General features: G+C 39.6%; 4 protein-coding genes across 4 annotated transcripts; 1 reads left to right on the forward strand and 3 right to left on the reverse strand.

The window, feature by feature from the left end:
• Positions 1 to 10,882: 10,882 nt before the first annotated feature.
• Positions 10,883 to 18,961, reverse strand: LOC139467082 (uncharacterized). Its single transcript, XM_071248799.1, has 6 exons — positions 18,822 to 18,961; positions 15,759 to 15,858; positions 14,736 to 14,863; positions 13,911 to 13,983; positions 13,129 to 13,253; positions 10,883 to 11,703 (listed from the first exon to the last, which is right to left on the reverse strand). The coding sequence occupies exons 1-6, from the start codon at positions 18,853 to 18,855 to the stop codon at positions 11,630 to 11,632; spliced, it is 534 nt and encodes a 177-aa protein (XP_071104900.1). The 5' UTR covers positions 18,856 to 18,961; the 3' UTR covers positions 10,883 to 11,629.
• A 4,800-nt stretch (positions 18,962 to 23,761) lies between these two features.
• LOC139467083 (uncharacterized) lies at positions 23,762 to 32,449 on the reverse strand. The gene is made up of 6 exons (XM_071248800.1): positions 32,316 to 32,449; positions 29,501 to 29,594; positions 28,182 to 28,312; positions 26,334 to 26,406; positions 25,421 to 25,545; positions 23,762 to 24,511 (listed from the first exon to the last, which is right to left on the reverse strand). Exons 1-6 carry the CDS (start codon positions 32,347 to 32,349, stop codon positions 24,438 to 24,440), a joined length of 531 nt encoding a protein of 176 aa, XP_071104901.1. The 5' UTR covers positions 32,350 to 32,449; the 3' UTR covers positions 23,762 to 24,437.
• Positions 32,450 to 34,124: 1,675 nt separating this feature from the next.
• On the reverse strand, positions 34,125 to 39,206 carry LOC139466921 (neurogenic locus notch homolog protein 2-like). Its single transcript, XM_071248645.1, has 6 exons — positions 39,135 to 39,206; positions 38,664 to 38,760; positions 37,597 to 37,724; positions 36,394 to 36,466; positions 35,658 to 35,781; positions 34,125 to 34,190 (listed from the first exon to the last, which is right to left on the reverse strand). Exons 1-6 carry the CDS (start codon positions 39,166 to 39,168, stop codon positions 34,125 to 34,127), a joined length of 522 nt encoding a protein of 173 aa, XP_071104746.1. The 5' UTR covers positions 39,169 to 39,206.
• Positions 39,207 to 43,761: 4,555 nt separating this feature from the next.
• On the forward strand, positions 43,762 to 47,873 carry LOC139467084 (uncharacterized). The gene is made up of 2 exons (XM_071248801.1): positions 43,762 to 44,211; positions 45,274 to 47,873. The coding sequence occupies exons 1-2, from the start codon at positions 43,892 to 43,894 to the stop codon at positions 45,425 to 45,427; spliced, it is 474 nt and encodes a 157-aa protein (XP_071104902.1). The 5' UTR covers positions 43,762 to 43,891; the 3' UTR covers positions 45,428 to 47,873.
• Positions 47,874 to 65,993: the final 18,120 nt, after the last annotated feature.

Below are 65,993 nucleotides of genomic sequence, written 5' to 3' on the forward strand. Positions count from 1 at the left end.
ACTTTTTTGTTGCTGGTATTTTTCTATTGACTATGTTTCATACAAAGCAACAATGTCATGTTCAGGTTCAAAAGAAACAAGACCGAAGTGATACAGGTCTCAGATGTTTATCACCTCGGTGAAACCCACGAGCACGGATGTGGTGCTGACAAACCTAGAAACATTATCGGGGCGAACCGGGATTCGAATCGCAGCGCCCAAGACGACTAAGAAATGATGTCATTAAGCTGACACGCCGTGATATAACTGGAATACTGTTAAAAGCGGCGTTAAACCCATCTCACAATTTAATGTTCAGGTTGTTGGCTAGGAATATGTTTGCCGGAGCCACATTTTCCGTTCAAGGACCCAAGGGCTAATGATATGTCTATAGCTTTTATGGTATTGTTTGGTGGACAACAATTTCTTTAATTGCACCAGTTTGACAGTTCTGCTTCCCCGGACCACGACGCGCATTCATTTGTGTGTTTGTACTTATTCATGCAATACAATGTTTTTTCACATTAATATTTGAATCAAATTGATGTCAGTTAAGCACAGTCTCCACTGAAAGTGTTTAATGAAGCATCCTTCAAGTTTTAAGCTTCAGCGTGACGACCATCTCATTAAAATCAGATCTTAGTTCTTGCTATCGCTAAACAAAGATCTGAGGACATCCCATTAAGGATCACGTCAGAGTGACCTCTCATCCAACCAATCAGAGCGTCGCTTACCAGATCATGAAAGTGACAGTCGGAATGTGTTTTCTAATCATGCAACCACGAACTATTTAACAGTGGGTATTCCGAACGACAGTTACGGGTTTTATGATTATATCCATACAATCTAGGCCATATAATCCATTCCAGAATGTTCTTCTTATAAGTTTTAATTTTTTTTAATCGAGAATACGTCAAAATATGTTTCGAAGGGTAGTCGCCAGTTTGAAACTAGTGTCGTAAAGGTCGAGAAAGCTGCCTTCTGATTGGCTAATGTCGATATCTTGTCAGTCATTTCATTGGTCGGTCAAAATTTGCGAAAGGTCGTTCTGACGTGAACCCTACTGGAACGTCCTCAGATCTTTGTTTAGCTTAGCGAAACTAAGATCTGATTTTAATGAGATTGGACATTTTGCAGACTTGCAGTCGTATCTTGAAATTTCTCGTTTTGTGTCCGATCAGTTGAAGAAAATTTAATCACCAATTCATTGTAGCTGACGGATCGGTGTAAACGCAAGGCACATACTACACCATAATATATATTTTCGACACTCCCAATAGTTACTGTTGACTTTTGACAACAGAAATAGGCTAAAACGACTAGAAATAACGTTTTCGGGAAACATACTGATGTAAAATCGACGAAATCAAGAAAATGACCTAAAGTCAAATTTCGTCTTAGATTACGATATCCCATTACTTTGAGTTTGGAGTCTACACAAGACAAACAGCCTCGGTGCTGTAGCTACATGGTCAGCGACCGAAGGAAGGTTACTCTGGTCATGATTCTAAAACCTAAATGATTTGACAAGGTTTGAACTAAATCGAGTTGATGAGTCTTGAGACAACGTTCCTGTTTTACCTAACGTGATATCGATTCGGGCACTTACGGGTACAGTTTAAGGTAACAGCGCTCCAGCAATCCCGTTACATAAAGGTTCAAGGCAGCAGCTCCTCAGTTCTCCCATTACATGAAGGTTCAAGGCAGCGGCTCCCAAGTGCCCCAGTTACATGAAGGATCAAGGCAGCAGTTCTTCAGTTCTCCCGTTAGATAAAGGTTCATGGCAGCAGCTCTCATGTGTCCCCTTACATGAAGGATCAAGGCAGCAGTTCTTCAGCTCTCCCGTTACATAAAGGTTCATGGCAGCAGCTCTCATGTGTCCCGTTACATGAAGGTTCAAGGCAGCAGTTCTTCAGTTCTCCCGTTACATAAAGGTTCATGGCAGCAGCTCTCATGTGTCCCGTTACATGAAGGTTCAAGGCAGCAGTTCTTCAGTTCTCCCGTTACATAAAGGTTCATGGCAGCAGCTCTCATGTGTCCCGTTACATGAAGGTTCAAGGCAGCAGCTCTTCAGTTCTCCCATTACATGAAGGTTAAAGGCAGCGGCTCCCAAGTGCCCCAGTTACATGAAGGATCAAGGCAGCAGTTCTTCAGTTCTCCCGTTACATGAAGGTTCAAGGCAGCAGCTCTTCAGTTCTCCCGTTACATGAAGGTTCAAGGCAGCAGCTCTTCAGTTCTCCCGTTACATGAAGGTTCAAGGCAGCAGCTCTTCAGTTCTCCCGTTACATGAAGGTTCAAGGCAGCAGCTCTTCAGTTCTCCCGTTACATGAAGGTTCAAGGCAGCAGCTCTTCAGTTCTCCCATTACATGAAGGTTTAAGGCAGCGGCTCCCAAGTGCCCCAGTTACATGAAGGATCAAGGCAGCAGTTCTTCAGTTCTCCCGTTACATGAAGGTTCAAGGCAGCAGCTCTCAAGTGTCCCATTACATGAAGGATCAAGGCAGCAGCTCCCAAGTGCCCCAGTTACATGAAGGATCAAGGCAGCAGTTCTTCAGTTCTCCCGTTACATGAAGGATCAAGGCAGCAGCTCCCAAGTGCCCCAGTTACATGAAGGATCAAGGCAGCAGTTCTTCAGTTCTCCCGTTACACGAAGGTTCAAGGCAGCAGTTCTTCAGTTCTCCCTTTACATGAAGGTTCAAGGCAGCAGCTCCCAAGTGTCCCAGTTACATGAAGGTTCAAGGCAGCAGCTCCCAAGTGCCCCAGTTACATGAAGGATCAAGGCAGCAGTTCTTCAGTTCTCCCGTTACACGAAGGTTCAAGGCATCAGTTCTTCAGTTCTCCCATTACATGAAGGTTCAAGGCAGCAGCTCCCAAGTGTCCCAGTTACATGAAGGTTCAAGGCAGCAGCTCCCAAGTGTCCCAGTTACATGAAGGATCAAGGCAGCAGCTCTTCAGTTCTCCCGTTACACGAAGGTTCAAGGCATAAGCTCTTCAGTTCTCCCGTTACATGAAGGTTCAAGGCAGCAGCTCTTCAGTTCTCCCGTTACATGAAGGTTCAAGGCAGCAGCTCCCAAGTGTCCCAGTTACATGAAGTTTAAGGCAGCAGCTCAGTTCTTCAGTTCTCCCGTTACATGAAGGTTCAAGGCAGCAGCTCCCAAGTGCCACAGTTACACGAAGGTTCAAGGCAGCAGTTCTTCAGTTCTCCCGTTACATGAAGGTTCAAGGCAGCAGCTCTTCAGTTCTCCCATTACATGAAGGTTCAAGGCAGCAGCTCCCAAGTGCCCTAGTTACATGAAGGATCAAAGCAGCAGCTCAGTTCTTCAGTTACATGAAGGTTCAAGGCAGCAGCTCTTCAGTTCTCCCGTTACATGAAGGATCAAGACAGCAGCTCTGCAGTTCTCCCTTCAAACGAAGGTTCAAGGCAGCAGCTCCAAGTGTCCCAGTTACATGAAGGTTCAAGGCAGCAGCTCTTTAGTTCTCCCGTTACATGAAGGTTCAAGGCAGCAGCTCCCAAGTGCCCCAGTTACATGAAGGTTCAAGGCAGCAGCTCTTCAGTTCTCCCGTTACATGAAGGATCAAGGCAGCAGCTCTTCAGTTCTCCCGTTACACGAAGGTTCAAGGCAGCAGCTCTTCAGTTCTCCAGTTACATGAAGGATCAAGGCAGCAGCTCTTCAGTTCTCCCGTTACATGAAGGTTCAAGGCAGCAGCTCCAAGTGTCCCAGTTACATAAAGGTTCAAGGCAGCAGCTCTTCAGTTCTCCCGTTACATGAAGGTTCAAGGCAGCAGCTCCCAAGTGCCCCAGTTACACAAAGGTTCAAGGCAGCAGCTATTCAGTTCTCCCGTTACACGAAGGTTCAAGGCAGCAGCTATTCAGTTCTCCCGTTACATGAAGGTTCAAGGCAGCAGCTCTCAAGTGCCCCAGTTACATGAAGGATCAAGGCAGCAGTTCTTCAGTTCTCCCGTTACATGAAGGCTCGAAAAGGCCTTTCAAAACATTATTGCTTCTCCGTGCTCTTGTAAAATTAATATGTTGGTGGATCTTCAGAATTTTATTTCGATTTTTAACCTTAATTCACTGTTAGTTTGTACGAAAAGAACCTAAAACGCCCCTGTACAAAGTCCATACGCAGCCTTTCCTGAGCCCCTTTGCTCAAAGCGATCTTAGCGCTAAGATGACCATAACTCCCATACTTTAACTTAGGCTTACGATAGTCTTAGCGCTAAGATCGTTTTGTGCAAGTGGGCCCTGATTCTCAACTCACACGAGATAAAATTATGTTATTTTGCTGAAACATTCGTGTATCAAATATTCATTAATCCTCAGTTCAACAAGTCTAACAGATGATTTCATTTTGTACGTGAGGGGTGGGTGCTAGCGGTGGGGCAGGACAAGTTTACCCTTTTCGCGAACACCTGGTGTTATCACCGATTTTCGGTTGTCCATTCATACAATGTTCACAGCTACGTTTCCTTTTGAGCGCGATGGCGTCCGTTTCATGTTGTTCACTGCCATTGACGGGGGTTTGTTGTTTAACGCCGCACTCAGCAATATTCCAGCTGTATGACGGCGGTCTGTAAATAATCTAATCTGGACCAGACAATCCAGTGATTGATATCATTAGCTTCGATCCACATAATTGGGATACGATGACATGCATTAACCAAGTAAGCGAGCCTGACCACCCGATCCCGTTAGTCGCCTCTTACGACAATCACATTCGCCTTTTACGGCTGCTGAAGACCAGTTGTACCCCCGATTTTCACGATGCTGCCATTGACGTGTTGTGTTTTACGTCATTTGCAGACGTCTTGTGTTCAATCCCATTAAGGGACACGTCAGAACGACCTTTCGCGAATTTTGACAGACGAGTGAAATGACTAACAAGAAATCGACATTGGCCAATCAGAAGGCAGCTTTCTCGAGCTTTACGACACTAGTTTCAAACTGGCGACTACGCTTCGAAACATATTTTGACGTATTCTCGATTTAAAATTTTAAAACTGATGAGTGAGTGAGTGAGTGTGTTTGGTTTTACGCCGCTTTTAGCAATATTCTAGCAATATCACGGCGGGGGACACCAGAAATGGGATTCACACATTGTACCCATGTCGGGAATCGAACCCGGGTCTACGGCGTGACGAGCGAACGCTTTAACCACTAGGCTACCCGACCGCCCCAAAACTGATAAGAAGAACATTCTGGAATTGCTTATAGATGGCCTAGATTGTATGGATATAATCATAAAATCCGTAACTGTCGTTCGGAATACCCCGTGTTAAATATATCGTGGTTGCATGATTAGAAAACATATACCGACAGTCACTTTCATGATCTGGTAAGCGACGCTCTGATTGGTTGGATGAAAGGTCGTTCTGATGTGACCCGTAATGGGATGTCCTCAGATCTTTGTTTAGCGATAGCAAGAACTAAGATCTGATTTTAATGAGATTGTTTTGTACTGCATTTGAAGCTTCATAATGACTCATTTCTTTGCAATAATTGTTTTATTTGATGCGGTATTAAAACAGCGATAATAAATCCCGAACTTTATTGAGTGAGTGTTTGCACTGAAATGCTCGAAATGTTGAATGATTATTCCGTTGAACTATCGTGCAGAATCACGAGTGTTCACGGTTCGGTACCTCCATTATTAACTGTCATTAACTATTCAGTGTATTTTCTTTAAATAAAGAAGTGAAGATGAAGTGAAACTCGTTGCGCCTGTACTTTCATCGCGGCCCTCGCGTACAGTTGTCTTGTTTGTTGCCAAGGGTGAAAACATTGCGAAAAAGAAGTCGAATTCTTGTTGATGTTCGTTGATTCGTGTGTTCCCGTGGGGATCCCCGGTCAGATTATAATCCCAGAAGCCCATGCTTTCTTGACGGTCAATTAATTGGAGTCGGTTGGTTACAATGAATCATTACACACCTGTCTGACCCAGCGCCATCACGCCCTAGGGACGGGGATTTCTGCTCGTCATATTAGCCAATGGCCGATCTTTTTGTTCCAAAGGGCAATAACTCTCCTTTTGAAATGATATAAGCGACTGCCCACGCTTTTCTTGACGGTCAATTAATTGGAGTCGGTTGGTTACAATGAATCATTATACACCTGGCTGACCTTGCGCCATCACGCCCTAAGGACGGGGATCTTTGCTCGTCATATTAGCCAATGGCCGATCTTTTTGTTCCAAAGGGCAATAACTCTCCTTTAGAAATGATATAAGCGACTGCCCACGCTTTTCTTGACGGTCGACTAAATTGGAGTCGGTTGGTTACAATGAATCATTACACACCCGTCTGACCCAGCGCCATCACGGCCTAAGGACGGGGATCTTTGTTCGTCCTGTTAACCAATGGGCGATCTTTTTGTTCAGAAGGGCAATGACTCTCCTTTAGAAATGATATACGCGACAAAACACGTTTATTTGACGGTCGACAAATTGAGGTCGGTTGCATTCGTCACCACTCGTCCCCCATCGATGAATGTTTTGTGCGAAAATACGACAAACCAATCAGGATGCGCGTATGATTTCAAGTTCCTCGTCAAAGAATCCCTCAGAATTTTTTTGGATTTTATATATGTCTTGCATCTAAAAATATACCCAAGACTCAGTTAAATGTGTTCAATCTTACTGTATAATACCACACCGCTTTAAATTGCATCTGGAATATATATAATATATGAGGAAATATATGTGAACCATTACGCAAAGAGTTGAAAATTGTTTTAGGTATGTCCGTTTGCGCTAAGACAGACCCCGGTAGCAAAAATGGCCATGAGAGGGGCACGAGTCGCTATTGTCACGGAATAACAGGAACTGGTCATGAATGAGGTCGGTTTGTTACAATGAGTCAATGCACTCTCCATTTGAAATGATATAAGCGACGGTCCAACGGTTCAATGTGCGCTGCGACCACTAGTGACATACAGCGAAGGGAAGATAAATTTAAAAAGATCGCCAGTTAGCATGGGTTTTATTGATGATTCATCATACTCTTAAGCACCGGTCTGTCTGGTGTAGACTTAATTTACTGCATCAGTTTAATCAAGCCTTGGTTAAAGCTGTCTACAGTAATATATTTAATGTTATTGACTGCGACCTACTTGCACTAACGCATTCCCTTACTCAACACTGAAGTATATTTTTAATCAACAGATATCGAGGCTAGGGGCCGCAACGTACATATTCCTGTGATGTAATTATATTTTATGGAGATTAATTCGTTCTGTTTTCTCGTAGGGTGTTAATAATGTATCACTCAATATACACTCAATAAGTGTGTCATGATATTAATGGAGGATTTTGTCCATTGAGAGTTCGCATTTCGTCATTTTTAACGCCACACGCTGCAATAGTCAAGCTGTATGACGGCGGTCTGTAAATAATCGAGTGTGGACCAGACAATCCAGGGATTGATATTATGAGCAATAATTCACGACGTTGGGATTCGAAGAATGCCATCAACCAAGATAAATTAAGTCGCCTCATACGACCAGCGCAGGTTCCTAGGGATCAATTCTAGCCCGGGATTCCCACGTGGCAACAGGCACAATAAGGTGACACGTGAAGAACAGCTGTAGTACGATTGTACATCTTCATCATGTAAGATTAAAGCGTTCGTTCGTCACGCTCCTTTCTGCACACGGGACCACTGTGTGTATTTTCTGATGTCCCCTCTCGCGATGTTGCGGCAGTGGTGCTAAATGTGGCTTTAAACTCACTTTCACTCTTGTAGCGCATAACCAACTTGTCTTCGGCAACCCATCCTTGCCTCCTCCCGCGATGATCCGGCTTTGAAATGGTCATCAGTAAGCCATGCTTGTCTCTCCCTGTGAAGATCCGGGTCAGAAATGGTCTTCAGTAAGCCATGCTTGTCTCCCCCTGTGAAGATCCTGATCAGAAATGGTCTTCAGTAAGCCATGCTTGTCTCCCCCTGTGAAGACCCGGGTTGGAAATGGTCTTCAGTAAGCAATGCTTGTCTCCCCCTGTGAAGATCTGGGTTGGAAATGGTCTTCAGTAAGCCATGCTTGTCCCCCCCTGTGAAGATCCTGATCAGAAATGGTCTTCAGTAAGCCATGCTTGTCTCCCCCTGTGAAGATCCTGATCAGAAATTGTCTTCAGTAAGCCATGCTTGTCTCCCCCTGTGAAGACCCGTGTTGGAAATGGTCATCAGTAAGCAATGCTTGTCTCCCCCTGTGAAGATCCGGGTTGGAAATGGTCTTCAGTGAGCCATGCTTGTCTCCCCCTGTGAAGATCCGGATCAGAAATGGTCTTCAGTAAGCCATGCTAGTTTCCCCCGGTGAAGATCCGGATGAGAAATGGTCTTCAGTAAGCCATGCTTGTCTCCCCCTGTGAAGATCCGGGTCAGAAATGGTCTTCAGTAAGCCAAGCTTGTCTCCCCCTGTGAAGATCCTGATCAGAAATTGTCTTCAGTAATCCATGCTTGTCTCCCCCTGTGAAGATCCTGATCAGAAATGGTCATCAGTAAGCCATGCTTGTCTCCCCCTGTGAAGATCCGGGTCAGAAATGGTCATCAGTAATCCATGCTTGTCTCCCCCTGTGAAGATCCTGATCAGAAATTGTCTTCAGTAAGCCATGCTTGTCTCCCCCTGTGAAGATCCTGGCTGGAATTGGTCTTCAGTGAGCCATGCTTGTCTCCTCCTGTGAAGATCCGGGTTGGTACTGGTCTTCAGTGAGCCATGCTTGTCTCACCCAGTTTTATTGTCATCTGCTTTATTTTGTTCTGTTTTGTTTTATCATCAAATTTCATTTTCCCGGACAAGGTAATGTTAAATTTTAGAAACTTTGACAAAAATTACCAAGATATTTAAATGAAAACTTTTCAAGCAAATGTTACTTGGGGTGACGTTTCTCTTGCGGTTCAGTATATATACTAGTATATACCTTGTGCTACCTTTGTAGATCTTATTTTGGATTGAAACAGATATGGCGCTTCCCACTGAGCTAATAACTCACGCAGTTTTAAATGTTATCCCATCCAAGCGAGAGATAGACGCTGATATTGACGGAATCAGTTGCACTGTCCGTAACTGTCGTTCGGAAACATTCGAACTATCGCGATCTCGGAAGCAATTCTCTGATTGGTCGGATGAAATGTCGTCTCGACGTGACATGTAATTGGATATCCTCAGATCTATGTGTAGCAGGAGCGAGAACTAAGATCTGATTTTAATGAGACTGAACACTTCATATATTCATATATTCATATATTTTCTAGTTTTACATCATCTGGTAACAAAGCGTTCATTTTGTCCATAGCAGTAACCACTGTCACTATGTTATCACATTGTACAAGTGTCTATGGCATCCAACTTCCAAGGAAATAGGCAATCGTATTTCCAGGTCCATCTCAAGGGAAACGCCCCGTACAATACTATCGTACGTTCATTTTTTCTAAAGCTCTAGCCCTGAATTATAGATGTACCATCAGAACAGCTCCATCGACTGTAGCAATTGATTACAAGACAGAACCACTTTCTAATAAATTAGCTGACCCACTTCGAGCCGTCCTTATTACTACATGAATATTTTATTACCATTCCTAGATTATTTTCTGGAAATTCGGAATATTATATTGATTCCTATGGCAGAAGTTTTCCCAACGAGTCATTGTCCTGAACGGCCACGTGCAGCGTCTGTCGCAATGTGTGCGGTGTTTACATGAAGACTTCTGTGTACAACTGGCTGACTCAACAAGCGTCTGGTGAGGATCGTAGGAACCGTACAATTTTTTTGTTCGTTCGACAGATCACCGTCTACGGAAGTATTTTCCTTTTGATTTTGTAATTGATACCTTTACAAGACACATTATAACGAGAGGATTAATTTGTTATTATTGCATATTTTCAGATGATAGATTGATGGAATACGCATCTGGGGAATTCTTACTTATATAAACACACAGCTAAGACTCGCATTAATATTGATGATTTATTTTCTATATTCACAACTTTACAATTTTACAGTTTACATATGTCCTGTTTTATTAACATAAAAGCGACAAATCATTTTCCATATTCATAAAATATATCTGCCAAAGGTACAGTTGATTTGACTTTATGATGAGTATCACTATCTGATCACTATCAATAGTGATGATACCAGGTGTTTGCGAAGAGGTGATCATGAGCGTATCGATCCCCACCGGTGGCACCCGTCACAAACACATGCAAAGGCAAATCAATCTAACAGTTTAATCAAAACAAAATTTAAACTTTTGCTGAACACTGATCAAAAAATATGAGGACATGGCGAACTCGAGTTTCAGGGAAAAAATCGGTATTATAGATTTACAACAAGAATGAAAGTGAGCAAGCTCACATACCCCCGTTATCCCCTCTGGTCAACAACAAATAGTAAATAGTTTGATAATTAATGAAATATACCTGTTGCTTTAAGTCAGAGGAACTGCCCTTTCCTTTGTAACCCCATGAGCTATATAAAACCAGTCATCAAACTTTCTAAATTCCATCATGTTTCCATGAAAACAGCAAAAGAGAAATCTTTCAGAATCTTATAAAAGATTAAAAAAAACAATCATAGTGGTTAATGTAGCAAGTTTGCTGAAGCTAGGATACATAATATTGTAAACATGGATCGTACAAGAACTCCTCCAAAAATTTATGTTTCACCATGATTCTATGGAAACGGCCAATATAAAAAAGTTCAGGATCTTCAAACTAGCAAAAGGCACAAGTACTCAATGTGGTAAATGTGTGTAGCAAGCTTGATGAAGCTAGGATGCATAGTTAAAAAGATATGGGCCGTACAAAAAACCCACCCTAAAAGTTTAAGTTTCTTACTGTGTCCATGGAAACACCAATAATTATAAAATCCCCAATCTTCAAACTTGCAAAAGGCACAAGTACTCATTGTGGTAAATGTGTGTAGCAAGTTTGGTGAAGCTAGGGTGCATGGTTAAAAAGATATGGGCCGTACAAAACACCCACCCTAAAAGTTTAAGTTTCTAATGTTTCCATGGAAACGGCAAAAATTAAAGAAATCAGAATCTTCAAACTAGCAAAAGTCACAAGTACTCATCGTGGTAAATGTGTGTAGCAAGTTTGGTGAAGCTAGGGTGCATGGTTAAAAAGTTATGGGCCGTACAAAAGCTCGGACGGAAGGACGGACGGACGGAACACTACATACCCCCGATTTACTTCGTAAACGGGGATAAAACAATAACTCTTCATCACTTGCTTGATGTGGCCTACGTATGCTTTGCAAAGACTACCATGTAACTGTAGCTATGTAAAACGTATTTATTGCACTTACCATGATATATTTTAAACGAAACAAGATTTGATTATGATCCCCGGGAAATCGACGTACATGCACAAATAAATACCTTACGACCTTATTCCACTAAAACACCATAATTAGACCCGGTGTTTGTATAAAAGAAATACGAACAAGAATTCTATTATATGCAAATCTAGTCAAAATATATGTGATCTTAAACAAGAAGCACCACGTCAATGATGCTATATTCTAAATGTATATTTCTTCATACAAGCCAAGATAACTCTGCCAAACAACCGGCCCCACCTCAACACATCGCGAAAAACAATATTTTTCATTTTGTCATTCTCTTAGAATATGACCAGTCTGACCAGTCGGTGTTGTTCTATTGTAGTTGCTGTAGTGCTGCCAGGATTGTCATCACGGCGACAGTCATTACTGACTGGACTGTAACTGAGCCTGAAAACAAACAGTTTGACAAGGTTTGTGTTTGGTGTTTGAGTTTGTTTGTTATTTCACGCAGCTCTATTTCAGTTGTTTGGCGGCAGTCTGTATATGATCGAGTATGTACCAGACTATCCAGTGATTGATATCATGAGCATCAACATATGCAAGTGGGATACGATTATATGCTTCAGCCAAGTCAGCGAACCTGACAAACCGATCTCGTTAGTCGCCTCTTACGACAAGCATAGTCGCCTTTTACGCCAAGCAAGGGTTGCTGAAGACCTATATTCTAGCCCCGATGTTCACGGGTGGTTTGTTCACTTGAGTCAAGTACTATTCATACTATATTCTTCAAACAATGCATGGGACTAAGACATGCCTGTACCCAACTAGATATATAACTTCAGAAGTGTTGATGACCTTGTAAAATTCTTTCTATAAGCTTTTTCAATAGCTTATGCGCTAACACTTTCAAAACGCGACCTGTAACAGCGATCATCGAGCTACGTCGTTGTATGTAATGCTACCCATTGTGCCGTTTGAAAGGCTGCGTGGTTCAGACATTCCCGTGTGTGTACAATACATGTACATGTCACACTGTCGGGTGACATCATGACAGGACTTCTTTCAGTGGCATTTAGAAGTTGGACATCATGACATGTATTGACTCACTGTACTTTGGATATTCAATAGGATTCCCACCTCTCTCGCCCATGCTATCTATCACTCCACTCAAACCCCAACTATTTTTTGTATTTTGTTCAAATTGATTCTCTCCTCGCTCGCCCACTCATTATTTTGGATGTTCAATATGGTTCTCATCTCACTCGCCCACTCATTATTTTGGATATTCAATAGGATTCCCACCTCTCTCGCCCATGCTATCTATCACTCCACTCAAACCCCAACTATTTTTTGTATTTTGTTCAAATTGATTCTCTCCTCGCTCGCCCACTCATTATTTTGGATGTTCAATATGGTTCTCATCTCACTCGCCCACTCATTATTTTGGATGTTCAATATGATTCTCACCTCACTCGCCCACCCATTTTAGTGGATGTTCAATATGGTTCTCATCTCACTCGCCCACTCATTATTTTGGATGTTCAATATGGTTCTCACCTCACTCGCCCACTCATTTTTTTGGATGTTCAATATGATTTTCTCTTCACTCGCCCACTCATTATTTTGGATGTTCAATATGGTTCTCACCTCACTCGCCCACTCATAGTATTTTGGATGTTCAATATGGTTCTCATCTCACTCGCCCACTCATTATTTTGGATGGTCAATATGATTCTCACCTCACTCGCCCACTCATTATTTTGAATTGTCAATATGATTTTCTCCTCACTCGCCCACCCATTTTAGTGGATGTTCAATATGATTTTCTCTTCACTCGCCCACTGTATTTTGTATGTTCAACATGATTCTCACCTGTATTCCTGCAGGCGTTCACCCAGGTCTCTGCTGTTGACACTGTGAACACCTTGTTAGTGGTGATATCATCACAGGACGTGCCGTTGGCAGTAATGGCACACAGGTTTTGCACAACGCTGGCACTACAACAGCAATATAGCATGTCGGTACGGTGGCCGATAAGGGACATGGAGCGAAAATGTCAAAAACTAAAATGAAAATACATAAAACTTTTTCCACCGCGGTAATAATATTCCCACCGGTTGAAATAGTTTTCACCGCGGTGGAAATAGTTTTCTGTATTTTCAATTTAGTTTTTGACATTTTCGCTTCTTTTTTTTGACCTTTTCGTTTTTGTTTTTGACAATTTCATTTTAGTTTTGGACCTTTTCGTTTGTTTTTTGTTGTTGACATTTTCATTTTAGTTTTTGACATTTTCGCTTCACTTTTCAGCGATTCAATATCTTCTTTATACATGATTTATCACATATTTGTATGACAAATCGTGTTAACTTGCAAAAGGTTACGATAACAGTAAGTGAAATATCAAAATATTGAAAAACAGACTTCATGTCCCTTATGTGCCACCGTATGTCGGTCTTAGGCCTATCTGGACATACCACCCGAATCAGAAAATGCCTTTAAACCAACGAACTAGTTATCAAGTTACATCCGTTGTTAATCTTGATTTATCAGTCATCCCGGTTTGCTCAACAACAACATAATCCACATCTCGTTACCGTGGTTACATCTTCCCATACAAACTTATCAATACCACTGATATGAAGTAAAAGACTTACTAGCAATGATTCAAGTGGCCGACGACATTTGAACGATAAAAGTTCACCTGGCATTGACAAGTGTCCGTCAGTACTGAAACACAAAACATTTGTTCAGCAATTCCCAAAGATCATTTCGGTTCTGATGATACGTTTTTGTTTGTTTGTTTCTTGTTTAACACCGCACTCAGAAATAGTCCAGCTATATGACCACGATCTGTAAATAATCGAGTCTGGACCAGACAATCCAGTGACTGACATCATGAGCATTGATCCACGCAATTGGGATTGATTACATGCATCAACCAAGTCAGCGAGCCTGACCACCCGATCCCTTTAGTCGCCTCTTACGACAAGCATAGTCGCCTTTTACGGAGAGCATGGGTTGCTGAAGACCTATTCTATCCCGAGTCTTCACGGGTCTCGGATAAGAATAAGATACAGGGGAGATATTATTACCCGGGTCCTGACGGGGATTGTCTGTAATATGATCTTATGATCTTATGGGGTAATGGGAAAAGGTTATGATATTATAGGTCTATGTAACAGAAACAAGGTTTTCCGCTCCTCCTCCAGAGAAAGTAATATATGATTTGAAGCTTTGATAAAACAATATCCCAGCTTGAACTAAAATCTGCCCCACGCCATCATCCCCTACCCCTCAGATTGTTTATGAAGACTGTAGACTGAAAAAAATGTCGACGTTTACAGTTATCAGCGTTTAAACCGAATTAACTGTATAATAACTTTTGTACTCAAATATGTAATTTCCCAGATAAGGGCAAGGATTGTTTCCTCATCGTCTTACACTACACCCACAGGGTTGTATCTTTGGTATAGACTTACGGCAAGTCTTTCCGGATATTCCGTTGACTCTCTGTACTTCAGTGATTGCAGTGTTTAGCCTACTCGATCTTTTGTCACACCCGGAGCCTTCTGCCTGTACCAAGCACCGGATATACTCCTTGGCCGCACTGAAATAACGTAGTGAGGAGCATAATGACTACAGTTGGGTTGCTTATATACCGCTAATACACTGCTTATATACTTGTATACTGCTTATACACTCTTATATATTGCTTATACACTGCTTATATAACGCTTATACACTGCTTGTATACTGCTTGTATACTGCTTAAACACTGCTTGTATACTGCTTATACACTGCTTATATACCGCTTATACACTGCTTGTATACTGCTTATACACTGCTTATATACTGCTTATACACTGCTTGTATACTGCTTGTTTACTGCTTATACACTGCTTATAAACTGCTTGTATACTGCTTGTATACTGCTTATACACTGCTTGTATACTGCTTATACACTGCTTATATACCGCTTATATACTGCTTATACACTGCTTATATACCGCTTATATACCGCTTATACCTTGCCTGTATACTGCTTATACACTGCTTGTATACTGATTATACACTGCTTATACACCGCTTATATACTGCTTATACACTGCTTATACACTGTTTGTATACTGATTATACACTGCTTGTATACTGCTTATATACTGCTTATATACTGCTTATATACTGCTTATATACCGCTTATACACTGCTTAAATTCTGCTCATATATTGCTTATACACTGCTTATACACTGCTTATATACTGCTTATATACTGCTTATACACTGCTTAAATTCTGCTCATATATTGCTTATATACTGCTGATATACTACCTATACATTGTTCATACATTGCTTAGATACTGCTTATATACCGCTTATAAACTGCTTATATACTACTTATACACTGATTATATACTGCTTTTATACTGCTTATACATTGCTTATATACTGCGTATATACTGCTTATACACTGCTTATATACTGATTATTTAAAGAGGACGTACATGCATTTCTGTTCATCACTGGGACTTGATGACGACGCCGTCTGGTCGTAGGTGGTGAAACATTCATCGCACGACGACGCTGATGTGCCTCCCACAAGCCCTGCAACACGGGATGCGTGTGGGGTGAATGACATAGTGTATTGACTAGATCGCCGAGACCTGTCAACTTTAACGGAGCAACCAGTGGTTGACCCCTCCTGACATTCAACCTGCCGGGATATCTTCTGAACTCGAAGCAGCACCAAGAAGTGGGAAAAGACACTTGGAATTATTCACGATGCGTTATTTCTGTAGAAACTGTCGGATTTACATTTGGTTTGGTTTTCAACACTGTGTCCTCGATAACCGATGTCAAGAATTGTTGGTTTTTTTGTTCTTTTGGGGTTTTTTTTAATTGTTTTTGTTTTTTTCCCTCTTTATTCATCTCAGCAGGTACAGCATTTATATATACATGTCATGTCAATACAATTGTGGTACATGGTTTTAAAAAAATGTACATCTTTCCATACAATAAATTCTTGCCTGTAAAGTCCACGTACTGTATCAGTGTATCACTATTCAGTTTTTAACAAAGTGTGGAAGGAAGACCAAAAACTAAAAACGTTTGCATAGTTACAATTTGTGAATGACATTATCTTTGAAGCATTGTATTAACTTTTAAGATGGCCGCAGTGTATCAATACATTCACGATTAACAGACTCATTCTTATTATGCAGCATGTCACAGTCGGGCCGTCACAATGTTTCAGTTACTAGTTTTAGCTAAAGGTTTGGGTACTAAGTCCTCCAAGCATTGGGTACTAAGTCCTCCAAACATTGGGTACTAAGTCCTCTAAAGCATTGGGTACTAAGTCCTCCACACATTGGGTACTAAGTGTTCCAACCATTGGGTACGAGGTCCTCCAAGCATTGGGGACTAAGTCCTCCAAGCATTGGGTACTAAGTCCTCCAAGCATTGGGTACTAAGTCCTCCAAGCATTGGGTACTAAGTCCTCCAAACATTGGGTACTAAGTCATCCAAGCATTGGGTACGAGGTCCCCCAAACATTGGGTACGAAGTCCTCCAAACATTGGGTACGAGGTCCTCCAAGCATTGGGTACTAAGTCCTCAAAAAAATGGGTACTAAGTGTTCCAAGCATTGGGTACGAGGTCCTCCAAGCATTGGGTACTAAGTCCCCCAAACATTGGGTACTAAGTCCTCCAAACATTGGGTACTAAGTCATCCAAGCATTGGGTACGAGGTCCCCCAAACATTGGGTACGAGGTCCTCCAAACATTGGGTACGAGGTCCTCCAAACATTGGGTACTAAGTCCTCCAAGCATTGGGTACTAAGTCCTCCAAGCATTGGGTACGAGGTCCTCCAAGCATTGGGTACGAGGTCCTCCAAACATTGGGTACTAAGTCCTCCAAGCATTGGGTACTAAGTCCTCCAAGCATTGGGTACTAAGTCCTCCAAGCATTGGGTACGAGGTCCTCCAAGCATTGGGTACGAGATCCTCCAAACATTGGGGACTAAGTCTAAAACATTGGGTACTAGTGCCATCAAATATTGGGTAATAGGTCCTCCAAACATCGAGTTGTGGGTACTCCAAACGTTGGGTATGAAGTCTTCCAAACATTGAGTATGAGGTCCTCCAAACATTGGGTACTAGGTCCTTCAAACATTATGTACTGGGTGTTCTTGACATATAGGTACTAGGTCCTCCAAACATTGGGTACGAGGTCCTTCAATCATTTGGTACTGGGTGTTCTAAACATTGGGGACTAGATCATCCCAACATTGAGCACTGGGTGTTTAACATGAGAAATTGGGACCTCCAAATATTGGGTACGAGATCCTCCAAACATTTGGAATGAGGTCCTCCAAACATTGTTTAGTAGGTCCTCCAAACAGTAGGTATGAGGTCCACCAAACATTGGGTACTAGATCTTCCACACATCTGTGTGAGGCCCTCCAAACATTGGGTACTAGGTCCTCCAAACATTGGGTACTAGGTCCTCCAAACATTGGGTACTAGATCTTCCAAACATTGGGTACTAATGAGGTAATGGGGCTACAAACTTGAGGTAATGGGGTCAAGACGGATTATGAACATGGGATACTAGGGCTTACAAACACGGGTTAAAAGAGCTAACAAACATTGAGTGCTGGTGCTTACAAACATACAGAGATAGGGCTTACAAACACGGGATACTAGGCTTACAAACATGGTGTCCTAGGCTTAAAAAACATGGGGCACGACCGATTATAATCATGAGATACTTAATACCAAACAATATATTGAGTTAGTGGACTTCGGGTTAAAGAGGTTTGATACTCGTCCGTGAAGAGATCACCCGTTTAATAAACATACAGCTGTATTACACATTGTGTAATACCAAAACGCGTGTTTATGTACTGAGGGAGTTTCACTAACAAATAATTTATTGAAAACTCCGAACATCCCTGGGATTATTCAACGACATTGCATGTAGTGATGATTGAACACTGAGAGGAGCTTATGCACACTCGATGACCCCAGCAACACCGTTGCTAGGCTGACTTCCCACGGCATTGTTTCGCCGGTGGATAACTCCACACATGACGTGATAGGGTATTGTGACGTGATTGTAAACTTTGTGATGCAGTGACCCATTCCACAAGGCAATCGTAGCCTATGTTAAAGCCTATGTTAACATTACGATGACCTTAGCGCTACGATGGTTTTGTGGAACGGACCCCTGAATTCTAAAGTTAAACCATTGTGTGGTATTAAATAATACGGGTCAACTTTTGACGTTTCTGAAGTATTATGGATCGCGTAGATGTCTGCCTATGATTATATTATTCTTGACAATTTATAAAAAGAAGTATAAACGATAAGTAATAAATAAAATACTCAACTCGCTCCCGTGTAATACCAGTTTTATGAAAATCGTGAAGAGCTCTGGTATCTGACTTGTTTTCGGGTCATTTCATGTTCACTATTCACTCATATCATTAAAAAGGTATCTTATGTATATGTGTATAAGAATTTATATATGATACAATCAAATAAAACATGTAAAAGAATATACTTACCGAAAACAAGCAACACCACGCCAGCTATACCCATGTTGGTGTTCAGACGCTGACTTAACCACAGGATATTATGTTCATGTCACTTATACCATATACCTATGAAGAAGGTGATCAATGATATTAATCAAACATTTGACGTTGCTTGGTATGATGACAACTCTCACTTTCATCCCTTGATGTTAATGATAAGGATCGCACTGCCATACTTTAATAATTCTTTTGTGATGAAGTACATGAGGAGACATGTCTTCAGGTTTGTTTGTTTAATGATGTGTTTATTATTTAACATTAGGTAGGTGAGTATGAATGACTCATGCTTTGCATGTAGGTTTATAACTCGACAAGCTGGTTTCAAGAATGTACTAATTTATTTTGAGGATGAAAGATATCAACAAATAAATGACTTCTTGATATGCATTCGTTCGAGTTATTGCAGCGTATTTAATAGGCATATACAACTCTTGTACTGAAGGTGCGTTGTCAATGAACCTGTAGCCTCTAGGCACGTCATTTTCAGTACAGATAGACAGGCAATTAAACGGGACAAGTCTCACCTTGGAAGTCCTGACAAATATTATTTAAGTTATGATTATAAGATAATACATTATACATTATACAAATAAGACACTTACTAATATAACCACGAGTAAAACATGTAGAGAATTGAATCGGTGACGACAAGGAATGGTTTTTAAAAGTATATGTTTTAAAGTACATGTTTTAAAGTATATGTTTTAAAGTATATGCAATAGTAAACTTTGACAGGGATAATGACAGGAAAAGATTTGTGTACGGCGATCTTTTTAACAATATTAAACAGATAAACATAAACAGACTAATACTGGCTGGTGTCAATGGTTTCCGGGCCCTGTTTGTTTTCAACATCGAAACAGGCAGTCGGCGGCCAGAAGGTAGGAACTGATACCAGTATTCTGAATGAAGTATGTGACTGCTGTCATTGAGTATCTAACGCGTCTTTTTGATAATTGCTGCTCATACATCTCTCCGATGTGTTGAAATTGTGTACCTGAAATTTCGCTGGCTGTATTTAAAGTCTTATGTATTTTAGATTTCTTTTGAACAGACAGGCTCCCATACCAGCAGGAAACATTAAAAACTAAACTGCTTTGAATGAACGTTCTATAAAACAGAGAGCGTATATATTATCAAGTTTATAATACCTCAGACGCAGTAAAAAATGCAGTCACTTTTGGCCCTTTTTTAAATTAAAACATTTACGCCTGGACTTGGAACAAAGTCCCTCTTTAAAAATATCACTAGATAAAATACACTTCTCAACAATGTAATAATGCGAGCTCAGTTGGTGCCCATGGAGAGGCCTAGTTCTTGCCTCAATGCCCTGTTCCAAAATTCCACATTCCACATGGATTGTGTCCAACATTTCAGATATTGTTTTCATCTTAAACTTCAACTGACGGTTTAGTTTTTTTTGACAAATCCCCCTGAACTTATGGTCACCACGTGACAAATGTCTCCTGGATCGAGGAATGAAGTTTATCAAGTTTGCAGTGGAATAATGGTCAATGTAGCTAAAAAATCAAATGTTTTTACATGATTGAATGTGGTTCATGAGATTGCAAAACTTCAAGAAAATCCTTTGAGTTAAGAGAATCCACAGGCTATGAATTGCACCTTTCTCAAATACTTTTTGTGAATATACAGAAAGCCCTTCCTTGGTTGTATTAAGGGTGATGATCTTTCTGGCATGGATTTCGTCGTACTTTGCTGGACCAAGCAATATATATATGGAGTTTGGGAATCCAGTACAAAAGAGGAATGGACATTTCTTTAGGTCAAGCCAACCGTTGATGGTATTGATGTGTGGCTTTGACAGATTTTTTCCACAGTTGATACACAAGCCTTATTTGATATGTCACTGTACCAAGTTTTTTTAACAAACAATTAATGTCGTGATGCTTACATATAATGGTAATGCTTTTTGCAGCTCCGGTCGTATCTCAATACATCTTCATTGCAAAACACCCATTCTTGACCAATCGTGAACAGCCGAATGTCGAAAAGGGGCGAGTGGTAACGGGTATGAAGAGTGTTGCTTCACACAGAGAAATCTAAACATTTATCTTTGTTATGAGGTACAACCCAAGCTGCCTGTCAGACAGACAGACGCAAAGTGGTTTGAATCCCTTGACGACCATCTCACCTCACCGGGTTCGCAGACACTGACCACAATGTGAAACATCTGGCAACCTGTGTTTCAGCGTGAACTCAGGGATCCAGCTTGTTGAGCATCGTCACCTACTATCCTCCGCCAGCGTGCCTTAACCTTACATAATTTGTCTTTATATACTTCACTGAGTTTTCCGAAGTTGAGAAAAGGGATATTTTCATTACAGTGAACATAACACTTGATATTTCACTGCAGTGAACATAACAATTGATATTTCACTGCAGTGAACATGACACTTTCACGGAACTATTTTCATACAAGAGTAACCTTGTAACCTTGACCAGCGTGTATTCTTTCGCTTCCAATAGCGTCTCCTAGTTTTTGAGAATATTTTTTGTTAAAGTTGATTTTGTTTATAATCATGTCCAAATGTATGATAAAGAATTTTCGTGACCATAAAGACTCTTTAGATACTTTTGTTTTTATTTTTTAAGGTTTTGCAAACACGAAACTACTTTTTAAGTCGCAAATACAAGGAGTGGTGAACCGATCCTGTGTGTTAGATAGGGAGAATTTACGTTTCAATGTTTAACATTTGTTATGAAATGATTTAATTTTCTGGTAGACAACTACACAAAAAGTATATAATAAATAGGATATATCATGTGTCGAGAGAAATATCACGTTTCTCTCATCGAGTGACGGGGAAAAGGAGATATTTTCTTGAGTGGCTATTTAGTGCTATTTTCAGCACTTCAGCAATATGTGAGTAACAATGGGTTCATCTAAGGCTTCATAACTGATGTACATATCACCACTATTGTTATGTCTTAAATGCACCTCAATGAACTGCTGAATAGTATCGATTTCAACCGTTCCTGAAATAACGCTCCCATTTAACAAAAGCGTGTTTGAAAATATCGAACAAACAAATTTGGCTTTGCGTTTCAATACATTATTTCTATCATGGCTTAAATATGTAAGCTTACAATGCAAATCGATTCGTTTTCATATCACAACATGAAAGAGATGAATTGAGGTGGGGTGGTTTTTAACGTTTTAAGAAGATTGCATATATATAGCGACGTGCATTCAGGTATGTGTGTGACTAAATAGTGCTAGCCCATTGAGATACCAGTTTAACATCAGAATACCACTCAGACACAGTATACTGACTCCGAGCCGACCAGTCCTTGTTTCATCCCCTTAATGCCAAGGACCAGACAGGATAACAAAAGTACCATCTTTTAAGGTTTTTGGTATGACGTAGTTGGGAGCGCAAACAACCGGCATTCCTTTCTCCGGGCAGATGCTCTATCCACTAGGCCACGGAGGCGATCACATAAAACAGGAGCGTGGGGTGTCAAGATCAGGGACTATTGGTTCGAGTCCGGAGTGAATGAGTTGAGTTTAGGGCCATTCCGGACCGTACTTCGGTTATTCCATGACGTGCCAGAAAGCCCATTGTGTTCCAGGTCACAAGCTTGATCTACCTTGAAGTGACTGAGTAAGTGAGTACGGTTTTATGCCCCGAACTACCTTGAAGAAACCAGCGACCACCGACAAACCAAGGATCCTAATCAGATCGAATCCATTCTTGGATTCAACTCGGCAGCTCAAATTGTGACACTTGAAACCACTCTGCCACCTGTGACCAGGAGTGTGTTCATTAAATTCTCATTCTCATTCTCAAGAAAATGCTCATTGTTGACACACATTTGACAGTTATAAAATTATAACAAGTAAATGGATGTCTACGTCATACGATTTTATTTCGACCACTGTGAGGATTCAAATACAGTAGAACACGGATATAACGAACACGGATATAACAACGGATATAACGAACAACGGATACAACGAACACGGATATAACGAACTGATTTCTCTGGTCCCTTGTAGTTCGTTATATCCATGTTCTACTGTAGTTCTCCAATATATAGACTGACGGGCAAAAGAAAGTATACACCTATGTTTGATAGTGGGTTAAAATTTAACAAACAAAATGGTTATTCGATGGTGATGTATTTGAGATGGGTATCTTAGTTTTGCAGTGTTTCGGCAAATGTTTTCAGCCTACTAACGTTTTGATAGGTTAGTAATGTTTTGGTTAGATCCAATGTTCAAATGAATACTTTCTGTACTCCGGCAGTTTGTTTCTAGTCGTAAGACTACAATGGGGATTGGGTGCAGGTTCAGTGAGTGTATGACGTCGCTATCGTTGATCAATCTATCTCCGACTGGTCTGCCTGGCCCAATTCTGTTATGAACACCACTGATATACATCTAGGTGAAATTAAAATGGCTGACTGCTGCGTAAGAGAAGAAGCAGGCAAACATTTATATTTAACTCATGTAGAAACTACATATATAACATAAGGTACTGTTATTATCTTAAATGGACAAGGATCTAAATAAAAGCGACAAAACCCTTTCCATATTCATAAGAAATCTGAACAGCAAAGTCGATTGTATGATTCCAGCCATATCATGAGCATGTGTTTATGAATCACTATCAAATAGTGATGATACCAAGTGTTCGCGAATAGGTGAGCGTATCCTACCCCACCTGTGGAACCTGTCACAAATACATGCAAAGGCAAGTTTATTGTTTATTTGAAAAAACATGGCAACATATGGTACAAGTCAAAATACTAATTACATCGGGCATCATTTTTGTAACTGATGTGTTAAATTCGGAAATGTCCTCGACATATCTACTATAAAACTTATTGAAAGCTCTATTGAAAACGGGAAAAGACAAGTTTGCGTTGCCAGCGTACATACTATCAACCATGCAAAACCTTGACATATATGAAAGTCTATGTATAGCAAGTGATCTTCGTCTTTTATACAAGTAAGTTGGTTATTCCATATAATTCTAAATAGGTTTTAATCAAATAATCACATGTTTCTCTCTTTTAGACCCTAACAAAACAAAATTTGTCGGGACCACCGATATTTGTTTTTCAAAAGTATTTTGGTGTTCATTTTAATATATTCCTACAAAGGTTTTAAGAAAGACATATGCCAAAGTTTATATACCTAAATGGCTACCATTAGTAATGGATTGGTAATACAACGTACATTAATACATGGGTAAGTATGAAATCTACCATTTTACTTATTTTTCAAAAACATTAAGCAAGTCAAATCACTTTCAGCTCCTCAACACTTCAGTCAGTTGTATACTTTTCATAGTTGCATAGTTTACTAATAAATATAGATATACGTAAAGAAATAAAGGTAGCACTCCAGATATTACTTAGTAAGTGAAACACTATAAACCCAATGGATGTGGTTTGGTGTTGAAACATATTGATCATATTTAGTAATTGAATGAAACGTCTGCTCGTGTAATATTAAGGCCATTATTGAAATATATCTATAAAAATACAACGCAGAACATGTTTAACAAAATGTAACTAAGCGACCGGATCCTGACATCTAAATGACGTCATTATTTGCTACTTCTTCTGGAGAAGTCTAGCAACGGTTGCTACAAGAATGGCTGCCTTCAGGGACAAGTGACGGATGAAATCTGAAAAAGGACAATCATGTTTCTCAATTTCTATATTTATGGAACACACACTAGCAAGGACTGAGAGGGTTTAACGCCGATCTGAACCATTACATAACGTCGTTTTAAGGACGAGTGAGTGAGTGAGATGGGTTTAACGCCGCTTTTAGCAATATTTCAGCAATATCGGAGGGGGGCACCAGAAATGGGCCTTCACACATTGTACCCATGTCGGGAATCGAACCAGGGTCTTCGGCGTGACGCGCGAACGCTTTAACCACTAGGTTATCGCACCGACCCGGAAGGTCGCAAAAGTAAGTAAATCACTTTTGTGAAGCCCAAGAGCAGGAACTATGTGTTCATATTCAAGGCAAACCTGGAATTTGAACGAACGACCATAGGATCCTGGCACTGTTAAGGCACGTAACTCTGTGCAACACACTAGAATCCGCAACGTTATTCTAATGTATATAATCCCCTCTTCTATACTTAAATTCGACTATTTTTGTGTTTCTCTTTGTCCTTTTGTTTGCTTTGGGACGATACAGTGAAAACTTAACTACTCTTTAATTCGTGTGCCTTCACTATCGTGATCCGATGTTATCTGGGAAGAGAGTAAGCGAGATGGGGAGTTTGGTTTAAACGCCCCTTTGAACAGTATCCAGTTATATCACGGCGTGTCAGTGTGATGTTGGAGGACGCCTCAAGAGCAGGGGTATAGTGCTTACAAACCAAGGTTCACAGCTAGGATTCGAACACAGACTGTGATAGGGAGAACGGTACTTTTGAAGGAAAGAGTACTTTCTTGTTTATAGCATACCATGATTTATTAGCCAATCTGTATGCACGATTGTTGCAATGAAATTGGGATGTAGTGTCGCATATTATATTATGGCATATGTGAAGTACCTCTTAGTTTGATATACTGACCTTGACCTGAGCATGCGCCTACCCATGTATTGGAGGTGGACACAGAGTACATGGCATTTGTTGTGACGTCATCACAGGCCCTCTTAGCTGCAGCTATAGCACAGCGATCTTGGACCACACTTGCACTGTCAAGAGTAATACACGGTTTACAAGACACCTCGTAAATCATGTATACTATTCAAAAGAAGTTAAGGATTATTTCACATTAGTTTAGTTATTCTGTCATGGCATGGTAGATTACCTATAGTTATATGAAAGAATTCGGTGGTCTAAACTTCTTTTGAGTAGTATATTTGTTCTATCGTTTCAGTTTTGTTTTTAGCAAACTGTTTCTTGCATCTATTTACATAATCCATTGATTGATTTCTTTATTGCTATACATATCAATACCAAATTAACTTCTTTTAAAACCTTTTGTCGAAGATATATTCAGCATCAGATGAAAGTGGGTGATAATTTAATTACCAATTTAGAAAAAAAGCAACAAAAACCTTACCATATTCATAAGCAATGATAACTTGATTGTACGATTCCGACCATATCATGACCATGTGTGTATGAATAACTATCAAACAGTGATGATACCAGGTATTCGCCAAAAGGTGAGCAAATCATGCCCCACAGGTAACATCATCACAAACACATGCAAAGGCAAGTCAATTGTTCACCTTAAATGTTACACAAATCTTGACAAATGGAAAGATCCAATCTTCCTTTCTGCTTAGGAAAACGGTCTTTGCAGTTCCTTATCGACAACGAAAAAGATAATACAATAGAATGTCTTTGGGCGTTTAGTTAATGAGGCATATAATGGAATTGTATATGTTTATATGTCTGACGGGTTCAGGTAGAAGTAAAAAATAGTTCCCACATTTAATATGGTGGGACAGACCATATATGCAATTACACCTACTAGCATTTGTTCACTGGGTCTCTGAGATTTGAGCTGTAGAAGGCCACTTGACATAAGCAGCTGTCTGTCAGTACTGAAACATAGATGATCACAACTATAGTCCTCGCCACTTGACATAAGCAGCTGTCTGTCAGTACTGAAACATAGATGATCACAACTATAGTCCTTGCCACTTGACATAAGCAGCTGTCTGTCAGTACTGAAACATAGATGATCACAACTATAGTCCTTGTCACTTGACATAAGCAGATGTCTGTCATTACTGAAACATAGATGATCACAACTATAGTCCTCGACACTTGACATAAGCAGCTGTCTGTCAGTACTGAAACATAGATGATCACAACTGTAGTTCTCGCCACTTGACATAACCAGCTGTCTGTCAGTACTAAAACATAGATGATGACAACTATAGTCCTCGCCACTTGACATAAGCAGCTGTCTGTCAGTACTGAAACATAGATGATCACAACTGTAGTTCTCGCCACTTGACATAAGCAGCTGTCTGTCAGTACTGAAACATAGATGATCACAACTGTAGTTCTCGCCACTTGACATAAGCAGCTGTCTGTCAGTACTGAAACATAGATGGTCACAACTGTAGTTCTCGCCACTTGACATAAGCAGCTGTCTGTCAGTACTGAAACATAGATGATCACAACTATAGTTCTCGCCACTTGACATAAGCAGCTGTCTGTCAGTACTGAAACATAGATGATCACAACTATAGTCCTCGCCACTTGACATAAGCAGCTGTCTGTCAGTACTGAAACATAGATGATCACAACTATAGTCCTTGCCACTTGACATAAGCAGCTGTCTGTCAGTACTGAAACATAGATGATCACAACTATAGTCCTTGTCACTTGACATAAGCAGATGTCTGTCATTACTGAAACATAGATGATCACAACTATAGTCCTCGACACTTGACATAAGCAGCTGTCTGTCAGTACTGAAACATAGATGATCACAACTGTAGTTCTCGCCACTTGACATAACCAGCTGTCTGTCAGTACTAAAACATAGATGATGACAACTATAGTCCTCGCCACTTGACATAAGCAGCTGTCTGTCAGTACTGAAACATAGATGATCACAACTGTAGTTCTCGCCACTTGACATAAGCAGCTGTCTGTCAGTACTGAAACATAGATGATCACAACTGTAGTTCTCGCCACTTGACATAAGCAGCTGTCTGTCAGTACTGAAACATAGATGGTCACAACTGTAGTTCTCGCCACTTGACATAAGCAGCTGTCTGTCAGTACTGAAACATAGATGATCACAACTATAGTCCTCGACACTTGACATAAAGTCACATCGCGATTATTAATACACGAAGGCAGTTGCATTTGTTTTAATAGTAATAGAGTGAAAACAAGCCATTCCGGCGATAAGGTGTAGTTCTTACACAAATGACAAAATTTGCAATGTCAACTTTTAAAGACATCCCGAAACAGAAATATCTCGAGATATTTCATGATGCTATTTCAAGGGGTGAAGACTATAAGCGAGCGAGTTGGGTGTAACGCTTCATGGTTGAGGAAAGCCCCAAGTTGTGCAGTTTTCAGACGTTTACTGGCTCGGTGAAACCCACGAGCATGGGTATGGTGCTGACAAACCTAGAAACATAAGCAGAGCGAACTTGGATTCGAACCCACGATCAAAGATTTCTGGCACAACTAAAACACGCAACCCTGGACAGCCGATTATGGTGCATTAGACGACCGGATGTACAGTGCCTCTGATGACGTCCGAAATGGGCATGCCATTGAATGGCGGTGAGAACTGTACAAAACATTTCGCGAACCCTGGTGAAGTAGCAGCCGTTCCTCTGGAGCTTACCACACGTCAGTTCTGCGATGCTATGTACTCTGGCCACCTCGTCCTGGGCAACCTTAAGCTTCTCTGCCCTCTTGTCGCAACCAGATTCCTGTGTGGCCGTCACCAGACAGGCGATGTACGTTTTCGCAGCCCTGGGACAAATACACACAGTGATAGAACACCATTCAACAGCCGAAGAAAGAAATAATAAACAGTGTGTGTGGATCACGTTTCAAGAAAAGAGATCGTGTCAAGCTCGATAGGAATGTTATTGATACTGATAGATACCTACCAGGTCCAAAATATCAAATCTGAAAATTGCACTAAATGAAATATGGCATGTGTACATATTACATATATAATAGTTTCATATTACATCTGCATATTACATATGTGATAGTTTTATATAACATATATATTAGTTTCATATAACATCTGCATATTACATATATAATAGTTTTATATTACATCTGCATATTACATATATAATAGTTTTATATTACATATAAGATAGTTCTATCTTACATCTGCATATTACATTCATAATGGTTTTATATAACATCGACATATTACATATAAAATAGTTTTATATTACATCTGCACGAATTGCGTGGACCATGCTCATGATATTAATCACTGGATTGTCTGGTCCAGACTCGATTATTTACAAACCGCCATCATAAAGCTGGAATATTGCTGAGTGCGGCGTTAAACAACCAACCAACCAACCAACATCTACACGCAAGTTGACAAAACTTTATGTATAACAACTTCTATATAATACTATTATAACATAAATGTCGCAGTATGGTGTGCAATAACCTGGACATCATAGTTTAGGACTGCGAGTATATATATATATATATATATATATATATATATATATATATATATATATATATATATATATATATATATATATATATATATATATATATATATATATATATATATATATATATATATAAACTCAAAAGATATATCAATGAAGTGAAGTCATACTCATGCCTCCCATTATGCTTTATGACGTCATATTTTAGGTTTATAAATATCATATTTGTTAATTGCATATTACATTTACCACATGAAAACATGTTACAAAATTAGACATATTACATATTACAGATCACATAAAACATATCAGTAGATTATATATAACATATTAGTATATTACATACGACATATTGGTATATTACATTTGACATTTTTTACATATTACATATGATAGAATAGTATGTTGCAATTATTAATAGAATGATATCCATGACATATTAAAAGATTATTGATCAGGTATTACTAAGTTTCATGTACGTATTACCAAATTACATATTACGACGTACGTGCATTTCTGAGGATCTGAACCAGCCGAGATGCTGGTGTCGTAAGTTGATTTGCAGACATCACACGACACGCCCGTTGTGACGTGGATCATTCCTGAAGCAAAACAAAATTGCAGCATATTTACCATGAATCACATGTTGCAATAATATAAACTGTATTATTGGTCATTATGAACATATACTTCACAACAAATATTGAATTTAATGCCTGCGTAAGGCCTATCCTTTGAAAATAGGTCTTCAGCAACCCATCCTTGCCGTAAAAGGCGACTATTCTTGTCTTAAGAGGCGACAAGCAGGATCGGGTGGTCAGGCTTGCTAACATGGTTGATGCATGTCATCGTTTCCCACTTGCGTGGATCGACGAACATGGAACACTGGATTGTCTGGTCCAGGCATGATTATTTACAGACCGCTGTCATATCGTTGGAATATTGTTGAGTTCTGCGTTCTGAATAAACAAAACAAACTGTTAAAGTACCCTCGTGGACATACCGTGTTAGGAGTCGTCCTACGTAAACTAAGCTAGTTGTAAAACGCGACTGTATGGGTCAGTGTGCCGTTGTACAAAGCAACCTTAGCACTACGATAAAGTCTGTGTTAAGGTATGGGAGTAACGATCACTCAACGCTAAGATCGTTTTGTACAGCGGCATCCTGGTGGCCAGACTCTGTAACTTGGTTGATTGCGTGTCATCAAACCCCGACAGCGTGGGCCGTATATAAGATATAGTCAGGGCCTACTTGCACAAAGTGATCTTAGCGCTACGACTATTGTAAGCCTATGTTAAAGTATGGGAGTTACGATCATCTTAGCGCTAAGATCGCTTTGTGCAAGTGGACCCTGGCTGGTCCAGACCCCATTGTTATACGTCGCCGTCATATAGCTGGAATATTTCAAAGTACGGCGTCAACAACAAACAAAAAGACCTAATATCAGGTTACAAATTAGCAAGTTTAGATAGATAAAGTTGCGTTTTCATTCATATCACTGAATACATCAGCAGCACACGTACACGTCAAAATCTTTTAGAATTTCAAAACGTCAAAGTTAAAGGAAGTGTCCTATCACTGAAAGCATCAGTTAAACACATGAAACTTTCACATTTAAGGGAGATGTCATATCACTAAATGCATCAGCTCGACACACATGCTACTTTCACAGTTAGGGAAATGTCATATCGCTGAATGCATCAGCTAGACACACATGATACTTTCACAGTTAAGGGAAATGTCATATCACTCAATGCATCGGCTAGACACACATGATACTTTCACAGTTAAGGGAAATGTCATATCACTCAATGCATCAGCTCGACACACATGCTACTTTCACAGTTAGGGAAATGTCATATCGCTGAATGCATCAGCTAGACACACATGATACTTTCACAGTTAAGGGAAATGTCATATCACTCAATGCATCAGCTAGACACACATGCTACTTTCACAGTTAGGGAAATGTCATATCGCTGAATGCATCAGCTAGACACACATTATACTTACAAAGTTAAGGGAAATGTCCTATCACTGAATGCATCAGCTAGACACACATGATACTTACACAGTTAAGGGAAATGTCCTATCACTGAATGCATCAGCTAGACACACATGATACTTTCACAGTTAAGGGAAATGTCATATCGCTGAATGCATCAGCTAGACACACATGATACTTACAAAGTTAAGGGAAATGTCCTATCACTGAATGCATCAGCTAGACACACATGATACTTACACAGTTAAGGGAAATGTCCTATCACTGAATGCATCAGCTAGACACACATGATACTTTCACAGTTAAGGGAAATGTCCTATCGCTGAATGCATCAGCTAGACACACATGATACTTTCACAGTTAAGGGAAATGTCCTATCACTGAATGCATCAGCTAGACACACATGATACTTACACAGTTAAGGGAAATGTCATATCACTAAATGCATCAGCTAGACACACATGATACTTTCACAGTTAAGGGAAATGTCCTATCGCTGAATGCATCAGCTGGACACACATGATACTTTCACAGTTAAGGGAAATGTCATATCACTGAATGCATCAGCTAGACACACATGATACTTTCACAGTTAAGGGAAATGTCATATCACTGAATGCATCAGCTAGACACACATGATACTTTCACAGTTAAGGGAAATGTCCTATCACTGAATGCATCAGCTAGACACACATGATACTTTCACAGTTAAGGGAAATGTCCTATCACTGAATGCATCAGCTAGACACACATGATACTTTCACAGTTAAGGGAAATGTCATATCACTGAATGCATCAGCTAGACACACATGATACTTTCACAGTTAAGGGAAATGTCATATCACTGAATGCATCAGCTAGACACACATGATACTTTCACAGTTAAGGGAAATGTCATATCACTGAATGCATCAGCTAGACACACATGATACTTTCACAGTTAAGGGAAATGTCCTATCACTGAATGCATCAGCTAGACACACATGATACTTTCACAGTTAGGGAAATGTCATATCACTGAATGCATCAGCTAGACACACATGATACTTTCACAGTTAAGGGAAATGTCCTATCACTGAATGCATCAGCTAGACACACATGATACTTACACAGTTAAGGGAAATGTCATATCACTGAATGCATCAGCTAGACACAAATGTTACTTTCACAGTTAAGGGAAATGTCATATCACTGAATGCATCAGCTAGACACACATGATACTTTCACAGTAAAAGGAAGTGTCCATTATATAATGATTACATTCCTGACTAAGCAAGTAATTATGAAACAAATTTGTAAGGATATTTGACTTTCTTACCTAAAATCAACAGGAGAATCGCTGCTTTGGCCATATTCCTGTACTAAAGGAACAAGATGTCGTCGGAGAATCACACGTCCAATGAGCACATACTACAGTTCATCACTTGAACTGCCATCACTATCGTTGTCATGTGTAATGTTCATTGTTCAAAACGATTGTCTCTTATCGCATGATATGTCATAAGCATCGCAGATCATAATTGTACTTCGCCTTATCATAATTCATTGTGATGTCAAAAGCAAGATGCAGCATGTATTTGTTTGTCGCTGTGGTTTCCAACTCTAAAACAATGTAAACACACTTAGTGAAAACATTGTCTTAGTGTGTGGATTGAACGCTATCTCAGGTATGTCACGGTGTATGAGTTAATAGTGGACGCCCTGTATTTAGGCCAAATCACAAAATATAAGTGTGTGAGAGAGAGGGCATTTCCAACATGTGAGGGTGTGAGAGAGGGCATATCCAAATATAAGTGTGTGAGAGAGGACATTTCCAACATGTGAGGGTTTGAGAGAGGGCATATCCAAATATAAGTGTGTGAAAGAGAGGACATTTCCAACATGTGAGGGTGTCAGAGAGGGCATTTCCAACATATGAAGGTGTGTGAGAGAGGACATTTCCAACATGTGAGGGTGTGAGAGAGAGGACATTTCCAACATATGAGGGTGTGAGAGAGAGGATATTTCCAACATGTGAGGGTGTGAGAGAGAGGACATTTCCAACATAAGAAGGTGTGAGAGAGAGGACATTTCCAACATATGAAGGTGTGAGAGAGAGGGCATTTCCAACATGTGAGGGTGTGAGAGAGAGGACATTTCCAACATGTGAGGGTGTGAGAGAGAGGACATTTCCAACATGTGAGGGTGTGAGAGAGGGCATTTCCAACATGTGAGGGTGTGAGAGAGAGGACATTTCCAACATATGAAGGTGTGAGAGAGAGGACATTTCCAACATATGAAGGTGTGAGAGAGAGGGCATTTCCAACATGTGAGGGTGTGAGAGAGAGGGCATTTCCAAATATATGTGTGTGAGAGAGAGGACATTTCCAAATGTATGTGTCGTGAGCGAAAGAAAGAACCACGTTCACCAACCAGCCTCTTTAACATTTCATCCAAGAAGGAAAACAATGAACTACGCTTGTATGATAAAAACATTTTATTCGGCAAAGATTATATTGAATATAATTATCATTCGGATAGATTTTAACCTTAAAACGTACATGAGACATTTACATTCGTTAGTTTAGTATTTCATACCCCAAGATGCCAAGTTTTCTGTTTTTCGAGATCATTGAAGTTACTATGTTTGGTTCACATGGATCCTGCTGTTAACGAGACATTCATGCACTGACACTTCAAACTGGAGCCTGCGTGGTACTAGGAGACAGTGTACAGTGGCACAAACAGCTGGACTATCCCTCTTTCCCTTAATAATGATTTTCGAAACAGTCAGCTAAGGGTATGACGAAGACAGTTATAACGAACATAATTAACAAAGCCTATTGATGATGTATCCAACTTTCAGAAACACAATCATGTTACGATTCTTTATCATGATCAAATTTAGTAAATTAAATATATGCTATTATTATTATTATGAATATTCATGATGTAGCGTTCAACAATTTTCTCTGGTACACTTGACTCGATAAGTTGACAGTATTCAAACATCATACTTTGATAATTAATTGATAAAGTGTAGCAATACTAAAGATTCTACCAGTGTAACCATTATTGGCAGTTAGAGCAGTATTGTAGTTCTCATTCAGTGCAATCCATTTCAACATTAAACGAGCTCCATCTAGCTTTACATGAGGTCATCGCTATAAGTATTGTTATAGTTATCTTTCTCTGAGAACGCCGGCAACAGTTGCTGCAATGGTGAACGTCATAAGGGTGAGCACATGGATGGAGTCTGAAAACAAAATAATATTTTTGAAATAAAAGCAGCACAACTTTTTTCATAATCATAAGAAATCTCAACTTTCAGAATATTTTGTATGATTCCGACTATATGGTGAGCATGTGTTAATGAATGAGTATCAAATAGTGATGATATCAGGTGTTCGGGAAAAGGTGAGAGTATCCTGCCCCATGTGTGGTACCCGCCACAAACACGTGAAAGTCCAACACACGTTCTACGCTTGACGAACGTTACATAGCTCAAAGTTAGAGATGCAACGAGTGAGTATTGCAAGTCATTTTTCATTATGGGGAAGGGATGGGGGGTGAATATACTCCTCCAACTTTCCACATACTCGTAGTATTGCAAGTCACTCCTCATTTTCGGGTGGTAAGAAAACTCACCCAACTTCAACATATTATTGCAGGTCATTCCTCATTTTGGGGAGGTAAGTATACTCACCCAACTGTCAGCGTGGTATGGCAAGTCATTCCCTATATGGGGAGGTAAGTATACTCACTCAACTTTCAACATTGTATGGCAAGTCATTCCTCATTATGTGGAGGTAAATATACTCACCCAACTTTCAACATGGTATGGCAAGTCATTCCTCATTATGGGGAGGTAAATATACTCACCCAACTTCCAACATGGTATGGCAAGGCATTCCTCATAATAGGGAGGTAAATATACTTACCCAACTTTCAACATGGTAAGGCAAGTCATTCCCTATGTGGGGAGGTAAATATACTCACCCAACTTTCAACATAGTATTGCAAGTCATTCCTCATTATGGGGAGGTGAGTATACTCACCCAACTTTCAACATGGTATTGCAAGTCATTCCTCATTATGGGGAGGCAAATATACTCACCCAACTTTCAAGACAGTACCGTAATTATGGTTCAGTTAAAGCAATAAAATAATCATGTTTCAAAAATATTAAACAGGGGTAATGTTTCAAAAATATTAAACAGTAAAAATGCCACCACTAGTCACTGCTATGAAATGTTTATGTAAGAGTATTTACTCTTGGTTTACTACATTAATGTGTGAATAACACCATACAGGGAAATCTCGTCAGTGGGGACCCCGTTAATCAGGAAACCTCTCCTTACTGGCGATGTATTTGTTGAAGGTGGACATATTATCACTCTGTAACCATGATTCTTTAGTTTCAGGGGGCACGGGTGGCCCAGTCGTCTAAGGCGCCGCGATTCGCTGTGCAGAGTTGCGTCTTTTGGGCACGCCAGAAACCTATGATTGTGGGTTCGAATCCTGGTTCGCCCTGATTATGTTTCTAGGTTTGTCAGCACCACACCCGTGCTCGTGGGTTTCACCGAAGTGGTAAAACTGGATATAACTGGATTACTGTTAAAAGCGGCGTTAAACCCAACTCACTCACTCACTCACTTTAGTTCCATGTTATATATCTAACTTGACCCCCGCACACGTTGACCCAGGTCTGCTGAGTCTGCACAATGAATACAGCATTCGTGGTTATCTCATCACACTCCTTCCCAGTGGCAATAACGGCACATTCATGCTGTACGATACTTGCGCTGTAAAACAGATATTGATTCATCAATAGAGTTACATGTAGCGAAACTGATCACACATTCGTTCATGCATACATCCACAGATTACTTCTGTGTACCCTGGTGAGGGCAATACAAGTGTAACATGTTTTCATAGTCGGATTCGCCGAAATTGGGAATAAAACATCATATCATTGGCGTGGCGTTTATGTCCTTATGTCGTATGGATAGAACGATTCTCTAGAAAAATCTACATGTATCATGCATTCCTCAATTTGACATGGATACCCCAGTCAGACACAGGGTACTGACTCCGAACCGACAAGTCCTTGTTTCATCCCCTTAATGCCGAATACCAAGTACCATCTTTAAACGGCTTTTGGTATGACGAGAACGGAATCGAACCACCGACCTTCCGCTCTCCGGGCAGATACTCCGTCCACTAGACCACGGAGGACCACTAGAGAATATGTCCCATATATGACTGATACGCCATTGCAAAATGAGTTACAAATTTATCGCCAAATCTGTTAACTAATTTAGGAAATGAATAAACTTATAGTAGGAAAATAGCCTAGGTGTATTTTTCCCGAATGTTTTATTCATAATATTAAATTGCAGATTTGCATCACCTACTAGCATTCGTCCAGTTGACTGTTATGATAACATCCATAGTAATCCAATTCACACCGACAGGTGTCTGTCAGGGCTGAAAGTCATGCAAACATTAACATAAATGAAGCGCAAAAATACTAATGACCAACAGTATGATATCCTTTATTCTTTCATCTTCTTTTACAATTGTGTCCTATGCTTATAGCTATGCCTCAGAGATTCATCTTTTTTTCTTGGTTTTTATTGAGTGAGTGAGTGAGTGAGTATGGTTTTACGCCGCTTTTAGCAATATTCCAGCAATATCATGGCGAGGGGCACCAGAAATGGGCTTCACACATTGTACCCATGTCGGAAATCGAACCCGGGTCTTCGGCGTGACTAGCGAACGCTTTAACCACTAGGCTACCCGACCGCCCCTTGGTTTTTATTGAAAGACCTTTTTACGTTCGATTATACATCGAGTTCCCCAAGCGGGAATTGTGTCAATATTATATCATTACAAAATATGCAATAATTTAAGCTCAAGATTGAATATTTCTACAAATTCTGGTCTTCCTTTCATCTATTGTTTAATTGATTCATTTCGTTCATTTAATATACATGATAAAATCAACTTATAACGTTAAATTTTATACAAACTGAATGTATGAAGAAAATGCAACAAAAATAAAACATAATAAACAAATAATTTAGGTCAAAAATCAAAACAATATAAAATAGTCCATAACAAAATCAGAAAAAATAATTATAGATATAAGACAATATGATATAATGTTATTTAAAATGTAACAGTAAAATTAGTCAGAATAAGTGAACATACCAATACGGTGTATTCATGAAGTGATTTAAATGTGTCTGCTCAACCGGAAGTACCTGTGGTGTTAGAGGTTCGACTACACCACTTCAGCCTTCAGTGCAGATTGAATCATCTGGCACGATTTTGTGTAACATTTTTATTTTTTAATGTTGAGGTCAGACTGTGCACACATATACAGGTTATAGCTGTTGAATGCGTAGTTGTTGTTTTTTAAATAGAACGTTGCAACAGACGCTTCATTCGTCACCACTCGCCCCTTTCCGTAACCTTCACCGCTTGTCCCGGAATAACACGAGTTGGTCACGAATGCAGAAGCTTGTGGGAAGGCATTTCGTTGTGTGTAAGCGAGAAGGTCATGAAATCTCAAAATGTAACTCCGCGGCGTCACGTGTTTTAACGGTACTCACGACACGACGTGGACACACTGGAGTGAATTCTGTCCACCTCCGACTTGGCCACCTTCAGTTTGACGGGCCGCGTGTCGCACCCGGCGCCTGTCGCCGACACCAAGCACTGGATGTACACCTTGGACGCCCTGTAACAACACGCATACATGGATAACGTTTGTAAATAGATGAGGTGACTAATGTTGTTTTACGCCGCGTTCAGCAATATTCCAGCCATTCCACATCTGCCTCTACATTATTGAATTTGGGTCAGGCAAACCCGTGATTGAAAGCATGAGCATCGATCCAGCCGTCGGGGGCGATAGCATACTGTCAGTCAGTTTGAATAAATCATGTTCCAATGTTTCTTTTCCTTTGAAACCGCTGTATATATCTAGTAGATAAAAACACCATAGCGTGTGCACGAACACAATCTGAATCTGAAACTTGATGAACAAATCTTTAAAATAACTTCTGCTCTTTACACACTTCAAATAACAAATACGCTCACTTTTGCCTCTGAGTACATTCTCGTCTTTCACATGCCTGTACAATGGTACAAATAAGTACCCCAAGATACATGTGTTCAGTAATAACGATACAAGTTTATACAATCATGTACGGTGGCCTAGTCGTCTACGGCGCCGCAGTTCACTGTGCAGAGTTGCGTCTATTGGGCACTCCAGAAACCTATGATTGCGGGTTCGAATCCGATTATGTTTCTATGTTTGTCAGCACCACCTCCGTGCTCGTGAGTTACACCAATGTGGTAAACGTCTAATCATTGCACCACTTCGGGCTTTCCTCCCACATCAACAGGTAGCAGATACAATGAACCCAACAACCTTCATTCCAAAACAATCCAGGGTATCCATCCTTCGCATACAGCTCCGAATAATTGAGTAAGATTTTTATATGATCAATATTTCCAGCCATATCACAGCGGGGACACCAATGATGAATAAAAATGAACACATTGTACCAGCATGGTATTCAAAGTTGGGTGTTAGTCTACTCCACCGACCCACCAAACCAAGAACCCAACGGGCAAGAAATGAATTTGCTCTAAAGATCATTCTGGAACCTACGAGCATTTGCCTTCATCATCAGTTACACCTCTGATAATGATGTCGTAGTTGCTTTTGCATAGGTCACATGTCAATCCTGCCGCGGCCGGTACAACACCTGAAACAAATAGTCATGAAATATACAGAGTGTTGATAAGTATTATATTATAAATACAAAAAATGCAATGTGTTCACTGAATGCTTCCTCTGAACAAGTATCAGCATCATCATTAAATAATCTCTGCATTTCCATTTTGTACAAAATTTTAGAAGAATTCATGATTTATACATGGTTCCGTCCCACAGTTACAATAATTTGAAAGACATAATTCAACCACTAAATATAAAAGTCAAAGCCAGACAAAATCAGTTTCGATTACTGCAGAAACAGATTCGATTGGGCGTTTAAGGCAAAATGGATAACTGAACATCTGCGAGACTCCTGGTGTTCGTGAAAATGCCACAAATAGTAGCATTGCAATACATACTTACCCAAAACCAAAAGAAATACGTGAGATCGAGCCATTTCTTGTACATTCCCTGGAGAGTGATCAGTGCACTCGAAGGATGACAACGTGATATATAGATGGGTTAACCCTGTAACCACATACGGATGGACACGGTTGCGGTGCGTTGACTGTTAAATTGTTTCGTGTCGCATGGCCTGTCGTTATTCATCTGTGAATAATGTAATTGTTATCTGAAGATATATTTACTATGACGAGAGGCGTGTCCTGGAATACGTGTTTTTGTTTGTCGCTGATGCTATTAATTCGTGAGCTAGTGATAGTTTTATAATTTACGTTTAATCGGCAAAATCTTAGTCATAAGTCATACGTTTTTGTTTCTCGTTATCTCAACTTTCTCAACATTAATATTTGATTAGCTTATTGGCCCAGACAATACAACACACGATAATCGCGATCTTCGGGACACACGGCCCTACAAACACAAAAAAACACGACACAAAAACACAACACAAAAATAAGATGACACAAAGATACCGCACCACACCACACCACACCACACCACACCACACCACACCACACCACACCGCACCGCACCGCACCGCACCGCACCGCACCACACCACACCACACCACACCACGCCACGCCACGCCACGCCACGCCACGCAACATCACGCCAACGCCACGCCACGCCACGCCACGCCACGCCAACGCCACGCCACGCCAACGCCACGCCAATACAACAGTGTGGTATTTCACTATACTTTACTCAAATTCAGATAATATTATTTGTTAAAAATATGCCGTAGGAAACATGTGTTTGTTAATGAACATTTTAAAATTAATTTTTGAATCATTCATGCGTTGATTCGTGTGTTCATTCATTATTATTCATTCTTATGTTTTACATCATAGTAATGATTATCTAATAACGTTATATTCAGAAACCAAATACGAGGCCAAGGCTACAGCTTGTATGTATACTTATAGTAAATCGAACAAACAAATTATGTTACATTATTAAATATCCTTTATCAGCTATATATCGATTGTTTCAAATATACATGTCTTTTGTATCAAATTGAAAGCATTATTTAATCATTTTGATGGCAATATGGGATTTTTACACATCCTCCGAGCTCACGTGACCGGAATAAAACAGTTTCACGTGGCGCAATGAAAGAACGCTGTGACACGTATTGATCTAAAGAGAGTTCAACTATGTTGTTCAAAATGTATTGTGAAATTAGATCCACATTTAACCCCATGGGGGCTACTGCGGACGATCGTACAAGGCGATTTTGCTGAGAGCGAGTGCCTAATTCGTGATCTAAATAAAGACAACGAAAGTCGAACCTCGTTAAATAGTACCCTTGCTATTCAAGTAACACTACCCACACTGGTCCGTACGGATGTACTTAATTCTATTAACTAAGACTACAATCTCTCTTTTGTTCGAGGTAATAGATTGTCCGAGGCACAAAATTATATATCCTATAATGTATATCCTGAAATTTATATCCTACAATGTGTATCCTGAAATATATATCCTACAATGTATATCTGAAATATATATCCAACAATGTATATCTGAAATATATATCCTACAATGTATATCTGAAATATATATCCAACAATGTATATTCAGAAATATATATCCTAAAATATATACCTAAAATATATATCCTACAATATATATCCTGCAATGTATATGCTACAATGTATATCCATTTGTTAAATGCTATAACACAATAAGAACGAGAGATCTATAAATTCTATTTCTTGTCTACAACTTGTCTATTTAATTCATTTAACCAAAAATAGCCATGAGGAAATAATCAATTTATCGTTTATACGCTACACAGAAGCATAGAAGCACACGAAGAGACAGAGACATACAAGCACACGCGTGAATAGACGTACGCACATGCGGAGACAAACGCATACACATATACAGGTGCACACTCACACGCATATGGAGACAGAGACACTCGCACACTTATATAAATTATGTAGCAAAAGAAAGTATACACCCATGTTTGATAGTGGCTAAAAACGAAACAAACAAGAAATGGTTATTCGAAGGTGGAGTATTTGATACGGGTATAAGGGGGCGGTCGGGTAGCCTAGTGGTTAAAGCGTTCGCTCGTCACGCCGAAGACCCGGGTTCGAATCCCGACATGGGTACAATGTGTGAAGCCCATTTCTGGTGTCCCCCGCCGTGATATTGCTGGAATATTGCTAAAAGCGGCGTAAAACCATATTCACTCACTGATACGGGTATCATAGTTGTGTTTTGGACCTTACGTTTGTAGTGTTTCGGGAACTGTTTTCAGACCTGTGACGTTTTGATAACGTTTGTCATTTGTGGGTCAAATCCAATTTTCAAGTGTAAAGATTTTTTCGCCCGACGGTTATGATGCACACGCAAACGCTTATATAGACACCCACATACAAAACGCATAAACGTGTAATTGTACACAATTGTCCTGAATCATTTCCTGAAAAATTATCCTTTTATAATCCGAAAAGAATTTTTTATCTCTATCTCCAGTTTTATCCTGCAATAAAAATCAAGAGGGTAGTTTTCAACGACGTGATTGGTCATGGACAACGTTTCGAGTGCAAATCGCACACAAACTCATACTGTTTGGTATACTCACAAAGGAATATTTTGTTCTAGATCTGATCTGCAAATACTGTATCGATGAAATTCATGCATGAAATTGGCAGAAAGCATTTAACACGATTTACAACAACGCCTGCGTAAGATCTATGATGGAAAACTCACTTAGCTTCCTGCACAGTTTCTGGTCTGTGTTGTATCGCGTGTTAACCTGACATAACAAGTCGGCTTGGATCTGACGGATCTGTAGGTCTGTCTAGACTCAGTTGTAAGCTATCCATCACGCTGGCATAACTGGTCATAGACGGACCAAGAAGAGGGTCAAGGGGGGTCAAGGGGGTCCAGGAGGTCCAGACCCCCCACCCCGCTTTGGAAAACCAAATATAGTGTGTTGTAGACAACCCTCCCCTACATTTGGTTTTCCAGGGGTCCAGACTTATACTACCAGACCACCTAATACTACCAGCCCACTTAACACTACCAGACCACCTAGCACTACCAGACCATCTTATACTAGCAGACCACCTTATACTGCCATACCACCTGATACTACCAGACCCCCGACCCCTTTGGAAAACCAAATGTAGTGATGTGTGTTGTAGACAACCCTCCCCTACATTTGGTTTTCCAAGGGTCCAGACCCCCGACCCCTTTGGAAAACCAACTGCTGTGTGTTGTAGACAACCCTCCCCTACATTTGGTTTTCCAGGGGTCCAGACTTATACTTCCAGACCACCTAATACTACCAGCCCACTTAACACTACCAGACCACCTAACACTACCAGACCACCTTATACTAGCAGACCACCTTATACTGCCATACCACCTGATACTACCAGACCCCCGACCCCTTTGGAAAACCAAATGTAGTGATGTGTGTTGTAGACAACCCTCCCCTACATTTGGTTTTCCAAGGGTCCAGACCCCCGACCCCTTTGGAAAACCAACTGCTGTGTGTTGTAGACAACCCTCCCCTACATTTGGTTTTCCAGGGGTCCAGACTTATACTTCCAGACCACCTCATACTACCAGATCACCTTATACTACGAGACCACCTTATACTACCAGGCCACATTATACTACCAGACCACCTCACACTGCCAGAAACCTATATACTACCAGACCACCTCACACTGCCAGAAACCTATATACTACCAGACCACCTTATACTACCAGACCACCTTATACTACCAGACCACCTTATACTGCCAGAGGAACCGCATTCGTGGTCTAGTGGTAGAGTGTCCGCCCGGACGGCCGCGTCATACAAAAAAACGTCAAAATATGGTACTTGTTGTTACCCTGTCTGGCGGTCGGCATTAAGGGGCTAAAACAAGGATTGGTCGGTATACTGTGTCTGAGCGAGATATTCATCTTAAACTGCGGCATGGTATATACTGCCAGACCACATTATACTGCCAGACCACCCTATACTACCAGACCATCTTATACGTGCCAGGGTCTCGTTATCTACCAGACTGGTTACGTGTTCCAGACTCATCTATTTAAACCAGGCATACAAGTTTAGAAGGATCCATTCCATATTTAAACCAATTAAACCTAAAGCTCTTGTTAAGCAAACAAAGCCTGCATCCTTCATACACCGGCTTTTATCCGAAAAAGTTTTTTTGGTTTGGATGAGTGAATAAAACTGACATACTCCACGACTCCAACACTCTTTAACCCCTGTCAATATACAGCGTGTGACAAAAGTCTGTATATCGATTGTAATGCTTTCCCCGATTCAAAATCTATCACAGACAATACACGGTTCAGATGTTTTATTCAATGGCAGCATTCAAAGGTTATACATAGAAAGTACCTGACTATAACACCACATCCAATATCCCACACTCAAGTATTTACACGAATAACAATATGCGTGTATCAATAAAATATGTGAGTGTATTTCTATTGAAGGCAAACGTCTACATTTCTGTTCAAAATCAATATATGCTTGTTTCAATTTCTCCGTCGTGGAACAGCACGCCTAGGTGAGCGTTCTGCGTGTGTGGTCGCCAAAGATACGCTGGCATCCCGAGCGGTTTACTGCTAAGCACTATGTTAATCAAGATCACAGTTCTAACAAGGACTGTGTTAGATTATTTTGTTGTTGTGCCTAATTAATGACCTTCATTTCTGGATGAGTCCGATGCATGGCCATGTTGAACGAAACGATGGATATGTTTTGGACAAGGTCTCCTTCTGAAGGGGAGATTCCACGATTTGACAGTGACAACATTTTGTCCTATTTGGCTTCACTCCGGAAGGACAAAAACGCCACAAGAGGAAGGGAAAGGTTTCGTGAAGGATACATTCACAACGTCTTTGTCACCAAGCCTAACGGAAGTGACAGGATGTACTTAAAGGCAAAATGTGGACAGAAGACGTATCAACATTGTTACGACATATGCGTCGAACTGTCCCGGAGCACGGCCGATGTCGTAAAAGCTGAATGCACGTGCAATCCATATAGGTAAGTACTATATTGGGTGAAAGACATGACGTTAAGAACAAGCCTGAATTGAAAGAATACGCCAAAGTGCATTAACCTTCGTGTTAATATCCACGAGGATCCCACCCAATTGTATCGTAAATGTTGTTTGAATGAATCCGCCATGTGTGTTATTGATTATGAATTGTTAACATTCAAGGGGTCAATTAGATATTGACAGCGCAGCATGTAAACCACGTGCGTTATGCCCGAGGCTTGTTTGATAAAACCCGTCGCACAATGGGTGTTTTTCCCTCATACAATGTATTATTAAGCATCAACAAGCCATTGGAATTTCCTATTATCAGTGGCTATTTTCATTCGATTTATTCAAAACGAGAATATGGGCTGCAAGTGAAACTGAATGTCAACTGCGTTTTGTAGTATGTTAGTCCTCCGAGTTTCCTTACTAGGTTATGCGTATGAGGTATTATACACGCCCGTACGTATATGTTAGATATAACAGCATATGTGGACACATTTTTGTACAGTTATTAGAAAACGTAACATGGTATGTCATGGCTTCTATGTCAGTCATTAAGAGATTATATAAAAATAGGAATGATGATTGATTTGTCTTCTAAAACCCCACATGTTATAACAATTGTTATAAATGCCGCAGTAATTACACTCTTTAGGACACTTAACATTATCCACATAATTTGGTAATCAATTCCTGTTTGAAATACCAAAACAAACGCCGTCATCAATTGAAAGTGGGTCATTGACCAAAAAGGAAAAACGTGTGCTTTAAGGCCATTGACGTAAAAAAATGTTAATTTCCACTTTCCTCAAATGGAATTTAATTAAATTAAATATAAACATTAAGGAGTACAGATATGAATGCCCGAGTTTCTCTTACACACTCGGGCGTTATAGCGATTGACTGCCCCAGTGCTGTCTGCTGTGACTATCGGTTATTCTGTGTGAAGTCAACGCCAGCGATATGGGACGCGGAGATAATTACCCTTGACATTACCGATATACTTTCTCTTCATCAATAATTAATGCATCTCTCATCATATTACATATGCCCTGTTCCAGGAAACACACCGCCGCCTGCAAGCACGTTGTCGGGTTGTTGTATGAGTTTGACGACTTCTGGCAATCGGGACTTACGGAGCTGCAACCTCAGTACCATCCTCACGAACACGTGTGTCGGAGAAGGCCGATCAACGTCCGGGAGGGTTCTCGGTAAACATCGCGAACACTATTTCAGAAACCAAAGGTTGTAAAAAACACTGCTGATTGTCGATTTTTACTGTAATCAAAATATGAAAATAATTACTTCGAGGACTTCATAACTCGAAATTTGATTCTCACGTCTCAATGACCCAAACTGGTGTATTGTTAGCAATGTTATAATTTTTAATGCTATAACCGATTTCGTTATATCAGGGGGAACATTAAAATTAATTAATTTTGTTTGGAAATAGTCAAGAAGGAAGGAATGAGTGAGTGAGTTAAACTTGAACGACGCGGCGGCGTTATTTAATCAAAGTTGCCACGAGAACAAATTATTGATAGCTAGAAGCATGTTATATAAATAAACTGCAGGGCAACAAAAGAACTTGGAAAGTATATTTGACCCCAAAACTACAAACGTCAAAAGGTTAATAGGCTGAACACAGTCTCTGATACACTGCAAACTTATGGCCCAAACTAATTTATGATACCCGTATCCAATACATCACTATGGAATAGGGGGCACGGGTGGCACAGTCGTCTAAAGCGCCGCGATTCGCTGTGCAGAGTTGCGTCCCTTGGGCACGCCAGAAACCTATGATTGTGGGTTCGAATCCGGGTTCGCCCCAATTATGTTTCTAGGTTTGTCAGCACCATACCCATGCTCGTGGGTTTCACCGAAGTGGTAAACGTCTGATACCTGCATCACTTCGGGGTTTCCTCCCACATTAAGCTGACACGCCGCGATATAACTGGAATACTGTTAAAAGCGGCGTTAAACCCAACTCACTCACTCACTCACTCACTATGGAATAACTAATTCTTGTTTTTGTTTTTATTTTAAGCCACCATTAACGTTTGCCCGGCAGTTTACATCAAAGTTATATTTTAAAGTAAATCCGTTAAATATATTTTAGCGTAACAAAAATATTGACATTTGTTTTCTTTCCATTCATGAAGAAGGGATACATGTTATAACAAATAGTTTATAACAAGAATTATAACAGTATTAACATCAACAAGAATCGGTATAGATATGAATATTTGATTGTGAATTTATCTGAAAAGGATCGTATTATTGACATTTTTATTTGAAAAATACAGAAAGTCGCAGATTACATGATGCGTAGTAAGGTGTTCTAAGGTGTGTGTGATTTATTATATTTTATGTTTTTCTTATTTTTTGTTTTGTTTTTATTTTGTAGGTTTTTTTTATATTGTTCTTTTATCTGTGGATATTCTGTACTGTTGTTGTTTCCGGTGAGTGGGTGTTCTTATTTCTGGAAGGATGTTGTTTCTGGGTGGGTGTTGCTTAGCCTAATTGGGTGTTGTTGTTTCTTGGTGGGTGGGTGGTTAATGTGTTTTTGTGTGTTGTGGCAGATGGGGTTGTTCTGTCGCGCGTGCGTCCTCGTGTGATGAACGTCAAAGGGTTTGGTGCTTAAGGTCACGCGTGTATCTATATGCCTGCTTCATCAACACGTGATGCATCTCACAACAACGATATTACCATATGCAAAACAGTGTCAATTCTATCGTCATGGTTACTGCAATGGCAGGAATATATTTGGTAGCTACATCCCCCATAAGGCTGGTGCTGGACGAGGAGGAGACAATTATCCTCGGTTACGTGCAGTGGTATATTTAGCTAAATAGAGAGCTAAGCCATGTTTGTATAGAAATATATTAGCTTATATGAATGGACACATTTGGTTTTATACACGGACAACTGATACTGTACACGTGTGTGAGTATGGTTTTATGTCGCTTTTAGCTATAATTCAGTGATATCACGGCGGGGGACACCAGAAATTGGCTTCACACATTCGGCGTGACGAGCGATCGCTTAAACCACTGGGCTATGTCACAACCCCTATACCGTGTGAGGAAATAGAATGGGTTATAAGAAGAAATTAGTACCGAGAAGAAAATTAGTTTCTCTGAGGATTTGGCTTAATATGATTATGTTATATGCAAGAACATATTGAGTTATACATGACCATACTTGGAAGAACACGGAACTTTGAGACTAGTTGTGGTTGTGTACAAGGATAAATGTGATTGTATACAAGGATAAATATGGTTGTATACAAGGATAAATGTGGTTGTATACAAGGATAAATATGGTTGTATACAAGGATAAATGTGGTTGTATACAAGGATGAATGTGGTTGCATACAATGATAAATGTGGTTGTATACAAGGATAAATGTGGTTGTATACAAGGATAAATGTGGTTGTATACAAGGATAAATATGGTTGTATACAAGGATAAATGTGGTTGTATACAAGGATAAATATGGTTGTATACAAGGATAAATATGGTTGTATACAAGGATGAATGTGGTTGTATACAAGGATAAATATGGTTGTATACAAGGATAAATGTGGTTGTATACAAGGATAAATATGGTTGTATACAAGGATAAATATGGTTGTATACAAGGATAAATATGGTTGTATACAAGGATAAATATGGTTGTATACAAGGATAAATATGGTTGTATACAAGGATAAATATGGTTGTATACAAGGATAAATATGGTTGTATAAAGGAATAAATATGGTTGTATACAAGGATAAATGTGGTTGTATACAAGGATAAATATGGTTGTATACAAGGATAAATATGGTTGTATACAAGGATAAATATGGTTGTATACAGGAACGTACGTGGTTGTTTAAAGGATAAATATGGTTGCATACAAGGATAAATGTGGTTGCATACAAGGATAAATGTGGTTGTAAAAAGGATAAATGTGGTTGTATACAGGAACGTACGTGGTTGTTTAAAGGAAAACAATAGGACATATACCGGAATAAAACGGGTTGTAAAAAAGAATAAATTGGATTGCATGAAGGAATAAATTGGGTTGTATAAAGGAATAAATTGGGTTGTATAAAGGAATAAATTGGGTTGCATGAAGGAATAAATTGAGTTGTATAAAGGAATAAATTGGGTTGTATAAAGGAATACATTGGGTTGTATAAAGGAATAAATTAGGTTGTGTAAAGGAATAAATTGGGTTGCAATGAGGAATAAATTGGGTTGCATGGAGGAATAAATTGGGTTGAACACATGAATAAATTTGGTTGCATGTAGAAATATATCTCGATGTGTCCAGGATTATTTGTCGCTTAATTTCAGGATTATGTTGGGTTGGAGGCAGGATGAAATAGTGTTATAGCCCTAACTATTATGTTTTTGTGCTGGATAAAATTAGGGTTGTGTGCTCTATCGAATGTTGCTTGATTTCGTTTATTTCATTATTTCAAAATGAATACTTTTGTCAGATTAATTTAATTGTAAATAATGTATGGAGAAAAAGTACTTTTCATCGTTTTCCCAGACATGATCTGGATTTGTCGACACAAAAACACAGCCGGACCCTACCATTAATAATGGTCCATTTATGGTCGAGTCCATTGTTACATCACAGGTGCCTCAGTCCAGGAATAATGTATAGTTTTTCTAATGAATCAACTTCAAAACAGCTACCTGCTTACCCACCACCTAATAATGGTATGATCTTGATAAAGTTCTGTTCTCGAATTTATCACTCTGGTTTACCAGTAATTTCTCGTGTGCCATATTGATTAGAAACGTGTTTTCGTCACGTGTTTCGTCAGCTTTGTTATTCTTATTGCTGGCGTTTTTATATATATTTGTTTTAACAATACTATTTTGTCACTGTTTCACACATCTTCCCGAGGCCAGGGAGTTAAAAGTCCAGTTACCACCCTTGTCGAACAAGACTGGAATTTTTGAGTCATATCTTGGCTGGCCAAACGAGTCTGTACATAGTCCAATCAAAATCGCCTAACGGAATCAACATCCGGTTCGAAAACAACATGGCGACTACCGTGTTTATTTTGGTCGATTGCAGGATTTTCAAAACATGTGTACCGTCAACTGGGCATCGACGGATATTTTCCAAATCTTTTCATGTGTTTTATCAAGTTACCCAAGTGCGTTGATGCGCTTCGCGAGGTAAGACCCGTTTTATTAAATATAGATCTTGATTATCGATCAGATCGTCTTGACTGGGCTTCGTTGTTTTGCTTGAAGCAAACACAAGTGATATGAGAGGTGGAGTCTGATTGGTCAATAGGAGAGACACAAAATGGACATAACTTGTATTAGCCACTGGTAGAGCTACGATCGAGCCACTAAATTCCAAGTTCGGCAAGGGTGGAAATTCGAGCTAGTTAACTCCCTTGCCCAAGGAAGATGTGTTTCAAAGTATATGTACGTCTTCATAACCACTTTTAGGGTGTGAAGTTTTGGCCACTGTGTATCACAGTATTACAAGACCACTACGTTTGCTTGTTGAAGCACAATTTCTAATTAAAGACACTCTCTATTGAGAGTTTATATATTTTTCACGAATAATCGTCATTTTATCTAATCTTCCTATATTCGACATGTTGATTGCTCATTTCTTGCTAATTGTCAATCTTCGTTTACCAAGGTTTATTCTTCAGTGTTTCGATTGATGGGTTCCATTTAAAACGATTTACTCATACGTGAATCCATGTAAAAATTGATAAAAGCGGCAAACCCTTTCCGCATTCATCATAACAATAAAAGCGATAATCCTTTCCATATTCATAAGAAATCTCTGTCAAAAATAGTCGAGTTTAAGATCTGACTATATCATCAGCACCTGTCTCTGAATCACTGAGCGTATCCAGCGTTAGTAATCTCTGCCAGACGATTGTACGATTCCGACTGTATTATCACCCTTTTCGCGAACACCCGGTGCCATTACTGATTGTCAATGGTCGATTCCTATAATTGTCACAGCTTTTTGCCCTTATCGGTGGATAATCTAGACTGGTAATTTTCTTGCATTGACAATTTATATTATAAATCAGTATCAAATAGTGATGGTACCAGGTGTTCACAAGTTATCCATAAGCGATGAAAGCCACGATGTGATTGGACGCTTCGGTGGTGCCACGAATCTGATTGGCTAGCACATTTGTGGTGGGGATATGGGAAACTGGAATAACCTTGAAAATCGAAGATGATATGCTTTGTGACATAGCATTGCACATGTTGTTTTGCTACTCAAATTGTACGTATTTATGCTATTTTTTATGAACTCCTTTTATACACCTTGAGTGTGTGCAATCGTTTACAATTGTCTACATTCTTTGCCTATATGTGATCTCACATTATTCATTCTAGCACTTACCATATTATGGATTTAATAAACACGATCAATTTTCTATCATGCTTGCCATTCATTGTGTTAATTATTTTACATGGACTGAACGTCACAAAGATGGAAATATATGCAACTAAACCTCTCTCTGCTAAAAGAGTTCATTGTACGATTCCGATTTTTCGCTGTGCAGAGTTGCGTCCCTTGGACACGCCAGAAACCTATGATTGTGGGTTCGAATCCCGGCTCGTCCCGATTATGTTTCTAGGTTTGTCAGCACCATACCCGTGCTCGTGGGTTTCACTGAAGTGGTAAACGTCCGAGACCCACATCACTTCAGGCTTTGGGGGCACGGGTGGCTCAGTCGTCTGAGGCGCCGCGATTCGCTGTGCAGAGTTGCATCCCTTGGGCACGCCAGAAACCTATGATTGTGGGTTCGAATCCCGATTCGCCCCGATTATGTTTCTAGGTTTGTCAGCACCATAGCCGTGCTCGTGGGTTTCACCGAAGTGGTAAATGTCTGAGACCTGCATCACTTCGGGCTTTCCTCCCACATTAAGCTGACACGCCGCGATATAACTGGAATACTGTTAAAAGCGGTGTTAAACCTAACTCACTCACTCACTCACTCACTTCAGGCTTTGCTCTCACATTAAGCTGACACGTCGTGATGTAACTGGAATACTGTTCAAAGCGGCGTTAAACCCGACTCACTCACTCACCACTATGATAGAGGGTGTTTGAGGAGAAAGTGAGTGTATATTGACTCATCGGCGTCATCCGTCAGAAACACATGCAAAGGCAAGGTACATGTTCACTGAACAAGCACGGGCACATATGACACAAGCGAACATGGGGAAATGCATCATTTTAGTCACTTGTACGTCAAATTGGAAATGTCTCCACGTGTCTACCATAACAGATTTTGAAGACTTCACTTATACCTCGAATGCTATAACCTTGATCCCACAGGAGTCGTATGACACTCTCAGAAATCTGCATAAAGGGAGCATTCTCGATTGTACCTCAAAGTTTGTGAAATGTAGACACCAAAGGCTGGCGCTGCTGGAACATGCTGCTCGACATGAAGGGTGAAGTAACTATTGACAATTGAAGCAACAGTCGTACAGTCTTCTAGATAGCCCCTCAACAGAGTGAGTGACTGAGTGACGCCGCTTTTAACAGTATTCCAGTTATATCGCGGCGTGTCAGCTTAGTGTGGGAGGAAAGCCCGAAGTGATGCAGGTCTCAGACGTTTACCACTTCGATGAAACCCACGAGCACGGGTATGGTGCTGACAAACCTAGAAACATAATCAGGGCGAACCGGGATTCGAACCCACAATCGCCCAAGGGACGCAGCTGCACAGCGAATCCCGGCGCTTTAAACGACTGGGCCACCTGTATAAACGACAAGTAATGAATAAAATACTCAACTCGCTCCCGTGTAATACCAATTTTATAAAAATCGTGAAAAGCTCTGGTATCTTGCTTGTTTTCGGGTCATTCCATATCCACTATTTACTCATTTCATGAAAAAAGGTATTACCAAAAGTCTCTCTCTCTCTGTCTCTCTCTGTCTCTCTCTGTTTAAACTCGGCCAGCTCCCGTCTCTGACGCTGTGCGTGAGTAGGCTTGGTTTCACGACACATTCAACAATTACAAGCATTAAAGCCAATAAAACTATGTTTAAGATATACATCGCAGGTGTTCCAGGGAGCATATTTAAACGTTTAAAAACACTTGTTTTCTATTTGTACTATCTAATTATACATATCCTATCTTACTGCCATACGAGATAGTGATAACCAATATTAGTCTTAAGATAACTGAGTGTTTGCAAAATGGATTATCTATAAAATTGTTTACACAAAGAGCTTTGATTAAAGTTATACAGTTGTTTTGGTCGTCTTGCAGGGGAAATCGATGTGTTCATTTTGGAGTGGGTGGATAAACTGATAACATCTGCATATAAATTTTAATTACCGTATGTATTTAGTTATATAAACACAAGTCTGGACGAGTTGATCACAAAATAAAAAAATATCCCGCGCGTTCTAAAACCGGTTCCATCCTATTATTGAAACATATTTCGTTTTGTACACAAGCCAAACGCACCGTCAAAGAGTCGTTGCCATGTTTATGGTTACCATGACAACGCCATTGTCTCCTCAGTATCTTCGAATGTTTATTCAAGTTTCCTGAGACAACAAGCCTATCCAGGTACACACACGTCGTTGCTGTAAGGAGCGGATGCATTATGGCAAACACGGTCATGCTCTAAAAGCTTATTGACTGGTGATGACAGGAGTTTGAGAGGCGGGTAATTGTGGTGGATCGGCGATGCGTGAATCAATAGCTGGTGAACTGGGTCACGTGTTATTTTTCCAGACATGAAGATAACCTTTGAATACTTCACATAATTAATTAATAAGCACCATGTATTTTATAGTATGGATGGGTATACTCGCGTGGACATGTGTTCAACAAGACATTTTCTTCTTGTTGTCATAGAAACGGGAATAAAAGAGGGTACGTTTCAGAGATAAAACCAGAAAGAGAAAAAGGATGAGAACAAAGCAAGAGAATGAAAGAGACACATCAAAACTCTCAGCCCCAAAGGAAAAAAGTCAGAGTGTCTTAAAAGGATTTGGGTTAGAGTTGGATCACGCAAATTCGACATAAGTCATGAATTGGACACAGATACATATCGTCAAATGGAAATGACAATTCCAATTTATGTACATGAGAAATATATAAAAAAAAATTCATGATTAAAATTCATCACTTTTACGCACAAAAAGACCCTGGAATGCAATTATATGGTTATGGTTCATGCATAATGTATCTAAAATTTGGCATAATTACATGAATTATCACATATTTGTATGACACATTGTGTTAATTTGCAAAAGGTTACGATAAAAGTAAGTGAAATATCAAAATATTGAAAAACCGACTCCATGTCCCATATGGTCAACGTACATAATGGCCTATAGTTGCGTCAGTTTTACTTGTTTAAAATGAATGGGGAGTGAATTCCTACCTCAGAGTCGACTGCAACATCAATAACGCGATGTCATAACAATGCTTTAAATGTAGAGAAAGAGTCTCACATGGTATCAACGGTAATATATTGTTCCCACAATGTCGTATAGACATGTTTTTGTTTTGTTATATTTGTGGATGCTATTGGACATTGGGTTACGTCTAACATCCTTAAATTTGAAAACAAGTGATGATTATCTTGTCAATCAAACTTTCTAAATGTGTTGCAAATCAGACCAAAACAATTCCGAAGTTTGTTTCTTGTAGTTTCCAAACTGACACAATAAATTCATTATAAGCATTATAATCATAATCATAGAGATGTATCATTTACAACACAAAGATGTTATCGTTTACTTCATAGATATGTATTTTTTACTGTACAGATATGCGTCTTTTACTACGTAGAAATGTATCTTTTACCACATAGTTATGTATCAGTTACTACATAGACATGTATCGTTTAGTACATAGAGATGTATAATCTACTTCACAAAGATGTATGTTTACTACATAGAAATGTAACATTTACCACATAGATATGTATCATTTACCACATAGATATGTATTTTACTACATAGATATGTATCATTTACTAAATATATAAGTATCATTTACTACATAGAGATGTATCTTTTACTACATAGAGATATGTATCATGTACTTCATAGTTATGTATCATGTACTACATAGTTATGTATCAGTTACTACATAGACATGTATCGTTTAGTACATAGAGATGTATAATCTACTTCACAAAGATGTATGTTTACTACATAGAAATGTAACATTTACCACATAGATATGTATCATTTACCACATAGATATGTATTTTACTACATAGATATGTATCATTTACTAAATATATAAGTATCATTTACTACATAGAGATGTATCTTTTACTACATAGAGATATGTATCATGTACTTCATAGTTATGTATCATGTACTACATAGTTATGTATCAGTTACTACATAGAGCTGTATAGTTTAGTACATAGAGATGTATAATTTACTTCACAAAGATGTATGTTTACTACATAGAAATGTAACATTTACCACATAGATATGTATCTTTTACCATAGAGATATGTATCTTTTACTGCATAGAGATGTATCATTTACTGCATAGATGTGTATCTTTTACTTCATAAATATGTATCATTTACTACATACATAAATATCCTTTACAACATAAATATGTATCATTCACTACATACATAAATATCCTTTACAACATAAATATGTATCGTTTACTACATACATAACTATCCTTTACAACATAAATATGTATCGTTTACGAGATAGAGAACTATCATTAACTACAAAGATATGTATCATTTACTACATAGATATATATAATTTACTACATAGATATGTATCATTCTCTACATAGAGATATATCATTTACTCCATAGATATGTATCATTTACTCCATAGATATGTATCATTTACTACATAAATATGTATCATTTACTACATAAATATGTATCATTTACTAGACAGAGAATGATCATTTACTACATAGAGATGTATCATTTACGAGATAGAGATGTATCATTTACGAGATAGAGAAGAATCATTTACTTCATAGATGTGTATCATTTACGAGATAGAGAAGTATCATTTACTACAGAGATATGTATCATTTACTAGATAGACATTTATCATTTACTACATAGGTCATTTTGATTTACAAAGATACTCTGATGATATTTTGAATGTTTGGTAAATGTTTGTGAAACCTATGCTCTGTCATAAATATTCGTATTATGAATGGTCGTTGTGGCAGTGACGCTGGTATTGGGGACTATAGGACGGGGGCAAGCGTAAATGACTATTATTTGAACCTCAAATATGTTTGACCTCTGTAAAGCATTCAACAAAGACACACGCTACGAGTCGCAACATTTTCCATTAGCAATGTCTTTACGTTCGCTTCATTCAGGCATTGATTGTTGTGATGATATTAATTATGCAAGCACATTTAGATTTAAATGGAGAACTGATAAAGAAGAAATATTCCTTTGTGACTTGTCTTCACTTAACACTTGTTGAAATTTGATGCCGTATTCACAAATATTGATGAAAGTATCGAGTTTGTTATTGACGCACTCTCCTATGCAGGTGACGAAATGAAGAAAGTAGTTCACAAGGATAAGAAAACCCAACAATGGTTTGATTGGGAATGTGAGTTAGTCAAAATGAGAATGATGTACATGCCTCAACAAATTCAGAAGAGATAAAGATTTGCAGTCCTTAAGGGAATATAAAAGAATTAGAAATCTTTACAAAACCACGTGCAGGGAAAAGAAACTTATATTTCCTGAAAAGAAAAAAATAATATTTGGAAGATAACATTATGTCGTCGAAAGAACTTTGGACAGTATTCGGAAAGCTAAATCCACATTATGAGTATAAAAAATAACATTGAAATTGATAAATGGTATGATTATTTCAAAAATATGTTCAGTGGTGTTGGTGTCACCACTACACCTACTTTGAATTATCAGATCAGGAAAATGTGACAATGATATAAATGCTACAATTTTGATTCGCAAATTACAAGAGAGGAAATTCAAAAAGCTATCGACGATTTGAAAAACAGCAAGAGTCCCAGCATTGATGGTTTAATTCCAGTTTTTCAAACATTCTACTCCCATACCTTGAATTACTCCTTAATATGATTTTAGAAGCATCTTATTTCCCAAGAGTGGATTATTGACGTGATTATTCCACTACACAAATCAAGAATTAGCCTTATGGGTGTACTACACAGAGTTGTATCAGTTCCTACACAGAGATGTATCAGTTCCTACACAGCGATGTATCAGTTCCTACACAGCGATGTATCAGTTCCTACACAGATATGTATCAGTTCCAACACAGAGATGTATCAGTTCCTACATAGAGATGTATCAGTTCTTACACAGCGATGTATCAGTTCCTACACAGAGATGTATCAGTTCCTACATAGAGATGTATCAGTTCCTACACAGAGATGTATCAGTTCCTACACAGAGATGTATCAGTTCCTACACAGAGATGTATCAGTTCCTACACAGCGATGTATCAGTTCCTACACAGCGATGTATCAGTTCCCTCACAGAGATGTATCAGTTCCTACACAGAGATGTATCAGTTCCTACATAGAGATGTATCAGTTCCTACACAGAGATGTATCAGTTCCTACACAGCGATGTATCAGTTCCTACACAGCGATGTATCAGTTCCTACATAGGGATGTATCAGTTCCCACACAGAGATGTATCAGTTCCAACACAGAGATGTATCAGTTCCTACACAGTGATGTATCAGCTCTTACACAGAGATGTATCAGTTCCTACACAGCGATGTATCAGTTCCTACATAGAGATGTATCAGTTCCTACACAGAGATGTATCAGTTCCTACACAGAGATGTATCAGTTCCTACACAGAGATGTATCAGTTCCTACATAGAGATGTATCAGTTCCTACACAGAGATGTATCAGTTCCTACATAGAGATGTATCAGTTCCCACACAGCGATGTATCAGTTCCTACATAGAGATGTATCAGTTCCTACACAGAGATGTATCAGTTCCTACATAGAGATGTATCAGTTCCTACACAGAGATGTATCAGTTCCTACACAGCGATGTATCAGTTCCTACACAGAGATGTATCAGTTCCTACAAAGAGATGTATCAGTTCCTACACAGAGATGTATTATATAGCACCTAAACATGTAGTTGACCATTTAATGTATACATTGAAACTGTTTGTTATAATTACTTAGGTTAGAATTATATCATAACATTATACCACTATTTATCAGATAATGTTTTTGTATTTATTGGATAATGTTATATCGTGCATCATATAAATTCAAATATATACTAGCCACATAAAGAAACTGTGCACGGAGAAAATATAGATATAAGGGCACACCGTCCATATATGAAATACAGCAATTATTGGAGACATTCAAACGCTCATGCACGTTCCATGCGATATGACGTCATTGATGGGGGCCTATGGACGTGCAATGTGTTACTGCACGTGCATCATGTGCAGCTGTTCACAGCATGTGCAACTCAAAATTCGCTGTCACTTTGGAAAGCATGATCTGTGGTCATTCAAAAATTCAAAACTTCTCAGGCACAGACACAAGCATATCACAAGCTGCACAGCGTCATGAAGCCACTGGAATGATCCGAGCGGGAATGAGGCAACAACAGGTGTCAACACATTTCCAATGCCATCGTAACACGATATCGGCATTGGTGAGGCGTTACCAGAACACAAATGACGTTGCCGACCACCCACGTTCAGGACGTCCCCGCGTAACGACACCAAGACAGGACAGATGGATTCGAGTTACACATCTCCGACACAGGTTCCAAACGGCAGTAACGACGTCCCAGATAATTCTTGGACTGCGCCGTATCCATCCCAACACTGTCAGGAATCGTTTACGTCAGTACGGGATTCGACCACGACGCCCTGCCTTACGTCCCATCCTGACACACCGTCATCGAATCAACCGTCTAAGATGGTGTCGAAATCATGTTCGCCAACCTCGAATATGGTGGAGAAATGTTGTCTTTACAGGTGAATCGAAGTTCAACATTTCCCACAGTGACGGGCGCCAACGTGTCTACCGGTGTTTGGGAGAACGTTATGCACGCAACTGTATTGTGGAGAGGAATCGTTTTGGAGGTGGCTCTGTGATGATTTGGTGTGGGATAACAGCACGGCAGCGAACCCCTTTGGTGGTTGTTCAGGGCAATCTTACCGAGATCAGATTCTGAGGCCTGTGGTCATTCCTTTCCTGCAACGTCATGGCCCGGGATTGACATTTCAACAGGACAACGCTCGTCCTCACACGGCTAGTGTCGCAATGGATCTCCTTCACCATAACAATGTCATGTTACTGCCATGGCCTACAATTTCTCCAGATCCCTCCCCAATAGAGCATGTGTGGGATGAAATGGAGCGCCGTCTGCGTCGTCTTCCACATCCTCCAGATAACGTCCGTGACTTGGCACAGGATTTGAGGAGGATATGGCAGGCTATTCCCCAGGCCTTCCATGCCCATTTGGTGGACTCCATGCGTCGCCGATGCACTGCTGTGATTCACACACAGGGTGGTCATACCCGTTATAGACTTTGTGACTTTGTCGTTTGACCCCCTACTCCATTTTGATCTTCTGACGTCATCGTAACAGATGTTGTTCAGGTCCCGTTGACATTTTCTTATGGTCCGATCATTCAGCTGCTACAGCGTCTGCATCATTTTGTTCTTGCTGTGTTGTATTTCAATCCAGAATATATTTTCTCCGTGCACAGTTTCTTTATGTGGCTAGTATATATGTATACAGGTATCATTTCCTTGATAAAGGTGTATCATTTTCTCATACCTTTGGTATTACACATCTTAGACAATAAGTGTATTGTTTGCCATATAAAGGTGTATCATTTACCACAGTAAGGTGCATCGTGTACCATATAAAGTTATAGTATTTGCCACAAAATAGTGTTATATTCCAGAAAACGATCTATCAATTGCCACATCAAGGTGTACCATATCCTGGATAAAGATATATCATTTATCGTATCATGGTGTATCATATCCTGGATATATATGTATTATGTACCACACCAAAGTGTACCATATCCTAGATATAGGTGTATCATGTACCACATCAAGGTGTATCCTATACTAGATAAAGGTGTGTCGTTCACCACATCAAGGTGTATCATATCCTAGATAAAGATGTATCATGTTCCACATCAAGGTTATGATATCCTGGATATAGGTGTATCATGTACCACATCAAGGTGTATCCTATACTAGATAAAGGTGTGTCGTTCACCACATCAAGGTGTATCATATCCTATATAAAGATGTATCATGTTCCACATCAAGGTGTATGATATCCTGGATATAGGTGTATCATGTACCACATCAAGGTGTATCCTATACTAGATAAAGGTGTGTCGTTCACCACATCAAGGTGTATCATATCCTAGATAAAGATGTATCATGTTCCACATCAAGGTGTATCATATCTTAGATAAAGGTGTGTCATGTACCACATCAAGGTGTACGTTATCCTTGATAACGATGTGTCGTTCACCACATCAAGGTGTATCATATCCAAGATACAGATGTATCATTTTCAGCATTAAGGTGTACCATATCCTAGATAAAGATGTATCATTTTCAGCATTAAGGTGTACCATATCCTAGATAAAGATGTATCATTTTTAGCATTAAGGTGTACCATATCCTAGATAAAGATGTATCATTTTCAGCATTAAGGTGTACCATATCCAAGATAAAGATGTATCATGTTCCACATCAAGGTGTATCATATCCTATATAAAGATGTATCATTTTCAGCATTAAGGTGTACCATATCCTAGATAAAGATGTATCATGTTCCACATCAAGGTGTACCATATCCTAGATAAAGATGTATCATTTTCAGCATTAAGGTGTACCATATCCTAGATAAAGATGTATCATTTTCCGCATTAAGGTGTACCATATCCTAGATAAAGATGTATCATTTTCAGCACTAAGGTGTATCATATCCTAGATAAAGATGTATCATTTTCAGCATTAAGGTGTATCATATCCTAGATAAAGATGTATCATTTTCAGCATTAAGGTGTATCATATCTTAGATAAAGGTGTGTCATTTACCATTTGTTATTCAAACAGGTCAAACGTGATATCTGTTTTGTGATGCGTGAACACAAACACAGTTTCGATCAATATGCCTTCACTAATTGATACTCGCACCGCTCATGGTTATCTTCAGGTATTGTTTCATCCATTTATCCAAGAGCAAATGTTCTGAGCTCTCTCAGCTATGACTGCGTTACCTAGTAAATATGGCGGTCTTTGTGATTCGCTGTGACGACCAGTTATCGTCGCACGCCTGATCACTTTTCGATGTACATGACGCTTTTTGTGATAATAGGCGCCATCTGGTACGTTTCATTGTTAAGAGGCCACACTTCAGTAATCATAAGTTCGTCATATTTGTTTCCCAAATCTTTACCCACGCATCAAAGCAGAGGCGGACATTCCGACAAAATATCAACGTTGTTTTCCTTGCAATACTGATATATAAACAAATCCTCATGAAAATGGTTGTCAATTGATATACAGTAAAATACGGTTATAACGAACTCAAGGGGACTCCTAATTTTAGTTCGTTATAACCGTAGTTCGTTATAAGCATATATACAGCATAACTACAGCAAATAGACGGGACCAAAAAAGTAAGTTCGTTATATCCGTCAGTTCTTTATAAGCGTGTTCGTTACAACCGTACTTTACTGTATACTGGCAAACATAAGAAGTTCATTTATATGCGCCAGATTCCATTCACCAAGTGGATGCTCATAGAGCTTCACTATTATTACCCCGGTCAATGAATCAGTGAGCACTTGATTTTCATTCTCAACTCCCTGGGGAGTATACAACCCAAGCTGCCTGTGAGGCGCTAGAAGATTAACAGCCACATTAACATCTCATCCTACCGGGTACCCACTCACTGCTGGGTGAACAGACGCACATTTCGAACAAAGTCACTCGCCTAAGGAGACACCACATGTGGAACTGTGTTTCAGTGTGGGGCAGGACCGAAGCCCTCTAAACACTCAGGAGTCAAGTCGTACCCATCCAACTACTCTCCGAGATCGACGTTGCTTAACTTCACCTGATTTGTGATCTGTGCGCTGTGCACAGGACCACGTGCCTCCACACGTACCAAATCATGGTCATATTGCGTCATTGTTTATATCTGTAACCCGTCAGTCCGGAAACAGTTTGTGGCCGATCTTGAAGTACCATATTCAGCCGATGATTCGTAAAAAAGTCCCATAAGGTATCTCTTGGCCACCTGGATTTGTCATATTTGAATATTGTAATGAACACAATCAGTCATGGCCATATGCCTGATTCTTTTCTGTCAGTTATAAAGACTGACTCAGTGGTGCCTTGTGTCGTCGAACACGAAAGACCTGATACCATGTTAACATGAACCTATAGACGACTGGGCCATCGTATGTCAAATTCGCCCCACTTAGGATCCTTGGACTGTCAACACCATCCCCAGCTCTGTTCTTTGTCACACTGTTCCAAGGTCAGCGCACTAACATCCAATGCCATTTGTCCCATAAAGCTTTAAACCAACATAACTATACTCGAAAAAAAATCAAGAATATGTTTTAGTGAAGACGGACTTTTTTCAAATGTGTACGGAAAATAAAAAAAGTTCATGATCCCTAAATATATATCGAGATGGGTGTGTGAAATAACCTTACTTAATATCAACACACGCTAATCCACTTCCAGCGTTAATCCAGTGGTGTAAGGCATAGTCACTCCAGTACTTTCAGTCATAGCTTGGGCTAATTGTCACACGCAAAGACCACCATAGTCTTCTGTGTGTTCCAGTAAGGTCTTCGTTTACTGTGAAAACATTTTTGTCCTGAGGCTGCTAGTTTATCAGGTAGCCGTGATGGGAGAATCTATTACCAACAAAGGCCTTTACATTCAATACCGACGTCTATTTGTTTCATTGATCGTAAAAATCGTTAATCAAGCCAGAAACGCCTATCTCCAAAGTCTGAACTAGCTCGACCGTTATATAAAATAAAGCAACCTGAAGGCGAGACTCCCGCGAGTCCATAGACACATCGACAAACAAATAGAGCATGAATTAAAACGGTCCATTATCGGGACGACGACCCCCTGTGTCGTATGAAAACAAACTAGCAAAAAGTGAAGTCGTCGTCCTGCGAATATTTTAATCCGCCAATTTAGTTAAACAATGGGTATCGAGTGTTATTTTAACAACTCGAGCAAGTAAAAAAGTGGAAATGGATTTGAAACGAACGAAAGAAAGACAATAAGGGTGGAATATTGATTTATTTACAAATAATTAGAATGTATATGTACAAGATGACGTTAAAGTCATGGGCAATTAGGACAGTTTGAGAAGATAAGACACTGAGTCAGCAAAGAAAATTACGCTGACTTCATTCTGGATCAGTCTGGTCTTCAGTTGATCGATTCTGCGTTGTATATCACAGAACTTCTTCTTTTTTTGGTGGGAGACGCTGGCCGGCCTGGTACTGTAGCAGATTACACTCTGTTCTGCTGTTCAGCTCCTAGAAATCTTATCAGCTCAGAGATGTTGGGATGGGCTTTGACGATGACTTTCTTTAAGCGTCCATGCCATCCCTCCAGGTGGTTATTGGTGCGAGGGCCGTCGTTGTTGAAATGGTTCCAAGGCTCCTGCTCTGTCTCAACCCAGGTTGTGGTGACGTAGTGCAGTTGGAAGAAACGTGAACTGTAACTGCGCGTTTGCCATATCGAGAATGATGACAGACTTACTTACTTACTTTGTAGATTTAACGTGCTCTTCCCGACTGATGCGTATTTCGCACACGGGCCCGGCCAGGCCATTTAATGTGTTTCCGAAAGGGGCGAAAGTGGTGTATGCAACCCAAGAGGGGGCTTTAGGGGTTGCTTATATAGAAATTGGGAATTTTGAGATTTTGAATAGATGCCGATGGGGTTGGGGAGTAGAACTAAGGGAGCTGGGTATGGTGGATGTTTGTTTGTTTATGTGATTTTGATTTCGTAGATTATAGTGATGACAGACTACCATGTTTCGGAGATTTATAACAGAGTAACTGTTGAGTCAATCAGTTGAGTAAATGGTACTCACTAGATTATCAAAATCCGAGTTCACCAATTCAGTGAACACATTTCAGTTTTTGACACTAACTAAGGAGTTAATTCCTCCTAAAACAACACCACAAATCAAAGACGTACCGGCGGTCGTCGTCCTGCGAATGGAAAAATTCGAGGGGTCGTCGTCCTGAGAATACCCCAATTAAAACATGGCGGACATTCCATACTCGAATTTTTATATCAAATTCAGCAATGGTTAAAATGTGACTGTCATTTTATGAATAGTTCTATATTTGCATTGGGCGTTGGGCGTGTTTAGAGACGCTTTATCATAAATATGTCCCGCAATCAAAGCGGAATGTCTCTGTTTAATCTGAACATGATAATATTGAGTTGTACATACATCAGTTTGATGCAGTTGGATCTTATGGAATAATGGGTATGTAAATATCACTATAAATTTTGTCTGGATCGAAACATGACCTCAAACATAATATAGTGTTATACAATAACGTTCTAATGATATTATTAGCAGGAGATTAAAATGAGTGAGTGAGTGAGTTGGGTTTAACGCCGCTTTTAACAGTATTCCAGATATATCACGGCGTGTCAGCTTAATGTGGGAGGAAAGCCTGAAGTGATGCAGGTCTCAGACGTTTACCACTTCGGTGAAACCCACGAGCACGGGTATAGTGCTGACAAACCTAGAAACATAATTGGGGCGAACCGGGATTCGAACCCACAATCATAGGCTTCTGGCTTGCCTAACGCACGCAACTCTGCACAGAGAATCGCGGCGCCTTAGACGACTGGGCCACCCGTGCCCTCCAGGAGATTAAAAGATCCACATTGATTTACATAGGTTTTCTGACAAATTGACTTTAAATAACTCGGATTGTGCATTAAGGGAACTACACGAATGTCATAAACGAGAATGAATAATATTTTGTCTTTTACCAAGATAAAAAGTAACAAGGAGGTAAATATAGCCTTGCTTGACAACAGTATAAGGATCTATACCGCAACGTCGTCTTTACAGTAAATAAAGAGGTTGTTGTCAATAAATTGTGTCTACTTTGTCATCCGTAATTATAGTAAACTACGGTTATAACCAACTCAAAGGGACTACTAATTTTAGTTCGTTATAACCGTAGTTCGTTATAAGCATACAGCATAACTACAGCAAATATCTGGGACCCAAAAAATAAGTTCGTTATATCCGTCAGTTCGTTATAAGCGTGTTCGTTATAACCGTAGTTTACTGTATTATCAAACAATGTATTTCAGTTTTATCACTTCATGTTAAAAGAAAAATGTGTAGATTAAAAACCTAGTTTCCTGAGAAAGTTATTCAATATTTTAAAAGTTCCGGTAAGTGGAATTGTTTTTATTTCTAAGATAACGTTGACGTATGTTGTCTTCTCTTGGTGGTGAGAGTCATTTATGTAATCTGGACATAAGCTGCTTACAATTTCATATAGTTAGTTGTTTAGTTTTCTCTCTTTTTCCATAGCCAATATTCCCCTGCAGTCAACTTAAGCCCCATTCCCCATTTTACTTACGTGTATATATGTACTTACATAAGTAAATTTACTTATGGTGGCATGTGAACGCATTTGCTTACGTGAGTAAATATACTCCAGGAGTAAAGAGACATGAGTAAAAGTATATTTGCTACACCTGATGAGGTCTAATAAAAGTATATTTACTCATAAGTATAACTGCTCCTGGAGTATTTCTGGTCATGTGATCAGATTCTCTATTTGCTTATATAAGCATATTAAATCCAAGATACTGATAATATGGTTGTAGTTCCCTGCAAATAACATAACATGTTCATAAAATGTTTCGCGTGTCATGCGAAAGTTATCGATCCACAGTTTATCATCAAATGATCGTTTGACGACATTTTTCCACCCTGTTGAGAACGTTCTCTCTTCCACAGTTCTCTTTCCTGCCATAATCCTAAGACTAATCCCATCCTAAGAAAGTATGGAAAGTCTCTCTTTCGCCTCTGGTTGACAGCGACATGGCCTCAAATGATAAAAGTCCACAATTTATTTATGAAATGATGTTTACTTCTGCCTTGCATAAACTTCATGTGAACGCAATGTAAATATACTTTTTGCTTACATGAGTAAATATACTCCATGAGTAAATTTGCTTACATGAGTAAATTTTGTTCATGTGAATGGGGCTTTAGTCGTGTATCCTCGCCAACAGCCTAGCAAAACAAATCAATGCATCATCATCCCTTAAGAAAAATGTTGATGATGATGTAGCCATTTACTGCCCCTGGGTTATACAGTGGACGCACAGTGCCATGTTAATGATTCATATCTCTTTCTGGTGATGACAATAAATGTCTCTCTGACAACGTTATTTAAATAATTCCATGGAAAGTGTCACACCCAGGCGTCCAAGAAAACAACACGGTCGTCATGGTAATCACATGCATATCAGAGTGGTGGTCTACAAGGTGATGTATTGATCCGTATTCTTTTAACCATTACCGTTCTAGTTTATGCGCTTGTTTGACTGAGGCCACAATTTGTTATCGTGTTTTATCAATAGCTCTCACCATGGAATTGCTTATACTGGACATTAGCATGGATGTCTGAAATCACAAATAAAAGTGGCTTTGTAAACTAAGAGGCAAA

This window comes from Haliotis cracherodii, unplaced genomic scaffold, assembly GCF_022045235.1.
Source record: "Haliotis cracherodii isolate W230 unplaced genomic scaffold, xgHalCrac1.p SCAF_19, whole genome shotgun sequence".
Classification (NCBI taxonomy): Eukaryota; Metazoa; Mollusca; class Gastropoda; order Lepetellida; family Haliotidae; genus Haliotis; species Haliotis cracherodii.

What these genes read in the sequence shown, in the direction of transcription:
- LOC139467082 (XM_071248799.1), bottom strand. Translation starts at nt 18,855, where the DNA reads ATGGGTATAGCTGGCGTGGTGTTGCTTGTTTTCG. An exon ending in AGTGATGAACAGAAATGCAT is followed by an intron (nt 14,864 to 15,758) that starts GTACGTCCTCTT and finishes ACGTTATTTCAG; the next exon opens with TGCGGCCAAGGAGTATATCC. An exon ending in AATATCCGGAAAGACTTGCC is followed by an intron (nt 13,984 to 14,735) that starts GTAAGTCTATAC and finishes TTTGTGTTTCAG; the next exon opens with TACTGACGGACACTTGTCAA.
- LOC139467083 (XM_071248800.1), bottom strand. Translation starts at nt 32,349, where the DNA reads ATGGCCAAAGCAGCGATTCTCCTGTTGATTTTAG. An exon ending in CATCGCAGAACTGACGTGTG is followed by an intron (nt 26,407 to 28,181) that starts GTAAGCTCCAGA and finishes TCTATGTTTCAG; the next exon opens with TACTGACAGACAGCTGCTTA. An exon ending in GACCCAGTGAACAAATGCTA is followed by an intron (nt 25,546 to 26,333) that starts GTAGGTGTAATT and finishes TACTCTTGACAG; the next exon opens with TGCAAGTGTGGTCCAAGATC.
- LOC139466921 (XM_071248645.1), bottom strand. Translation starts at nt 39,168, where the DNA reads ATGGCTCGATCTCACGTATTTCTTTTGGTTTTGG. An exon ending in AGTCAACTGGACGAATGCTA is followed by an intron (nt 35,782 to 36,393) that starts GTAGGTGATGCA and finishes TCTGTTTTACAG; the next exon opens with CGCAAGTATCGTACAGCATG. An exon ending in TCAACGTGTGCGGGGGTCAA is followed by an intron (nt 34,191 to 35,657) that starts GTTAGATATATA and finishes TCACCATTGCAG; the next exon opens with CAACTGTTGCCGGCGTTCTC.
- LOC139467084 (XM_071248801.1), top strand. Translation starts at nt 43,892, where the DNA reads ATGGCCATGTTGAACGAAACGATGGATATGTTTTGGACAAGGTCTCCT. An exon ending in TGCACGTGCAATCCATATAG is followed by an intron (nt 44,212 to 45,273) that starts GTAAGTACTATA and finishes GCCCTGTTCCAG; the next exon opens with GAAACACACCGCCGCCTGCA.